The sequence below is a fragment of the Heterodontus francisci genome, chromosome 38 (genome assembly GCF_036365525.1).
Source record: "Heterodontus francisci isolate sHetFra1 chromosome 38, sHetFra1.hap1, whole genome shotgun sequence".
Taxonomy (NCBI): domain Eukaryota; kingdom Metazoa; phylum Chordata; class Chondrichthyes; order Heterodontiformes; family Heterodontidae; genus Heterodontus; species Heterodontus francisci.
The window spans coordinates 20,351,538-20,412,880 of record NC_090408.1 but is presented as its reverse complement, the minus strand read 5'-3'; the positions used below and the strand labels follow the sequence as shown (position 1 = coordinate 20,412,880).

The 61,343-nt window shown below is 41.9% G+C and overlaps 1 long non-coding RNA gene across 2 annotated transcripts; it reads left to right on the top strand.

The window, feature by feature from the left end:
• Positions 1-605: 605 nt before the first annotated feature.
• LOC137352412 (uncharacterized) lies at positions 606-32,667 on the top strand. Of its 2 annotated transcripts, none has more exons than XR_010969709.1 (4): positions 606-683; positions 20,711-20,747; positions 22,043-22,198; positions 31,200-32,667. It is a non-coding gene; the product is annotated as an uncharacterized lncRNA (long non-coding RNA). The 2 variants fall into 2 exon arrangements; XR_010969708.1 differs by lacking the exon at positions 31,200-32,667 and adding an exon at positions 27,865-27,927.
• The last annotated feature ends 28,676 nt before the right edge of the window (positions 32,668-61,343 follow it).

Below are 61,343 nucleotides of genomic sequence, written 5' to 3'. Positions count from 1 at the left end.
CACAGAAAGTTTTCCCTATAATTCAAAAATGTACATCACTCCATTTCTAAGGATGAGTGACCTTAAAACTGGCTTGGGGTATTTTCCAAATGAAAACCGGGGATAGATGTATAACAGGAAGCTGATCAGATATCGTCCATTTTACATTATCAGTCAAAGTCAAAATTACCCCAATGTCTGAAATTTTCAGTAATTCTCATCCATGGGCTGGATTTTATGAGGCGGTGAGCTCCAAAATGTCGCACACCAAAAAGCCGCCGCAATCTCAAGCCTGGCGGCTCATTTAAATAGCCAGGGCAGGCCCCCTCACCCACCCAATCATGTGGAGGGGGTGGTCTGCCCGTTCCTGACATTGGTGGGTCACAATTTCATTTGCCCCTCTCCCACCCCCCCAATAACAATTATGTTAACTATTGCCCTTCACCACCACCCCCCACCCCCAAAACACTTAACTTTACCATCTGACCTTCCTCCCCAAACTGCACAAAGTTTAAAGTACAACCCTTCCCACCATGCCCTACACCTATGATGTTTATTTGAGCCCGTCCTGCCCCCCGCACTGATAAACTTACCTCCTCCTCCTTCCCCACCAGTGTGGCGCCTCATTTCCCCGGATGGGGATCCGAAGACGCAGGAGTGCTGGCCACCGGGCTGAAGATTACGGCAGGCCCTCAAGGTTAAGGGTAAGTACATGTAAATGTATTAGTTTTATTTATTTGTATATGCTGATTGTGGTCCCCTCATCGAGCGGCGGTTGTCGGGGGGGGGGAGGTGGTGCCATCACAGTGCCTCGCCACCGCCGGGAGAATCGGGCTGGGCCTTGTCGGCGTCGAGGTCTGTGGCAGGCCTCATTTGGAGCCATCTTCAGGACCCTCCCATCCACGGATCCTGACATTGAAGGCTCCTTAAAATCCAGCCCTTTGTTTTCAAATCCCTCCATGGCCTTGCCCCTCACTTTCTCTATAATTTCCTCCAGCCCTACAACCTTCCAAGATATCTGCACTCCCCTAATTCAGGATTTTAACGCTCCACCATTGGTGACCATGCCTTCAGCTGCCTGGGCCCTAAGCTCTGGAAATCCCTCCCAAAACCTCTCTGACTCTCTCCCTCACGTTCTTCCTTTAAGATACTCCTTAAAACGTACCTCTTTGACCAGGCTTTTGGTCATCTGCCCTAATATCTACTTATGTAGCTCGGTGTCATATTTTGTTTTATCACGCCCCGTTGAAGCACCTTGGGACATTTATTTATGATAAAGGGCCTATATAAATCCAAGTTGTTGTTGTAATCACTTTGCTAACCTTTTTGTAATGTATATTAGGGGTGAGTGGGTGAGACTATTCAAGCCTGGTATTGAAAAAGACAAATCTAGTTCATTAAAATTAGTGTTAAAATGTTAAAAGGCTGACTGAGCAAGAGCAGCCTTCAAAAGGTCACCAGGGACCTAGGTACATAAATACTAGAAGACTGCTGAAGACTAAGGGATATTTTGCCACTACTGGATAAGGAGAGATCAAATGTTCTCACACTGAAACGTTATAATTCCCCTCCCACCAGACTGTCAGGGACCCCGATTGTGACCCACCAGAGAGCCCTGCACTAGATTTGGTCACAGATCTCACTTTCTGCAGTCTTTGGGGGTTTATTTCATCTGTTAGAACAACTGCCCACTATCTCAAAAGCAACAAGGATCAAATCAAAAAGAGCAAAATACTGCAGATGCTGGAACTCTGAAATGAGAACAGAACGTGCTGGAAATACTCAGCAGGTCAGGCAGCATCTGTGTAGAGAGAGAAAGAGAGTTAATATTTCAGGTCTATGACCCTTGAAGCCTAGCTCAAGATATTGATAGATACAATGGAGAGCCAGAGATAGATACTTACAGGCCTAGCATGTAAGTAGAACTTTCAGCAGCAGAGCAAAATATTGATGAACAAATTTCATTCAGACCAGTTTTGGCCTAGAACCAGTGGACACTATCAAACAGAAAGTCTTGTGCCTGTTTCATGTCCAGCACATTTCAAATTGCCACATTTTGTTATGGATGCAAAACAATTTTTTAAAGTATTAAAGCAAGGAGGAAGGAAACCCAGCCATTTCCTGATGGTTTTCTACCCTTGTGGAGGAGCTGCTCGTTGCTAACTGACAACCCCAACCCACTTCAGGTTGTGCCTATTTATACAAATTAGACTTTCAGGCTTTAAAGGGCCAGGCTGGATTACACGCAGCTCCACTTAAGTGGCAGAATAAATACATTGTGTATTAAATAGCTTAACACTCTTACGAAACAGCATATCCTGCACTTAGCATGAGCAACGTATTGGGAGATCTGCTAGTATTAATAAAGGCCTGAACTAAGAAGGACATCTCTCAAGAGGGGAAATCTTAAAGGAACACCTTTAATGTGCTTAATTAACGTACTGCAGGTGTTAACACATTTTGAATTCTGTTCAACTTCTATGCTCCTATTTGAATAGTTTGCTCACATGGGGAATTTGGAATGTGACTGGACTGTTTGGAAAATCCTGGCCATTTTGTTGCTTTTTTTCATTACCAGCACCATTTACATAATTAGGGGAAACCTGAATTTTCATCCATGGCTTAGAAAAACTAAAAGGTTGTTTTTTTATCAGTCATAAGACATAAAAAGGAAAAGGTACAGAGGAAAAATAACAACACATTAGAGCATGAAATAAAATTTACAGCTAATAATTAGAAATGCATTATTGATTGTACTTCATTCAGGAAGGTAAGGTGGGCTCTCCCTTGTACTCATACCTGAAATATAAGATTCTAATTCTAACTACGTTACTGTTAGACGAGAAATGTTGGCGTTATTTTCATATGTTAGGGCTGCAATAAATATGAATTTCTAATTTGAATATTCATTCACAGATGTTTGAACATTATTATAAATATTCACAAACAAGTTCACTGCCATTTGTAGAATCCACAATATCCACTATACTCTAATCAAAAGTGATGTTTCAATCCCCACCTGCATGGAAACATCACAGATGGCCATTAGGAAATCTCCAGAACTGTTTCCATTATGATTAAAATGATTCCAAAATACACAACTATATTACTTATATTAATGCTCGGAAACTAGTGATTCATTCAGAATAATGTTATGTTTGAACATTATTTTAAGATGCTACAAACAGATGTACACCAAAAGCATATTACTAAAATCTTTCATCTGCTGAATGCCTACTTTTATCCAGCTCTATTGCACTCTATTCACATCCCTTGTGTGTCCTTTTGTTTATTATCTCCTGTTGTGTGCATAGCTCACAGCCTCGGCAATCAGTTTTAGAGGAAGTCCAATATCACTCGGTATACAGATTATGAAAAAACAAACCCTTATCAAATGAAGAATTGTGCAGAGAGGTCAGGTGCAGATAAACAAGAACATAGCACTTCTGAAGGTCAGGACCCCTGTAAGGTGCCTCTTGTTATGCCTGACCTTCAGATTTTCATCATCACTGCTCCTGACAACTTAATAATGTTGAGGTGCAGGATTCATTTTTCCCGTCGGAGAGCTCGTGTTGGCCGCCCTTTCCTGATTATTTCCCTGCACTCCCAGCTGCCCTTTACAGGCCAACCATAACTCCATCAATCATGCTCTTCTCACCCTGCCCGTTCTCGGCTTCATGCTCTGCAGATAGATTTGACTCTTTTTTTTGCATGAAGCAGCTGTCAGTATTTGCTGAGAAAATGGCCTCCCACTGTCTCAACATCATGCTGAGATTAGCTGCTTCAGTAGTGGAGCTTATGGCAGGCTGTTATCTGTCTGACTTCCTTAGTACCCTATCGGCAAGGCAGAAATCTATGGAGTTTCATCCGAGGAGTTTATATATACTGGCAGTGACTGAGTGAGGGAGGGAAGGAAGGAAGGAGAAAGAAATAAAAGGAAGAAAAGAAAAACAGAAATGAGAACACGGATATGCACAAAGAGACAGATAGGAAACAGAAAAGATAGAAAGATGAGACCGGCAGGGAGGATTTGATTTTAATGCTTATTAAGATCTAGCAACTTAAAGCATATTGTCCTCATCTCAAAAACCCAGAAATGCACAGTGACCTAACAAATGCAGCTTTGTTGGGAGGGCTATTAGCAGGAATAAAGCGGGATGAGTTTAATTCACAGAATGGATGATCTTTTGCACCAGTGTTCCTGGCAGGACTCATACGACTGCAGTTTGACCACTGAATGAGCACAATTTGTTACAAAGATTGCCGAAGTCACTGGAGAGGATAATGCGACTGGCACAGAATGACTAGATTTCCCCCATCACTCCCCCTCCCCCCTCCACCCAATTAAGTCACTTTCGACTAATAAGATGATGCGCTGCCCTTTAGACACAGCTTTCACTGTTCCCGGCCTCCCACTTTATTATTAAACACAAGATCAGCCAGTTTAAAAATTAACCATATGGCACTGCTTGTAATTCGTTGATTTAGGTCCAAACCAGGACATGATCTAATGGATGTATCTGCAGAGGTGCTTGTACTGATGACACAAATGTGCACAGCATTTCTCTCAGGCACAAACATTTACCTTGGAAGAGTAACTGTATTTGCGACCCGAAAGACATTTAAAAATTTCGCTGGATTTTTTTCTACATTTCTCATTTTACACATTCTTTAAATTATTAAACATGTTAGGTATATTTAAACATAAAATACAATTGTGACAAACATTTTAAATCTAGACAAATGCTATTTTCTAAAAATTCATTGGCCCAGAATTTGCAGGGAAATTAACAGCAAATTTTATGTGCCCGCTGTTATTAGTGTTTAAGTAATCCAGTAATTCGTGGAGGGGGAGATATGCCATGAGCAATATTCCCGCTAATCTGGGTGCGTGCATGAGCATGCAGCATGGAAGGTACCACGCAGGCCTTGGTCCGTGTTAAATACCACACCTGCCAGAGGCCATGCAGAAAAATGTAAAGGTACTACACTTTGAAATAACTGGCTGCACACGCCAACAGCATTTTCAACGGAACATTACTCATGAGTTGTGAATCACCACAAATTTCTGAACGATTTGTATCGCTCTGCCATAAGCCTCACAAAAACTGCAGCTCATCATCAACCTCCCCGTGAGTTTCCAGAAATGGCAGCATTTGCACTGTTAAAGTGAATTAAACTTGCTGCAGAAAGTAAGGGCTGGTACTTAACAATGTAAGGACCCTTTTAATGATGAGATTTATGCTCTGCAATGCCTCTGAACCTTGCAGGTCCAGAAAGGGAACAACTGAAACTGTGGAGTCTCGTTCTTGCAGATAGTAAATGGTTTTTAAAATTTAAATTTTTATTATTTATTTTCTTACTTTTCCTTTCTGTCTCTTGTTTCTCTTAATTCACCCTATTTCCATCATCCCTCTGCTTTTTACTCAATCCTTAAAACTCATTAAGGAGAAAGACGGTTAGTCCTGCCACTCACCAAGGTCTCAGGTGCTCCGTCACCCTAACAGTGCCATTATCAGCTCGCACTTCCAGAAATTGGTGGCGTAAAACTTTTTCAAGCTGAAGGATGTGGGAAAGAAGTCTAACAAATGGGACATGCTGTGAGATGCCCCACTCCAACAAAATCTAGGCTGTTAAGGTAGACACAGATAAAAGTACAAAAGGAGGCAAGTTTGAGTCTTACTGAGACTGAAAATGTCCCTTTATCTCTTTTATTTGCTTCTGACAATTGAATGTTTATTTTAATATTAGTGTTTTTACAGGTTGCAGCAAAATGCAGAACCTTCCCCCTCCTCATTATATTTTCTCTCTTATTTAAGTGACCCAGTATGATGCTTCATTCTGCAGATAACTGTCTAACCGTACTCCTCCAGCCTCCGTCAAATACTAGTTTAAACCTTTGACGAGTTAATTTGTTCACTACTTTTGCCCCTTATGCGCAGGAGGCCATCTTGTCTCCACTCCCCATTTCACCCATTTCACCCAACCTGACCAAGATCGTGAACTCAAGGTGTGATGAATTGTAGGAATAAACACTGTTCTGTGCCACAGTGTATGCAACAGGCTGAAATAGTATGGATTGTCACTGAACAATCAAAAAAACAAATAAGAGTTGAAACTCTTGGCCAACTGCTCTCTGCAAGGAATGGTCGTCATAGCGATTGTTGGTGTGGAGATCGCAAGGCCACAACTCCTAATTTTCCAACTATTCAGAAGGTGAGAAAATCAGAGGCTATGGGACTGAAATTTCCTGACCTGTGTTCTCTTCCTGGGGCAACCAGTTAGGGAATCAAGCTCAAAATGTGACTCGTGGGATGCAATCCATCCCATGTACCATGTAAACCATTGTATAATCACTCACCTCCCATGATTAGCCCAAATGGAACATTTTTACCTAAAGCCGGAGTTTTATGGCCCCCTAGTGAGCAGGCTGGTGGTAGGGGAGACATACAATCAAGTGGGAGGCTGCGGGGGTGGGGGGGAGCCATTCCTGACCCCCTTCCACCCCTGCTGCAATTTTATGGGGGGTGGCGTCACTGAGAAATGGCCCGTCCACCCCAGGACAATAAAAGCCCTTAAGTGGTCAATTAACTGCCACTTAAGGGCCTCCTTCCACCACCATGGGTATTTTACCGTCAGCAGGCAGATGGCAAAGGCCCTAAGAACACTGCCAGGTATAAACTGATGGCCTTCTTACAGGCTGGGGGGTGGGCCCTCCTGCTCGGACACCCTTTACCCCATGGAGGGCTGCCCCGAAGCCCCAACCGCACCACCGCACAACATTCTTCCCCCCCCCACCTGTGCCAACTGATGCCCCTTGCTTCAAAGGAGCCCGCTGATTGTCCCCAGCGAGGCCCCAAAAACTTACCTTCGTTCCGGGGTCGTCCTTCATCTTGCTTGTCACGGCTGGGTGTAGTCCCAGCAATGACCACTGCTCCCAGTGGCACTGCTGCGACTAAGAGCTGTCGGCCTGCTGATTGGCCGGAAGCTCCATTAGGCGGGACTTCCTGCCTCAAGGAGATGGAGGCCCTGCCCAAGACCAATTAAGGGCCTGGGGAGCGACAAATCCCAGCGTAGCTCCCCAGGCCCAGCGGATGTGGGTTCACCCATGACCTTTTGGCTGGTGGGTGGGGCCTCCTGCCCAATGTAAAATTCCAGCCTAAATCTTTGGCCATCAGAAAAAACAAGTCCACCTGGAATTTCCATTGGGGCTCTCTGGCAGGAGATTGGCACAACATGCAATGAAATGGCAAAGATGACTAAAAATAGCTGGTTATGCCATTCTCCAATGGTTCTACTGATCTCCTGCTGAACTTAGAGCAGAGACAGGGAGAACCCCACAACAAATTTTGGGCCCCTGCCTCTTGATTCCAGTACGTCGGGCCGATATTACAGAAAAGTAGTATTAAACAGAATTAACTACAACCTGTTCGACATCAGCATTAATAAATATCAGAAATTCTTCTTTATCAGTGTCATCATCAACATTATCATTATAGTGGAACAACTTTATGGTGCCCTAATCTGTTTCCTACAAATTCTGAACATCATGTTTAAACCAACAAAGTTCTGTTTCTGGGATGACAATTGGCAGGTTTTTTGCTTTGACAAAAATATCCACTAAAGTCGCCTGCTTCCCAAACAGACATGGGGATTTTTTTTCCTGTTTCACAATTCCAAGTTGGATTTTAAAAAATATTATGGTGTCATGAAAAAAAACTCTTTTGTAAGTTAAACAACTGGCATTCTGAAAATTGTATTACAGATCCCCAGATATTTTGAAAATTGGCCGAACATGTCCCTTACTTAAAAAAGTACTTTCTTCACCCTCAATGTTACAGTTATTTTCTTTCTTTTTAGGTCCACATCACCATGTGGCAAATGCTAGCAGATTTCATGGCATCACATGTCCTCTGAGACTTTGCCCCTGTGGCCAATCTTTGGGCTGGATTTTATGGGCCCCTCCCCTAAGGCGGGGTCAGAGATGGGAGGCCCATAGAATCACGACGAGTGACAGGGGAGGCGGGGTTGGAGGGCCTGTTGCTGCCCTGTTGCCAAGCGATTTTCCCAGGGGCATAATAGGCCGACGATGGCCTTCCCGCCCAGAGGTCAACCAAGTCCCTTAAGTGTTCTATTAATGGCCATTTAAGGGCCTTTCCCACCCCCACCCCCCGCCCCCTCGCTGGGATTTAACCAGAGGCAGAGGAGGTCGCCGTCACCTGGGGAGGACACCTTGTAAAATGAGACTCTCTCCCTGCGGGCCTGGGGCTGATGGGGGGTGGGGGGTGGTTGGTGGGTGGTCCCTCCTCTGTGGGCAATCTGTGCCCCACTGAGGGCCCCAGCCGGGAAACTATGCAGCTCCCAGGACACCCCCCCCCCCGCCCCCCCACCTCTGGACTTTACAACCATCTCCCCAACTCTCCTTGCCGGGGCATAACGGCATGGCCTCAGCAACTCCACTTCACTTAACTGAGGTCCGGGGTTCCGGCACTGGGCCTGGGTCCAAGGCCTCTGCAATACCGGCAGTGGCCAGTGCTCCCGGTGGCGCTGCCGATACTGGTGAGCTGCCGGCCCTGTGATTGGTCAGCAGCTCTTGGAGGTGGGACCCATGTCTTTAAAGGGACAGAAATCCCAGCGCCAGAAACATCACCTCCAGAACAATGAAGGATCATGCCGGGGTGGGGTGGGGGGCAAGTAAAAGAAGGCCGAGGCTTTTGTGTGTGAGTCCAGATAGTGAATGCCTGCAGAATGTTCAGCAGATAGGAGAAGAAGCCATTACAGTTGAGCCTGCTCCTCTTCTCACCCAGTGTCAAAATACCAACTTTCCCAATGCTTCTGGGGAGCAATCAGGTGCCAGGCCCCTGTGTATTTTATTTTCCCCTCCTTGGGATTCTTGGACTAAATTCCACTGCCCCACTGAATCAGCCCTGATCGAGGTCAGCAAGCTCAGTGCAGACCAGAGGATGAATGTGGGACTTTCCCAGTCAGCATGGTCCAGTGCTTAACTAGGCCATGCATTTACACAATACATCTTCAAGGGAGCCCCTATCTTATTTTTTTATTTGAGCAGAAATATCCTTGAAGTCCTGAAGATATTGAAGAAGCATTTTGTTATATTTGAATACACTGATGAAAACAATACCTCATTAGATCGTCAGGGAAGTGAAGGATGCTGACTTCCCCCTTATTGTACTTACACACAAAGTATCATTTGAACATCACAGAGGAAAATCGAGAAGGAGGGATGGTACTTGCATAATGGAGCCTGGCTGCTTTTCCATCCATTTAAGTGAAAGGCAAAGTATCTGACAGGCTCTGCTATGAGTGTTTAATTCCACCACCCAATTTTCCTCCTTGATTGTACCCAGACAAATACAGTAAAAGTAAACCTGTGCGACATTGTTCTGCAAAAGGAGCTCTCGCACTTAAGTGATATCGTAAAGAAAAATATTCTGCTGATAATTCTAGAAAGCACTGAGCCTAGTTTTTGTCAGTGGAAAGGCACAAGTTCTCATTAAACCTACTAGAGTAGAAATTATTGTCTCAGTGTACTTTACTCTTAATGCTCTGTTTTGCTATCTTAAGTGAGCATATATTAAAATAACAGAGGAATCTTATATGAGTCCATTAAGCTTTATTATGATAATATTGCTGACACTAATTCCTATCCCACTTTCCAATGGCACAGGACATTCCAAAGATCCGCACTTGCACAAGGGCCATTCAAACTTTTAACTGCCATCTACTACTGGGACTAGAGTCACTGTACTGAATTGGTGCATAGTGTTAAAAGGAGCAGGCTAGGATTCAAAACATTCAGTCATGCTGTTTTCTTATTGAAGTTTGTCCCTCAAAATAAACTGTGAAACCATCAATAAACAGGATGTTGTCCCATCTCTTCTGTGCATAATTGAAACAAAAATACAGGTTTTGAAAAAATTCAATTTAGGTGAGGCTGGACACATGCAGTTGTCTAATGTGGTTAATGAAACAACATGGAGAGGTACTAGGTACTAGCTACATTCATGTTTCACTTAAGGGCAGATGTGTTCTCCTTGGTGACGTGGCCAATATTTGTTCCATCACTATAACAGATTATCCAGTCTTTACCACATTGCTATCTTTGGGATCTTGCTGTGTACAACCACCTTGTTTCCTACATTACAACAGTGACTATGGGGGGAATTTTATACTCTTCCCCCATGGTGGGTTTGGAAGCAGGGAGAGCATAAAATCGGGTGGGATGGTGGTGGGGGCAGTTCCACCGCCAACCTGCCTCTGCCAAAATTTAGTCTAGGGCAGGAAAGCCTGAGAACGTCCTTCCTGCCCCACCGCCAATTAAGGCCTATAACTGGGTAATTAACCCCCAATTAAGGCTCTCTTCTTCCTACAGCCACAATTAGCCGGAAATGGGCGACCCTGTCACCGCACGGGAAGCACACCACAGAAAACCGTGTGGGCTGCTTCTCAGCTCCGGAGCGGAGGGGCTGGGGGCAGGTGGCAGAGTCCCTTGTTCAAAGGCACAGTGTCTGAACAAAGGGCCTGGCATCAGGAAGGGGGGTCCTGCTGAAGGCCAGCCCCCTGCCCTTGCTGCCAAGCCCCCTCTTCACCCTCCCCTGTGAACCCCACCCTGCGAGACCCCTCCCACCCTGACCTAAGTGAGGCCTGGCTCCAGCGAAGCTCCTTAGCCTCCAGGGTGGTTACTTCCAGCAGCAGCCACCACCTCCGCGGTGGCGCTGCAGCTGCCAGCCTCTGATTGGCCGGCAGCTCTCCAAGGGCAGGACATCTGGCGACAGGGTCCTAGATCCTATGGAAGGCCCACTGCTGTCCACTTAAGTGCCTGATTGGCACTAAATACGGTGAGCCTTCCGGAAAAGAGGCGACATGGGGATCTCAGCGTCGGTTTCTGCTGACGTCGAGACTCCCGTCGCCAGGATAAAATTCCCCCCTATACATTAGAAGTAATTAATTAGCTGAAAAGCAATTTGAGACATCCAGAGGTTGTGAAAGGCATTATACAAATGTAATATTTTCTTTTCTTTTTCTTTCATATAGCATTTAAAGGTACTTATTCAAGGAATATTTTAGAAATCCTACACAATTAAAGAAAGAAAAGAAAGACTTGATTTATAGAGTGCCTTTCACAACCACCTGATCTCTCAAAGTGCTTTTCAGCCAATTAAGTACTTTCAGAATATAGACACTGTTGTAATGTAGGAAGCATGGCAACCGATTTGTGCACTGCAAGCTCCCACAAACAGCAGTGTGAAAATGATCAAATAATTGTTTTTTGTGATGTTGATCAAGGGATAAATATTAGCTAGGACACCATTGATAATTCCCCTGCTCATCTTTTAAATAGTGCCATGGGATCTTTTACATCCACCTGAGATGGCAGACGGGGCCTCAGTTTAACATCTCATCCAAAAGGCAGAACCTCCGACAGTCCACCCTCAGTACTGCACTGGAGCATCAGCCTTGATTTGTGTGCTCAAGTCCTGGAGTGGGACTTAAACCCAGAACCCTATGACTCAGAGGCATGTGCTACCAACTGAGCCAAAGCTGACACACCAAATTAAAATGCTAGCAATCCTGAAACCACACAATTGGAAATATCTCTGGCTTCACTCAATGCTTTACAAGCTACCAGTGTAGTAAGAGTGCTGTTTATGCATAATATCATTTTTACTCAAGTTTCAAAGGAATGGTAAAGAAAATCTGTGGCTATATTAACTTATGGTACAATTATATTTTACAGCTCTGTCTGTACCTATTTCATATCAGATTATTTGAAGGTCCCTTGATGTCTATTCAGGCTTAATTGAGCCATGCTTTTCTTGTTAGAGTGCATTGATTTATAGCAAAAATATTGACAGATTGATCAAGCACAATGTGATTTACTGACAAGTATATTTGAAATGGATCAAAAGTGGGATCCTTCTTATGAGGTTTCCCCTATTGAATCTATTTCAAATTATATTTATTGTAAAGTCACAAGAAGTCTCAACTGCTGTCTTATGGTTGTTATGGTGCACAACACACTTGGTACAATGCCAGGAACCAGCACCTGCAAGCAGCAACTGCAAAAGACCATAGCATCGTTTTTTTTTGGACTAATTTATTGTGGTATGGGTTGATTCAGAGATCCTCTAGGTGTTTGCATCATTTCCTTTGAGACTAACTTTTGATGGCCTACCTCCATCTACCTTCTACTATATATTGTCCCTGGGGTCATGCTTTAAAAAAGATCCGCTTCCAACTACCCATTTCAAAATTGCTCTGCCTTCGAAATAACTAAATGACATCCAAAGGCAAACATGTTAAAACTCTATAAAATCATCATTACGATAAGGATTGCAAAGGATTTGCATATCTGTCACTATCAATGAGGGCACGGATCTGCTTTCATGGTAGTGGCTTAGCTTTAATCATGCTATTTCCTCCATCCCTACAGAATAACAAAAATCTTTAATTAGGCTTGAATGGGAATTACAGCGATTGTTGATCCAAACTAACTACTCCAGCCAAGTTTTTCTTATAGTTCATTCAGTTTGAATGTAAAATACCTGCACCTGTAGCAGACGTCAATTTAGAAGGGAATGGGTTTTTTTTGGATTGAATGAACAATCCATTCATGACTCACAGTCCAATACTTGAACCAAATAGATGCTGAACAAAGAAACCTAAGCAGCATACCATTCTATAAAACATGGTTATCTGAAACAGACTCAATTATTCCAGGTTTAGGACGCTGTTTGTTCTTGATGATTTTACTGTCTATGAAGAGTAGAATGGATTAATGTATAAAAATCTTGGGGTCCTTTGCCATCCCAAAATGCAATCCATCTGTCTCGTTATTGGAAAATCTGATAAGGGACAAGCAGCTCAGAAATATAATATCACCACCAAGAGTTGACATCAGCAAGTCAAGCTTAGTTGGCTAACGATGTTGTGGATAGGCATGAATCTATCAACTTGTTTATGTGTCATTCCTATAATTCTAATATTTGGAAGCTGAAAACAAAGACAAAATGTGATAATGAAAGCAAGTGTCTATGTTTTACTTGATGCAAAATAATCTGGATGTGTCTTCTCCAAGGGTTGGTTGCATCTATCTACCAAAATCACCATCAGTAACCTTCTCCTCCACCACCACCCCCCCCCCCCACCCCATTCCTCCCACCCCTACCTGATCAACTAGACTACCAAGGTGGTCAGAGAGTAAGGCTATATACTCACCATTAGACTGCACGAAGTAAATTAAAAATAGAATAGAGTCAAGAAACAAAAACTACATAACAAGACACAACCAATTCCCAGTCCTGCAACTGCCACACCAGTGGGGAATGATGTATGGTGTGGCAAGACATGAAAAATAGCTGCACATGCACAGAGGAACACAAGGGAAAGAGGAACATGAAAATGGTGTCATGCAGTTATTTTTAAAGGAAATAGGGTCTAAACTAGGTCAAATTCAGGTAAAATGGGATTAATCCAGGGCTAGCCCAAATCAGCTTAGGGTTTGCAGTTTGATTCCGTTCTCGTGCTCACTACAGGTAATATTTTTATATTAGGTCTATTGGAAGCTCTGCATCAGGCAGGATACACTCATCTGGAATAGCTGCTGTGATACCAGAACACTTGAAATGCCAGTTGAATGTTATTTTAATACTCAAATGTATTCTTATTTTGTAAACTGAGGGACAAAGGACTTTGAAAAACTAGTTACTCTGCAAATAATTCTTTTGTAAGTCACAAAAGAGCAAACCATGCTTTCCCCCACCTCTCCACTCACCCCGCGCCCCACAAACTATATGAGAAAAACTTGTAACGGAAAGCTCCAGCTTTTAGTTATTTTGTCTATTTTGTTTTGAAGAAACTTTTGTAATTTTCTTTGCTGAAAGAATTAATTAAACTTGGGGAAAGAAAAAGGTAAAGATCCAATTTTAACCTAACGCACATGACGGGAACAGGACTGATTGGTGTTGAATGCCTTTTTTACACCCTGACCCATTTTTATGCTTTATTGACTCCCATCAGGTGGATTAGATTAAAATCGAGGTTTAGTTAAATGAATTTGCGTTGCATCAGTGAGTATAACCACTGGAAATAGCAAGCCAAAGGGGACTAATGCACAGTCCAGATCGAAATAGATTTTTATTGTTGAAAAATTTAAATTCAGATCATTTCGATACAGCTGTCCATTTCTAAAAGGTATATTTTCTTTAAGATAATTGGGTGACAATTGCAATGAGACTGACTGCAACAACCATATATGTGTTTAAAATGTGTTTTTTCGGTGCAGGGTGGCAAGTTGTGATATTAAATGGAGTTTGTCTATACAGTGTCCAAGGTTTCCTATACCGTGAGCACCAGAGCTGAAGCCAGGCATTTCCCCACAGCAAAGAACAGCTGATCAACCTGGGCCACTCTCCCTCACATTCTAGGATACGTAAGGATGGTGCTGGCCAAAGCTTATGGTTCCGTTTCCAGGGCTTCTCTTCCTCATTGTTGGGGCCCATACTAAAGGCCGGCTACCTGACCCAAACCCGACGGGACCCGACGACATGTGTCGGGTTCGGGTCGGGTCGCACCTCCGGGTCCGGCATTCGGACTCGGATCGGGTCAGGCTGGGTCGGACACGCTCTATCACCACCTCCGGTAAGTGGCTCTAATGTTGATGTACTTTTTGAACTTGAAAGGTGGTTTTGTTACAGTTATTTTAAGCTTATGCAGATAAGCAACAAAGTGAAAAAAGGAACGTAGGTTAACTGATGGTCGCGTTGGGTTGAGTCGGGTGCGGGAAAAAATGAAAGGACTCGGGCCGGGTCAGGCTCGGGTCGGCTGTGGTTCTGTTGGGCTCGGGTCGGGTTTCCTTTGCAGACCTGAGCCGGCCTTTAGCCCATACATAATGGGTTGGGGGAAAGCACAGGAGTGGGACAAGGAAGAAGCAATAATGAAACAAGTAATAGAAATATTTTCAAATATTTGTCAGCTTCAGATTGGTAGGGGAATATTTTTGGGATGGATTGCGAGGTATGAATCTATTTTTTATTGTGTTATGTATTTGACATTGAAGTCAATGGAAAAACTGGGAGAAGGTGCATAATGGGAGACAGATCCGATATCCATTGTACACTACTTCCAAAAATTAAGATTACCCCAGTGATCCCTGAATAAGCATGAGTGGTAATAGTGAGGAGGTACGGGCAGAGATGTGTGATGCTACAGAGGTGCAAATCGGTAATCAGTGGTCGTGAAGATGTGAATTTTGCAGTTCAGCAGAGAGTCAAACAGGACACTGAGGTCACACAGCATTGATCTTAGTATGAGGGATCTGTCAAAGAGAGAGAGAAAGTTAGGTACAAAGTGCAGAGTTTTTTTTAAACAATCAGTGCACTTCAAAAAGAAATCATTATGAAGTGATTTGGGATGTCTTGATATAAAGATTCTATACGATTGCATTGAAAAAAGAGTCTTGTTGCAAAGCAAAAAGCAGTGGATGTAATGGTATGTGCACTGAGCTTAAGGAGGGAATGTGGGTAGCCAATTATAATACAAAAAATATGATTAAGTACCAATATAGAGAAAATATTTATATTTAATGGGGGCCATTGATGTGCAGGGAGGGACAATGAGAAAAGCAGATGTGATCTATGTCATGGTGACATCACGTGCAATGGCATTTCTATGACATAATTGTATTCTATGCAAATTACAACTTTGTGATGTAAATTAGGCAGTTGTATATTGTGGTTACACAAAACAAGATTTGCCTTCTCATTTTATGGCAATGATGCTCTTTTACATGTATAAGAAATCACAATGACATGCCTGGGGACATAATTTTTGGCTTGCACGCTCCATTAAAACTTCCATTATTTATTTTGTTTGCCATCATTCACAAATTTATTAGTAGTGCATTTTAATTTCATATAAAGATAAACCTCTGTGACCAAACCTGTTGGAAATATTACAAACTGATTTCATTTAATAAAGACAAAAGGTTTCTGGTGCCTGCAGGAATGAAGTTGGGAAGGATATGTATTAAAAAATTTTTCAGTAACCAAAGCTCTTTGACTCAATATACATTTACACATTTTGCGTCCCCTCATAATCTGACTGAGAACTGCAAGGACAACACATATGGGAAAACAAGTTGGCCACTGAAAGGTTCTAAACCCCTGTTTACTGCAGTAGATACAAATTAGGAGCCGTTCTCTTCAGTCTTCTGTGGTCACAGTATTTAGTTAAACACCACAGTACAGTAAGTATTCTAAAATGTCACAATCAGTATATATTATATAGCCTCTTTATTAAAATGAAACAAGTTCATCTTGGTTAAAATCCTAACTTGATTTGAAATGAACAGAACAAGCGTATATGTTAATAACAGAATGCTTCCAGTTTTCAAATCACCTTTAAGGATCCTGGCTTTAGTTGCACGGACTGTAAGCACGTTGTCCTATGTGTCCGGGTGACGAGATGTATCTGTGTCACTGTAGGGTTTTAGTATGCAGGGAGCAAGTGTAAGGAGATAAAAGGAGAAATGTCTATCTTTCAGTCCCAGGCAATTCAGAATAAGTTATCAACGAACTAACATATAAGTCTGAATAGACCCTTTTGCCAGCAGTAAGATGTTATCTGTCTCGACATGTGAATTCCTCCCCGATGTCAATCCGTGAAAGTGCTGAAGAAAAATCTCTAATAAAATCAACTAGACATACCACTGGGCTATGGACAGCCCTCTCTCTTTTTATTTCTCCCTCTGTGTCTCACTATCTTACTTGATGTAAGGCCATTGAGATGTGTTAATTGTTAAGCCCCTGCTTAAAAACTTTGCATCAGTTCTCCTTTGTGTTTGGCTCTTCTCTTCATTGAAGCATGCAAATTCTTCAACTTACACCAGAATATTAAAAAGGGGGATATCACTTGTCATTGTGAAACCAGCAAATGCACTGGGTAGTGGTGTCACGCTGAGAGAGTTCCCCTATTCTCTGCTTCTATCATACACAGTTCCACGTGAATCTAATTTTACTTTCCCTTAGAATTCAGGATATTTACCATGCAGTTTATATTTCAAATGTTGTTGTGATTTATGATCAATCTAAGGATGCATTTTCTTATTTTAATAGTTCCCAGTATACCTTCCCTTTTTTTTCAAACTCCCTGGGCCCCAGTTGGGTCTGCTCCTGGGGTCTTGGTGTCAAATGTCAGGCCTTGTACTAAGCTGTCAAAGAGGAGAATAGGCTTAGATGATGGATGACTAGAGAGGCTGTAACCCAAACCTCTGTGCAACTGCTACCTACGAAAGCAGGCTACCCACAGTCCCTCCTCAAGGTCAGTGCACATACCATTACACCCACTGCTTTCTGCTTTGCAACAAAACTCTACATTCATTGCTGCTTTCTTCCTATATCTGAAAATCCACCCAAATTTTCAGCCACTTAATCCCAATGAAAACATGTTTTTTTTTCTTCTTGCGCACTTCTCACTTATAGAATGAACACATTGGAGGCAAGGAGCTGAAACTTTGCACAAGTCAGATGACAAGATTATTAATGGACTGAGCACTGTCATATCTAATTTCATGCATATTCATGCTGTCGCTGTGCAGATGGGACAGTGACTGTGAAAGTTTCATCCTGTGCAGTAAAAAATGAATTACATATATGTATATTGTTTATTAATATTTAATTGAATTTATATCATTGGTATGTTCAATGGTCCATTTACGTTGTTTCATTAAGTTGCTTTATTTTTGGTCTCATCTGTGAGTATTCATATCATTGTATTATATATGATTACAGTTTACATATGCAGTCCATAATTCTATTATTGATAAAACTTAACATTGTAATCAACTTATAAATAGATGAGCTTATATATTTAGTGTAATTGGAGCTACAATGCTGATGGTAAGTGACTTCATATTCATTATTAGGCAACTTTAGCAATTGAAAATTATTTAGAGAAAGCTATTTATATTTTAATTGACTCTATTGTGGTTTATTCTGTGGATCTGATAACTGTTCCAATCTGTAATGATATATATATACAGCAGAATTCTATGTGTTTTATATATCTTTAAGTAAAATTGATAGACTTCAGAAGTTCATAAGATGATGTTTAACATTGAATTTTGTTTTTACAATACAAACCTTGAAACATTATGAAGCCTTGTTTCAGGCATAGATTTTTTTCTTTTAGTCTATAATGGAGTCTAAACACCACTTATTTAATTTAATTAACGTTAATCACCAGTGTAAGGGTTTGGGGTTTTCTTTGATCTCATGTACAGGCAGTGATTTTTAAGCCCTGATAACATCTCTGCCTGTAACTTCTGGCAAGCATGCCCTTTCTTCCAAGGATCTTGGGTCAAATTAAAGGTTAATTAATTCAGATGGAACTTGTGATTAACAGATCAGCTGGCAACAGGTTTGAATCTGCGGCTGTGAGTATAAAATACAGCTCTTGTGTAATTCAAATGCCCTGTGTTCCAGCAGGGACTCAATAAAGACCTTTAAAGGTCTGAAGGATTAACAAGGAGCAAGACTGGGGGGGCACCAGAGGGCAGTAGAGGCCAAATAGGTTTGAGTGAGCAACGACTGGTCAGCTTGCACTAACTGCAGCTAAGGAGCCACAAAGTTGGGCCTGAAAGTTTTCTATAGATATGGAAATGTATGAATGCACAAGGGTCAAGGACTTACAAATAGCCAACTATTTGTAGAACGTTGCCTCCTTTTGATGGTGGAGGGAGATAAAGAATGGTGTATGTATGTTATTCTCTTTGCTGGTGTATGTAACATACTTTTCAAAATTGCCACATTTCTTTATCTTTTCTGGGAAAGTAGGTCAAGATATATCATCTGATATGACTCATCGTACTGGAAATCCTGATTCACAGTCATAGCAAAAACAGATTATTTTTCTGAAACCATAAGAAGAAGTAAATAGCAATTCTTCCATTTTGAACAGATAGCCAGAAGAAATACTTTTGCACCATGCAAAATTGAGGAAGTTGATATGTTTTAGGTACATTTGTAAACGCAGACAAAGCCTGCACAATATCCTGTTACAGTCACTGCTTCATTAGGTATTGGGTTGGAGCAGTGCTTGGGAGGTAAGGGGGAGGTGGGGGGGAAGGTGGGGTGCAGTGGAGAATAGAAATCTGTCCCTTCAATTGTGGCGACTTGGAGTGGATTGAAGGTGAGCTTGCAGCAGGGGTCACAGACATCCTAATACGTTCCAATGTCCAGTCTGTGCATCACTTGCTCCAATTCACATATCCACATGTTTGTTGTGGGGGTTTGGAATGTCAAACTGTAGTGAAGTTGAGAGGCTCATCTTCCTGTTACTGCAAGTGAAAAGTGGGGAAGCCCATAAGTAGCGAGGGTTCCTTGTAATGTGACCTATGACTCTTGGCAAAGAATAATCCCGGTCCTGCCAACAAGTAACCTTACCCGAGTGTTAAAAAATAGTACTGCTGTATGAGATCCACAATGAATGTATCCGCAAAGTAGTATGTCATTTGTTTTGGGCCATGACCCGAGCAAGTCTGTCATTTTTTATGCAACTCAAACAATACACCCATTCGAAAAAAGTCATTGCTTAAGCACCTTTAAAATAGGCCTAGTTTACAACTTTCTCCAGACACTATTCAGTGATGTTTCACAGTTTGTCACACTCAGTTTGTGTTGCAGGAGTGTTGCTGGGCGTTGCTGAGACAGATATCAGTAATATGTATCTTTATAGATAAATGTTATGACCAAGTGAGAAAGGGGTCTAGGGATCCCTCTCAGCCTTCACCTGGTCTGTAAAGCAAAGAAACCAGCACAAACATATTTTCTTAGGTTTAAAGAAGGAAGGTTGAAACTTATTAAACTTGAACTTAAACTCTAATTCGGTTGACGCCTACAGATACACAATGTGCCCACAATAGCATGCATACACGATACACACATGCAAATAGAGACAGAAAAGAGCAGAAGAAAAATAAAGTGGAAAAGTTTGAGGCAATATCTGAATATTTTTTGTTACGGTTCTTCTAGCTCATTGTAGAGTCCTTGATTGTAGGTAGATCTTGCTTTTCATTGGGGCCCGGTATTCTTCTCAAACCTTCTTCGCTGTAGGAGACTATTCTCTCTTTGGGTTCATGTGTCTTCACTGGATTCAGGAGCTTGTGAGAAAGAGATGGAAGCAGACAGGAGAGATCTTCTCAGTCCAGGAGAATACACATTCTTTCTGAGTTCAAACCCTCTGTGGCTAGTTCAAAAGCCCTGGAACAGCCAGTTAGTCATGTGACCAGCTGGTCCAACCAATCCTGGCCCCTGTGGGTTGCATCATCCCAGCAGGCCCTGGAATGTGCTTCTCCACCCCCTCACTGTCCGGTGAGCAACATCCATTGTGGATTGAATGTGTTAGGGAATGGTCCTTTGTCTACACAAGCACCATCTGTTAGTATGCAAATGTTTTTTTCCAGCCATGGCTGATCTGTTCAACAAGTCACTTCCTCACTCCAGCAACAGTTAAAAATCAATGTTCATCTGACAAAACCAATGTGCCTCACTCTTGGCAGGTGGGGAGCCTGCATGACAATAACACTCGATCCATGCAATCTTCTGGATTAGTTTCAATCGCCTGAGGGCATCAGAGAGGAATTTTCCAGAGTATTTTTTTTCTGTTATTGGCCCTGGGTTTGATTTCTCTGTTTTGTTTTTGCTTCTTGCAGGAAATGACATGGCTGTAAGGATGGGCACGGTCGGGAGGTAGGAAGTGTTTAATCATGATGTTCTGGATTTCATGGTATGGGGCAGGCTTAATGAACCAAATGGCCTTTTCCTGCCTGTCAGTTTGTATGTTACATATTACAGAAACACAATTAGATCTCCATGCAGCTGAAACTAAACTTGGAAGAGAGGCAACTGTGAAGATTTCCAACTACTTCGTGCAACTGAATCCAGATAAACATATACTTGTCCCTAACAATATTCGAACTCAAGCTCCTATTGTCAGAGTTCATGCCCCAACCATGACACACAAATGCAAAATCAGAGTCTGAGTTCAAAATCTTGCACAATGATCCATTTATTAATGCTCAGCACACTAAATGCACTTAAGCCATGTAGGATCAGATTCAGAACTCAAATTACTTTTGTGTAAATCTATGTCTTTTAGTATTTGGTGGCGGTTTTTCCTGGGTTGGTTTGCTAAATCAATGGGTTCATCCATTTTACAAAATCTATGGCACAGCTTTGTAAACTCAAATGGTTAAATCAAAAGTGCAGACTCCGAAGCAAAAAGTTCTATCTTAGGTGCCATGCAGGGGTAGAATGACCTGGAGCAGAGCACAAGGAAAAGTTGGCACCCTTCTGGGTTAACATGGGAATCTGATGTGGCAGTGAGAAGTTCAATCAGCAGGAGCATAGGCAGCAGGCATGGCATGACAGGCCAATGAAAAACCTGAGATTCTTCCTTAAGCCAATATCAGAGAATCAGCCTGGATGAATATTGAATCAATAGCCTGGAATTCCCAATTGATTATGATCCCAACCAGAAGTACATGGCATCCACTCAATGATAAAGGTGTTGACCCCACTCTAATTTCTATGCTCAGTCTCATTTAAACATTGTGGGTGAATTCCAAGCATCATAAAAGCATCATTGATTAGCAACTCACCCATTGGAGGTTGGGAACTTAATGCTGCCTGATTACGCATATCATCACACCATATTATGGATTACATTAGGTGAACTGTGTGTTATTGCATTTCTTGATAACTTAAGGTAATTTTTAAAAAATTCTTCCTTCACAAAGACAAGACAGCCCATAAACAGAAGGAAACTCTGTATATCATGGACAGGGAGGCCATAGAGGGTGTCAGATATTAGGAAGTAGGTTTTGTGCTACATCTGTGGGTTGAAGATAATATTTTGCTTCTGCTGCTATGTTACCCTGTACCTCTGAACCCTTTCATGAAAACTTCATATCTCTCCAAGTGCCATCCGGAACTCCTCTCTTCTGGAAGCCATCCTAAGATCTTTTCCTCTTTTCTCCTTCCAGGAGAATATACAGACCCCTACATAGGTGGAGCTACCATCACTTCTACAGCACATGCAGTCACTTTGGTTACTCCCCTCCCAAGAACCAGCTCGGGCATCCACTCCTAGGGAATTAGAGCGAGCCAGAGGGGAATGCACTGGATGACACAAAGCATGGGTAAGCAGGAACATCTGATGGTGACACATTAACAGGAATGTATTGCTGACTGGAGAGTTAGAAACCAGTCAGTTCGCATCTGAAAAGCCTACTGGGAAGTACCCATCTGGGAAGCTACAGCTCGTGGGCATTGCATTGCAAAGATCGGTGAGCAATGGTGCAAGCATTGACAGGAATATCAGATAATAGGCTAAAGATGGCAGTTTAGGTGAAGGATTCCAATAGCAGCACGTGCAGCTCCTGGAATATCTACAGGGAAACCCCCCGCAATGGAGCCCTTAAGGGATTTCTGCACTTCCTCCGTGAATTCTCAGACTGCTGTCACATCAATGACCATTCAGAGCCAGTACCTAGTACTCATGGCATGGCTGGAAAGTGCATGAATGATAGTGCTACTTCTTAGGATAGCAGCACTTACCATCCCCGCTGATGCTTGAACACGGGGCAGAAAGTATGCAAAGCCAGGCTATATAGACACGCGTGTGCACACACACACGCACGCATGCACACACACACATGCACCCCTGAAGTAGTTGTGTGTATGGACATCGTTCTTGAAAGTTGGATATGTTAGGTGGCATGTTGGGAACTTGTGAGTTGTTGTGAACAGAGAAGTCTCCATGGTTAAAACCACAATTATGAAAAGAATGGGGAAAATGTCAATGACTCCTTGAACCTTTGGGAATCCTGCTATTCTGCGAAACTGCAGTGTTTTGGAATGATGCCACTGACTGCCCTTGGGGAATGAGATAAAATTGCTTGCTCTAGTAAACAATGCACCCATGACTTACTTAGTGCATCTGAGCATAGCTGATTGGCCGACTTTTATGCTGGCAGCTGCGAATGACCTCATAGTCTTGAATTTTATCAGTGCGCTGCGCTCCACGGCGGCGCGCTTTCAACTCGGCGGCCTTCTGACACGGAAATGCTGCTGAGGAGCCCCCACGATATTACGCACGGGGGCTCATTTAAATGGAGTGGCCCCCGATGACGTGGGGGGACAGCCTCCGTGTCCCCGGCAACGGTGTCCAGCGCCGCAGTGCAGGTGCCAGCGCCGTTTTTAAAGGGCTGCAACCACTTAGGAGAATTTTTAATTTTTAAAGGAATATTGTAAAGGATTATTTAATAAAAATTAAATACATAATGGAGGCCCATTCTCATCCCCCCCAGTGTTTTTTTACTGGACATTAGCAGAAAAAGAAACTTTATTACCAACCCGCACTTTCCCCCCCTACCTCTTTACATTTGCACTTCAACCCCTTTCCACCATCCCCACATCCAATATGAGCTGCATTCGGAGTCGGTAAAATTGGCGTGGGATGTCCGCCACCTGCAGGTAAGTTTATTTGCATCTCATTTAGGTTCATTTGAATATGCAGATGAAGGGCCCGCCGCCAGGCGGTGGTGGGTCCGCACGTAGGTCCCACTGCCGCCAGTAATATGCAGTGAGCCTCTCCCCACAAAATTCTACTGGCCCCTGCGCCATGACCCGCGGCGTTGAGGGACGGGTAAAATACAGCCCATAGTATAAAAGTTAAAGGTGATTGTAACCTTTACAAATGCTGGCAGTGGGGTGGCTATGTCAGAGCTGGGATATAAGATGGCTTGCAAGATCTGGCATCTTGACTCTGAGATAGCTTTCTTTGTAATGTGAACCCTCCTCAAACATTGCTTCTGGAGCAACTGGAGATAGGAGAGCTTGTATCAGTATATTGTGATATGGGTGTACTAGTGGGTGAGTGCTATGAATTTCCAGTGATTCCCAGCCAATCTGACATTCCTCTATTGCTCTTCCTCCTCTTCTTCTAAAAAAACTGAAAAGGTATAGGAGAATTCCCAGTGGGAAGCCTATTGTACACCTTCTGAATTGGGTTGAGGGGAAAGGCTCAGAGGCAGATAGGAAAATCAAAGACAACAGAAAAAAAATTTAAAATATGAATTGCAAAACTGAGTCAGAAAAAAGAGAGTTGCCATTGATGGCGGTAGGCGGGGGAGGAGGTGATGTTGCATGCAAGCCCAGTAGCAGTGTAGGTGAAAACTAACCCCGTGTATGCTATGATTCAACATGAACAATGGCACAGGAGATCATTTAGTTTCTGGTAAACTTGTGTGCCCACTCTTTGGGAAGGCTTTTAGCCCTTCCATTGAAATATGAACATGACAAATCCTACTGGTCTGTTTACAGTGTCGCTAAAGACAGTGACCAAATGATGCCTGGTTTTGGGTTGTATTCGTGTTCCAATTTGGTAATGCTTCTGTTTTGCAGAGATTGAAGTTGCAGCAATTTGAATTTCTGTAATGTCTCAACTTTAGAAATGGACGCAAGTTGGTATAACCAGCAAAGGAATAGTTTGTTTTCAGAATCAGCCCACTTTATGCCCCACTGTCTTAATTTGCAATTTGCATAGTTAGCATTGGTATTCAATCCACTAAACAAATCCACATATTCACTGAAATGCATTATGTCAGCACTCAGCAAACTCAGTGCAAAAGTATATCATGATGCAATAGCATTTCAGTGAATATCTCAGCAGTGGAAACATTTGAGCCAAATCTTGTTGCAATTACTTTACTGAACATTCACAGCAAAATGTTTTCAAGCCTGTAACAGATTTTAATGAATAGAAAGGCTTTAGACTTCAAATCACAAAAAGGAGAATAGTCCAAATGAATTACAAGGTTGTTATGGCAAGTGAGGAGCGAGTCACAGTTGCCCCTGTTGCCCTTCCTTTTAGAATGATTGTGCTTACCACCTCATGAGTGTTTTACCTTTTACCTTTACTGTGATCATGAAAGAACCAATCGGACAGGTTTTCTTGAGTTTAAACAAGAAAGGGGTAAGTTTATTATACTTAACAATTTAACACAGATTTAAAAATAATAAAAAATATGCTACACATTCACACACACATTCACATGAGAATCACACAAGAACAAATAGATTACAGAGGGAAAAATAGATTTGGTGGTTGGCTTCGAGTCCAGAATAAATGGAACTTAAATACACCGTTTGTGAAGTGGAAGATCCAGTACTCTTCCAGCAAGTTGTACTCTTGAAGTCTTTGTCTGGTCAATGTGTACTTTATGGTTGGCCCGCTTAGTTCAAGGCTTTCTTGGAGGCAGACTTGTAGTTGGTTTTCTTCCCCTGGTATCTGCCGTAGCAATCGGTAGGCTTGGAGGGATTCACAGTCACAGGCGGTTTCCAAACTTGTGTTATCTGGGGGGAGAGAGAGAGAGAGAAAGGGAGGCACGCAGCCTTTTCCTGCTGCACAGTCTGAGTTACTGCCTGTCTCTTTGTCCAAGGGGGAAAAAAGTTTCCCCCAAGATGGACCGATGGTCACATGGCTGCTTCAAGTTTTCTGGAACCTTCTAATGAAATTCAAGATTAGCAATTGGCTCCACAGGCCCCAGGATGCCAATTTATACTTGGAGGGTTTTGCTCTTTCAAAGTCAATGTGTTAGGATTGCCTTGACTGTCGTGCTAATGAAGCCATTTTAGGTAATTGAATTACTTAGAGCAAACCATTGTCCTGGGAGCATACTGCTCAAACCTCTGGCTCTAGGTAGATCTGTTGAATATAAAAAGGTGTTTCAGATGCAAATTGCTGTGGCCATTTTGGCTGCCAGTTTTTTAAAAAGTTAACTGCAATATTTTCTCCATTAAATGTCTAATGTAAGTTTCCAACTGATTAAGTTAATATTTCTCATTTGGCACGAGGGGTTTTCTTGACAAGTTAGTAACTGTTATCACATAAAACAAACATAAGAGAGGGATTTTTTTTGCGGCACTCACTTTTCTTGCTGTAGTGGTTTTAAAATTATTTTTAAAATGAAGTTAGTGGTGTGTGACCTTAAACAAAGAACTTTATTGATTTTATCATCTTAGATTTTGAGTTATATCATACTTCATGACAAGAACTGTGAACTTTTTTAGCAATATATTAGAAAAAACAACCTTCACTGTTTGATACTTACTGTCAAGATTTGGTGGGTGTGCATTTAGTAGGTTTTCAAAAGAATTTCTGTCATTAACAGAATTACTCTGAAAAAGTGCACAAAACCTCTGTGAATTACATTGAATTCACAGCACAGAACCAGTCCATTTGGTCCAACAGGCCTGTACAGTGTTTATGCTCCACACGGACATCCACACACTTACATCATCTAATGCTATCAGTATATCCTTCTCTCCTTTCTCCCTCATGTATTTATCTAGCTTCCCCTTAAATGCATCTCAGTTATTCACCTCAACCAATCCATCTGGTAAAGAATTCCACATTCTAACTACTGTCTGGGTAAAGAAGTTTCTCCTGAATTCCTTACTGGATTTATTAATGACTATTTTATGGTTATGACCCTTAGTTTTGGACTCCCACACACGCGGAAACATCTTCTCTATGCCAACACTATTGAACCCCGTCAAAATAAAAAAAAAACTCTCTTCTGTAATAGAATAGAATAGGCAGCTTCCTGCACTGTGGTATGGTGGTTCCAGTTGTAAGCAACATTTAGGCTGATTTTCAGTTATTACTCCACTTGATGGTTCTAAAGTACAGACAAGATAGGCAAACAAAGGAATAGTTTGTTTTACAGCTCCTTCAGTTCTGAAGGTGTCAGGTCACTGGAGCCTAGAAATTTCTGTTGGTGACATCAGCAAATGAATGCTGAACAGGTTCATGTGACATTCCTTCCTTCGCTTGTTTAAAAAGGCGTTAACCCATTTTAAATAAAGGCATTACGAGACATCCACTAATATCAGTTACAGTAATATCTCGGCTGTATGGCTGAAATGTGTTTGCTTCAAACGCACAATTAATATTTACTTCAATATGCGCTATGACATTAAATGTGTTATTGATGGAAACCAAAGAACTACCTTGAAATTGCAAATATGATTTAGGAACATTTTAATGACTTAATTGTGCTTTTAACAGCTATTAAGGATATTATTTGAATTTATAATATTCAAATATGGTGTCCCCTGACTTTCAGATGTTCTGTCTTGATTGCTTTAAGCAATATGATGCAAATTAAACTCTCTGTTTAGGAAACGTGAATTTTTGTTCTAATTAAGCCAATGATTTCTAATCAATTGCAGATCCCAATTAATGGAAAGTTTTATTAATACCTTCACTTCTGTTCTAGTGTTTTAATGGCCCTGGTAAGCTCTTTAAAACGACACTAAAACAGTCAAATGCTGTTAATTTCTTTTTTCCCTGGATATTGAAAATAAACAGTAAGGTTCCAATGTGTTCAGCATCTGCTGGATTTGTGTACCATAGGGAGGCATCACTTTGCTGGCCAGATGCATGCTGATAATAATCTCAACAGGAAAGAATGGGAAGAGTGTTTTTGCCCCTTTACTCGACTTATTTATGAGTGACCCAGTAATGTGCTGGTGACCTTGAGAAGTTTAGTTGAAGCTGGAATTATGTGCTGCCACTTGCAGTCTTATTTGCAATGACTGACGAACACTTGCTGTTGCAAAGCTGAAGGAGCGTGTGCATGTATGTGTGTGTGTGAAGAGGGTGGATGTTACAATCGGTTGGGGGTTGGGCAGCTATACTGCACTTACTCTTTATCAGCTTTTTATCTTAACCTTTGAGTGCAATGTGGTGAACCAAAAGTGCTTCTCCCTATTTGTACGATTTTTATTTTTCATCCAGGAATGAAGCAAAGACCTTTCAAGATGGCCACACCAAATAAAACAGCTGAAAAGAAAAAGGACTATTCCAAAGTGTTAAAATACTGATGACACAGTCCTCATTAAACAATCGATGTAAATTGCATCTGTGTACATTATTGTGTCGCTTGGACTAGACTCCACAGTACTGAAAATGTACACATTGTCTTGCTCTTCTTTACCCCTTCCTCCACCCCAACCCAAACAATAAAAGATTTTCCTGAAAATGGACCCCTTTTAAAGCAAAACATTTTGAAAAGCGTTAAAATTTTAGGAAACCCAGAGGGGTGCTTAACGTTGGTGCTGTGTGCACTCAGGAGGTAGTTAGATTTTAACATCTGTACCCTGCCTACATACACTGTCAAATTTATGATACAGAAACTGTAGGAAAGCTTTAATGTGTGATTCATGAGAGTATTCTTCTTTGGCCTCCTTATCTCGAGAGACAATGGATGACCACCTATTAGCTTGGTGAAATCTGACATTCATACAGTTGCTGCATGAAACATTTTACTATAGACCAGCTTTCGAGAGATTTTGATTCAGGTTTAGCTCGAGAGTGTTATTTCCACTCAGTAATACATGTCCTAAGTGAATTTAATTCCAACAGTATCAATCTGTTTATCAGTGGGTTAAGGCACATGGCAGAAATCTGATCTAAATTTGACTAACTTGACAGTAATCCAACAATCCTGTTCCGTTGGCCCATTTATAGTATGCATGAAACACTATGTATGAAACCCCGCAACTAAAAGTGTAAACTGATCCAGAAATTTACTTAAGCCATGTTCTTCATCCCAAAATAAATGGCAACTTTGTGCTGGTACACCAGTGTGGTCATTCAGTATTACCACACTACTCTTTGGTGTAAATGTGGGTGAAATCCTATTTATTGGTAATTTTTGCACCACCCTCTTGCCACGTGGGAATCTGGGCATTAAACCCATATTTATGATTTCACACCAGTTAACCAATGTCAATATAGTTTTAACCTACAAGTATATTTTTAAGGCTGTGAAATAAAAATACCGATTAAATCAGTTTTTTTTGCGGCAGAAAAAAAGGGCTAATCTCCATCTCTTGATAAATTCCAAATGATTCTGTGACATACTCCATCAGCATGATAAGCATCTTGGGGCCTTTTGCTATGTTAAGGGGGTTATATAGATGAGAGCTGTTGTTTTTGTCACACTCCCACCAGTACTCAATACAGTTGAAATTTGCATATGATATCATGTGTATCATTCCAATGTATGTGAAGGCATTAATATTAACAAGTTTCACCCACATTATTCCAAGTACAATATGTATAAGTATTATTTACTTTCCATTATATTAGTGCCTTATTCTGAATATGTGCATTGGATAGTCTTGTTTTCATATCTTCACACTCTTCCCTTGGAGAATAGCATGAGGTAGTGCAAGGATTTGTAAGTTGATTAACAGTCTGACAGGCTGTGACATGAACAATTCTATCCATGGCCATAACCATCTATAAGCCAGCTGATAGGGCGTTTGTTCTACTCAAACTCATCAGACTTGAGTACCCCACCAGAGCTTTGGTTTCCACTTGCCAAGATTCTCTCTAGTGGGATTTGAACCCTACACCCTCTGACTTTGAGGCAGGTTTGGCTATCGCTAGGCAAAGTCTTGCTCCATTGAATGTGGATGAAACAGCACAACATGCGACTAAACAATATAGAAACCACTAACAGGTACATCCAAGAAGATACAGGCCACATGCTGAAAATGTCCATTTGATTCTTCACGTGAGTAGGGATTATAAACATGCATGGAGAAGACATGATTTAAGCCAAGGTCTTTAACTTGCAGAAGGGAAAGGTTTTTACTGGTAAAGTAAAATTTCATTTGTACTGTAAAAAGCAAATCATTTCCACTCCAGCTGCCATGGTTGTTTATATCTCCATACTCTTCCTTTATTTTGAGGAGTCCACATACAGAAACATTAACCATATCATTGGGACTGCTTAAACACATAAATAACCCTAAATGAAATAAACTGTTTTTTAAATGTGCAGCAAAATATTCGACATGATTATTAGACATTCAAGGATATAGCACTTCCGTTGTATGGAGAGACTGGAGATGTTGAGATCCTTCTCCTTAGAGCAGAGAAGGCTAAGAGGAGATTTGATAGCATTGTTCAAAATCTTGAAGAGTTTTGACAGTTTCTCCCTATTTACTCTATTTCCACCGGCAGGAGGGTCAGTTACCAGAGGACATAGATTTAAAGTAATTGGCAAAAAAAGAGATAGCATTAAAACAAAAATGTTCAGTGAGTTGTTATGATTTGGAATGCGCTGCCTGAAAGGGTGGTGGAAGCAGATTCCACAGTAACTTTCCAAACTGGAATTGGATAAATATTGAAGGGGAAAAAATTGCAGGGCTTTGGAGAAAGGGCAAGGGTGGGACTACTTGGATAGCTCTTTCAAAGAGCCGGCAGATATACGATAGGCTGAATGGCCTTCTTCTATGCAGTATTATTCTATGGTATCTACATGATACAAAATTCAGCTCAATAGTCCTTGGCTTGATGTACTACAGTCTGTGTGACGCATATGGTACCCAGACCATTTTAGGAAATCGTACAATTCCGATTCAATTGTAAAGTATTAGGAATGAGCAGTTATAGTTGTGAAGAAAGGTTCAAAAAATTGGGGCTTTTCCACTGTGACAGGGAAAGTTAAGGGCAAATCTAATAGAAATTTTTACAATTCCAAAAGGTTTTGAGGGCACAGTGAAAGAAAGATTCCATTTCTTAGCAAATTGGTTACAAGGGAGAATAATCTCATGATGATCAATAGATTGTTACAGGAGGAAATTTCATTTTTTTTAAATTTTGCACTGAGTGCTTTTAGAATATAGAATGCTTTATGCCATAAGTGGTTATTGAGGTATTGACTATAACATAATTTAAAGGGGACTTGGATACACATTTAAAAAGGGGATATGTAAAATGATACAGAGAAATGGAATTACAATAGATGATTGTTGAAGAGTTAGCAATGGCACAAGTAGAATGGGCTCCTCTGTGGTGTAATTTATATGATTCTATATCTATTAATTTACCTAAAGTTGTTCTCCAGGCATGCGCTTTTACTAAAACCTGCTTTTGTTGCCCAAAAAGATAACTGCCTAAAGATTACCAACTGTTCACTTTTTAGTTAATATTATCATTTTTCTTTTCCATATTTTTTCTCTTTTGTAGTATATGCTTCAGTCTTAACACTTCCTGAGCACCTTTCAGGCTTGTACCTTATTCCTAATGTGTACTTCTATCTTTGTGTTGTTTGAAAGTACAACTCTGTAGTTTAACTTGTGAGGGAGCAGAGTGGGCGAGAAAGAGAGAGAGCGAGACAGAGGCAAAACAACACCGACACCAACAAGCAGACTAACCCAGCAAGATGCCCGAAGAGATTCACACCCTTGATAATGAGGTGAGACCTTTATCTTCCAGGCTGAGATTGCTCAGCTTATGACCTTGATCATCAACACTTTCTATTCCAACAAAGAAATCTTCCTTCAAGAACACATCTCAAATGCTTCTGATGCTCTGAACAAGAACTGATATGAAAGCCCGGCTGATCCTTCAAAATTGAAAAGTGGTAAGGATCTGAATATTGACATAATTCCCAGTATGCAAGAGTGCACCCTCACCATCATAGACACTGGGATTGGGATGACCAAGGCTGACCTGATCAACAACTTGGGCACCATTGACAAGTCTGGTACCAAGGCCTTCATGGAAGCTCTGTAGGATGGTGCAGATATTTCAATGATCAGTCAGTATGGTGTTGTTTCCTATTCTGCCTACCTGGTGGCTGAGAAGAGACCAAGGGAACCTATATTGAGTCACAGTTCCTGCAAGATCTCAGTGGTTCTGGTTTGGAAAGTATCAGTCCCTTCTCAGAGATGCCATACCAAGTGAATGAAGATCCAAACTCAGATGTTGAAAGTTCTTTGTCAACAGACAGTGTTTCCTCATGCTCCAGTGACTCAGAAGAAGAGATTAACATTGTCAGTGCTGAGAAGCAAAGGCTGGCAGTGAAGAGCATTCCCAGTGGGAAATCTCCAAGGACAGGAACCTGCTCACAGACTCTGGCCAGCGTCAAATGGTGCAGTCTGCAAAACCAGCAACAACACAACTTCTGCTCGCTAGAGAACCGCCAGCATCACAACGAGCCAGAACGGGAAGGTTCCTCCATGAGGCCAAGTACTTCTCCCCCAACAAGATCTCCACCTTGAACCCAAGACCTTCAGACGCAGAGGATGAGGAGAGGCAATGAACACGTAATATCCTGAGGAGGCAGAGGAGGAATGAGTTGAAGTATCATCTGTTGATTCTTCAAGATGAGATGCCAGAACTTTCCAAGAATGACAAGGCCTCAAAAGTTGTCATCTTGAGAAAAGCAACAAAGTACATTAGCTGAAGGCAGAGCAACAGATACTGAATGCAGAGAGGGAGAAACTTTAGAAAAAACAGCAACAGCTTAGATGCAAATTCTTCAACACACCACCAAACCGATATATGGACTCTTAAGCTTTGGCATGTGTAAAGTTCATAATTTCTATCCTTGTGTAAATAATTTTGATGTTATCTAATTTTATATATATTTTTACTTGTAACATACAAGACTTATCATTGTTTGATTGCCTTTAAGAGTGATATCCCTTTAAGATCTTAAGTAAGCTATTAAGCTAAGTACCAGGATATAGTCTTGTGACTTGAAGCCAGATTCACTCTGCAACTATAACACCTAGAGGAAGGTTCTGTAAATAGTTAGCTCTGTACTGTATAATAGTTTAGCTGTAATAAACCTGTTTGAGATCTTCAACCAACTGGACTCCATGCATCTCATTTATGTTGCATCAGACAACATAAAGAACACATTACAAACTACTTCTTAGTATCACAATAATGTAATGTGTACACTGTGCTTTTTATAGTACTTGTCTAAGGCAATTGTATTGGTTATTATGTAGTTGTCATTTTTACTGTATCAGTCCAAATATTAACATAGCCCGGGCAAGTTTTATTTTAAAACACGATTAATTGACAGAAATCAACACATGCAATAGCAAATGTGTCTCAAAACTTTATTGTTTATTGAAGTGTAAAACCCTAGAGTCTTCCATCCTGAAATTTTTTACCTTGATGAATAGCTGAAGACATGCAGGATTAAGTATTAGAGAACTATTTCAGGTCCTGTGGGAGGACTACATTTACCTGTAAGTTCTGATCAAGCTTTGGCCTTGGTAGCAGACATTTTTTTGGAAACATTTCATTTGTGGTGCAGAATTTAAACAGTCTGGACAGTTTGACAAATTGTTTCCTTATTCTTGCCTTAGCACCATTTCAGATCTGCTCCAAGTCCATAACTTGCTGTAGGTTTTGATTAAAGCTGCTACTTACTTTGAAGTGTTAATTTTTTTAATGAGTTCCACACTGCAAACTGCTTTTTTTTTATCTTGTAGGTGCAACTTCCACAAGATGTTGCTTTAGGCAAGTAAGTCAAAAAAAAAATCAGGCAACGCACATTCTGCATCAATATAATTTGGAATAGGGTGAGCAGTAAGACATCAGTCATCATAGATGCCATTCTTCTTAAATGTTAGCTCGAAGATTGAGAGTCATCAGTTTTGGGGGATATTTTTTGTAGCACCATGTCCTTTGCATTCTACTCCCAATTCATGAGTTAAAAAAATGTACTACATTTCATAAAATCTAACATGTGAATGGTGAAAGAAAGTGTGACAGCCAGGTGAGGAGGGTGTCACAGGCTCCCCTCTTGCCGTTCCTCTTATTTGACCGCAACAAGGTTTATTCCTGATTTTTTAACAGTGGTTGTGCTTACCACAATAGTCAGTGTTTTATCTTTTATCTTTAATGTGATTGGGAAAGAACCAATTGGACAGATTTTTTTGAGTTTAAAGAAGAAACAGATGAGTTTATTATACTTAACAAATTAAACCTGAACTAAATAAAATAATAAAAAAATACGCTGCATATTCACACGAGAATCACACACACAAATGGATTACAGTAACTATTGTGGTCGGATTAGAGTCCAGAATAAATGGAAATTAAATACACGGTCTGTGAGATTGGATGATTCGGTGGTCTTTCGGCTGAAGTTGTATTCTTGAAGTCTTTGGCTGGTCAAAGTGCACTTTGTGGCTGACCCATTTGGCTTAGGGCTTCCTTGGAGGCAGACTTGTAGGTGGCTCTCTTCCCCTGGTCTCTGCCTGTAGCATATGTAGGCCTGGAGGGTCCACAGTCGCTGATGGTTTTTAAACTTGTGATGTTATCTGGGGGAAGAGAGAGAGATTGAGAGAGTGGGAGGCACATAGCCTTTCTGCTGCTGCATAGTCTCAGTTACTGGCTTGATTCTCTTAGTTCAAGAAAACGCCCAGCTTTCACAGAACTGGACAGTCACATGACTGCCTCAGTGTATTCTCTGGAACCTTCTAATGAGATGCAATGTACAGAATTGGCTCCCCGGGCCCCAGGATGCCAATATTTACACTGGGAAGGGGTTGCTTTTTCAAAGTCAAGGTGTTAGGATTGCATTGAATGCCATGCTAATGAAGCAAGCTTAGGTAATTCAATCACTTAGAGCAAGCCATTGCTCTGGGTCATGATCCTCAGACCTCTGTCTCCTTTGGAATGTGTAAAGGTATTTCAGATGCAAATTGCAGTGGCTATCTTGGCTGGCAGTTTTTTAAAAGCTAACTGCAGGATTTTTTCCATTAAAAGTTTAATGTAAGTTTCCAACTGATTAATTAATATACCTTATTTAGCATATCGTGTTTCTTGACAAGAGAACATTTGTCTAGCATTTATCTAGCATCTTTCTCAGACTCAGAATGCCCCAAAGTGCTCTCCAGCCAATGAAGTACTGCCATAATGTTGGAGATGCATCAATTTGCATACAGCAAGCTCCCACAAACAGCAATGTGATCATAACCAGATTATTTGTTCTAGCAATATTAGTTGAGAGATAAATGTTGACCAGGAATTGGAGAGAAATCCCCTGCTCCTCTTCAAAATATTGCCATGGGGTTTGTTTTTACATCCACCTGAGAGGGAAGACAAAGCCTTGGTTTAATGTCTCATCTGAAAGGCGGCACCTCTGACAGTGCAGCAGTTCTCAGTATTGCATTGTGGTGTCAGCTGAGATGCCAGAAAGGTGCCAGATCATCAGGAACTGATTTCTTTCCATGATTAAGAGGTCCCTTGTCCTAAACTGATGTGCAACGTTTAGGTGAGTTTCATCATATGGACAGCTGTCTTCAGTGGTTTTACTGTAAGTTTCAGATTGATTTAAAAGTTGAGAGTTTAAGGAAATGGACCATTACATTTAATGTAAAAGAGGATGGCAGCAGCTTTAGGCCTATAGGCTGAATTGACTGCAGATCATGTTAAGCCAAGGGGTTTTTTTGTCACCAATAACAACTAACAGGATGCTATTTAGATGATTTTGACTTCAAGTAGACCATTGGAGCTGAACTCCTAGCCTGCCACCCGACATTTACAGTGATGCTGGGGTCAGAAATAAGGGTAAATTGATACTACAACAAAAACATGTAGTTACATAACACCTTTAATGTAGAGAAACATCCCAAGGCATTTCATAGGGGCATCCATGCAAGATTTAGGAAAGAGATGACACTAGTTGTGAAGCGAGATCATCCAAAACCATGTAGGTTCCACATGTAGCACAAAGGAAGATGGTTGTGGTTGTTGGAGGTCAATCATCTCAGCTCCAGGACATCACTACAGGTGTTCCTCAGGGTAGTGTCCTAGGCCCAATCATCTTCAGCTGCTTCATCAATGACCTTCCCTCCATCATAAGGTCAGAAGTGGGGATGTTCGCTGAGGATTGCACAATGTTCAGCACCATTCACGACTCCTCAATCCGTGTAGAAATGCAGCAAGACCTGAACAATATCCAGGCTTGGGCTGATAAGTGGCAAGTTACATTCGCACCACACAAGTGCCAGGCAATGACCATCTCCAACAAGAGCAAATCCAACCATCTCCCCTTGACATTCAATGGCATTACGATCACTGAATCCCCCACTAACAACATCCTGGGGGTTACCATTGACCGAAAACTGAACTAGAGTAGCCATATAAATACAGTGGCTACAAGAGCAGGTCAGAGGCTAGGAATCCTGCGGCGAATAACTCACATCTTGACTCCCCAAAGCCTGTCCACCATCTCCAAGGCGTAACTCAGGAGTGTGATGGAATACTCTCCACTTGCCTGGATGGGTGCAGCTCCAACAATACTCAAGAAGCTCAACACCATCCAGGACAAAGCAGCCCACTTGATTGGCACCCCATCCACAAACATTTACTCCCTCCACCGTCGATGCACACCGATGTGTGTACCATCTACAAGATGCACTGCAGCAACACACCAAGGCTCCTTCGACAGCATTTTCCAAATCCGCGACCTCTACCAACTAGAAGGACAAGAGCAGCAGATGCATGGGAACACCACCACCTGCAAGGTCCCTTCCAAGCCACACACCATCCTGATTTGGAACTATATCACCATTCTTTCATTGTTGCTGGGTAAAAATCCTGGAACTCCCTTCCTTATAGCACTGTGGGTGTACTTACCCCACATGGACTGCAGCAGTTCAAGAAGGCAGCTCACCACCACCTTCTCAAGGGCATTTAGGGATGGGAAATAAATGCTGGCCTCACTAGCGATGGTCACATCCCTTGAACAAATAATTTTAAAAATGTACACTGATGACACCCAGCTCTACCTCATCACCATCGCTCTTGACTCCTCCACTGTCTCTAAACTGCCAGATTGTTTGTCCGGCATCCAGTACTGACTGAGTAGAAATTTCATCCAACTAAAAATTGAGAATACCAAAGCCATTGTCTTCAGTCCCCGCCACAAACTCTATTCCTTGGCACCGATTCCAACTCCCTGCCTGGCAACTGTCTGAGACTGAACCAGAATGTTTAGAACCTTGCTGTCCTACTTGACCCTGAGATGAGTTTTCAACCACATATCTGCACCATCACTGAAACCAAAAGCAAAAATACAATGGAAACTGGAAATCTGAAATAAAAGCAGAAAATGCTGGAAGTACCCAGCAGGTCAGGCAGCAAATGTGGAGAGAAAAACAGAGTTAACTTTTCAGTTTGATGATCTTTTATCAGAACTGATGAACTAACAGAAACTCTGTTTCACTTTTCCCAGATACTGCCTGACCTACTGAGTATTGTCAGCATTTTCTGTTATTATCCCATCACTAAGATCACCTACTTCCATCTCTATAATATCGTCCATCTCTGTCCCGACTCCAGCTTATCTGCTGGTGAAACTCTCAACTATGCCTTTGTTACATCTAAACTTGACTACTCCAATGCACTCTTGGCTCCCACATTCTACCCTTCATAAACTTAAGCGCATCGAAAGCTCTGCTTGCTATATCCTAACTCGTACCAAATCCTATTCCCCTTATCAACACTGTATGTGGGAACAGAGAAGGCACACTGGATTAGGACTACGGCTTATATGGAGGATAAACTCCAAAATGACCAAACAGCCTTCCTCTATAAATTCTGTGCAACTCAGTTTTACCTATCGTTGAAACTGAGTTTTGCTAATCATCAGCTTGGCTGTTAGAGGTAAGTAAGCATTCTGCCCCTGGCAGCCCCTCTGGACATTGATTGCAGATTGGCATTAGCTACTGCTGTGCAGAAGCCCATGTTCCAGCTCATCTTGCCTTCCTGTCTGCTGGAGGATGAAATGCAGATTTCAAAAAAACTATGCTCTTGAAATTGGACATAAACTGTTTTCCTATCAGAAAGATAGGCTACAATAACTTCAACAATTTTCCACCATTTGTAACTCTCCACTCACAATGCTTGTGTAATCAAATGACTTCAGAGAATTTTGATAATGGGTTGCTCAACACTTATGTCTTTGAAGTTCATTATACAGTGTCCTGCAGTTATTTCAGGCAGTCCATAAGGCAATATAGTTAAGTTGAAATATTCTCCAGCTTGTGCATTAGAACCACTGGGGTATGAAGGTCGCCCAGAAAGTCCAACAAGTCATGTGTGTTTTCTGGTAATAATTATTTTATCTTTGAAACTAACCATGCATTAAGCAATGTGAGGTCATTCATGTCACAAGTAATAAATTAGTCTCTGTTTTTCCAACAAATTTACTTGCCAGTTTTCCCTTCCTCTCCTGAAGGCATTGACTGTGTGATGGCACCTGTCACCCTTCAATAGTGCATCCAAGTGGCCTGTCTTCATGAGTGAGCCAAGACCAGGAATGTCCACAGGCTAATTGCCCATGCCAAGTGTGAGCCTGTCGTCCAACATCCACACACATGAACTTCATTTGATAGTGATCAAGAATGGGGAAATTTGGCTTTTCCTCTGCTTATCTTCGGACATTCACTCCATTTGCAGCACCCTTACCCAGTTGTCCAAGACAATATCACCTAACTCGCTGCAGATCATACATCAAACTTGGGACCTTACTGACTGTAGGGCTTACCTAGTCTTTGGATAAAGGCATTGAACCATTGAGAGGTGCCTTCTGGTCCTCGTTCTATTACTTTATGTAAATTGAACAAAGGCAGCTGGCTCCACTAATTATCTCTGCATCTTCAAGCCTTGGAAAACTAATGCGTGTAGATTTCAGAGGCAAGGAGGCAGAGATTAAGCAATGAAAAACAGTGCAAGTTGCTTGATGTTTTCCCCCCTTCCCTTATTTAAGATACAAGGATCGTGTTATGAGCTTTAGCTTTTTTGGCATTGGCTTTTTCCAGTCCCTGCGAGGAGCATCCTGTGATTAAGTGTCATAGGCATAATGCTGGCAACAGTAGTTGCAGTGTAGAAGATGTCAAGGATAGAAATATAGGGTTCTTATTACTATATATCATTAAGAAAGCACTATCACTTACAGTGCTGCTAAAATTGATTAGCAGAATAGCGATATAAAGTGTAGCTTGTTCTGCGCCATGCTCACCAGCATGACAACCTTGGCACAAAATATATTCAGAGGCTTTGGAGAAAGCTCAGTACTCAAGGTGTTAATTAATATACAATAAAACTGCCCTGCCCTTATAAACATTTACTAAAACTGATTTCACTCCCAGCTGGAAATCTCGATACAATAGAAAAGCATAGAGGAAATAATAAAAAAATGTATCCTCATTCAACCCAGATGTTCCAGTTCCTTTTCCAAGAAATCCTTTTTATTTTGTGTCATTTTCTATATGGAAATAAAGTATTGCACTATTTTTCTTCACATTTAGGCTAGGCCATTCAATTAAATAATGAAGTAAAAATGGACTTCAGCAGTTATCTTCGAGCTTTCAAACAAATTACCTTAAAAGGTCAGGATAACTTAAATTGATTTATGTTTTATTGAGGCAATTAGAAAATAAGTTTTGTTGATATGCAGTTTTCTCTATTTTGACAACGTTTAATTGTCTCCGTTCAAACTCACTCTCCATCTCTTGACTTTGGAACAATTCTTTCTCATATTGTCCGGGTAGGATCCTTTATCTTTGTAGCAAAAACTTTTGCAAACAGCTTCAACTTACAGCAACTACACAATAGCAAGGCACAACTTGTCAAAAATGCCAAAGGTCCTAAAAAGCTCACCTGATGGAAAATATCTGGACAGTAGTTTTGGGTTGGGCTTGTCAGAGATGGTAGCTGGGAGATGCTTATTTGGAAAATTTAGGTAGATCGATTCAAAACAGTAAGAAAACTATCTAGTCTAGTGAAAGACATATTGAATATCCCACAGGCTTTGATTTTTTTTTCTGTGTACATTGAACCTAAAGACAATTTTGTGCTTCTTTCTCATTAATTTTCTCCACTATGGACAATGAGTGTGGGAATTGTTCCCAGTTTCTTTTGAAATGATTATAGTGTTAGATTCTAAATATATGATAATTGGTTCCATTTCAAACCTACTGACAACATGAAGCACTCTCAGGCACACCTCCATGCAATACTGAGATCCTCTACAATCGCCCTGGCGACATCTCAAGCCTAGTGCGAGACTGGCAAATTACTACCATTTAATACTGAATGCTTTAGGATTGCACTAGTTAGGAACTGTACTGCAAGTACTGGAAGTCTTGGAACCTTACCAACAATCAGAGAGAGGAGTGAAATTTGAGGCATTTTAATAGGAAGTGTTAGGAACATCACTTAGTTTCTAGAAGTTTCAAATTACAATCTAGTATTCTCTGAACATCAGGGAATACACTTTATTTTATGAAGCTGCTTCAACTGGGGCATGGTGCCCAGGTTTTCTTCCCATGTTCCCTGCTTGTATAAGTAGTTGCTGGTAAGAAAATATATGTGCTCCTTACAGTTGTGCACATGAACTATATAAACAGATGCCATTAGATTCATCATCGGCACTCAGCCCATTTCCTGTTCTGGCCTTCTCCATTCCTGCTCCCTACCTTCACTGCCTCTCCTTATTAGGGATACAAATAGGTTTCTGTGCCCAGATCAGCAGAAGTGAGCCACAGAAACCAGCAACCACACCCAAAGAGACCACTAGTTGGCAAGACCTCTTTGTTCACCTGACAAAGACAAAGGACATTGCTTCAATCCTTAAATCTACATTGCTTCCAGCACAAGTACAGCCCATGCCAAGAAATCTTAATGTATTCCTTTAGTGCAAAGCCTGTAATTAAAATGTATCCAGGTTCATAAATCATAAATGTGAATGTGAACTCTTGTAAAACGTGCAATCTTCTTCCAGATTCCGTTTTTGCCTTCAAAGCTTTGGAAATGCAGGTAGAAACAAACAGAAACTTGCATTTATATTACACCTTTAACGTAGAGGAATGTCTCAAGGTGAGACCCACAGAGGTGTGGGAAAAAAAGATGCTTAGTTAAAAGGAGGAGAGATGAGAGGAGGTGCCTAAAGCCTTGGTCCTGATCTCACCACTTGCCTGTGAGGTTCTCTATATTAATGGGGATTATGGAGGCAGTCTCCTCCTCCCCTTCCATGTTAACATTGGGGAAATAGTTATCTACCCAGCTGTACACCACAAGAGATTAAAATGAAAAGAATAATTATTTTAAAAATCCCCTCTGTTGCTGTAGCTTTGCTCAGAGATTGCTGTCATTCCCTCCACACTTACTGTAATCGTAGGAAAATAATAGCAGGATTTGTATAATGATGTGCACAGCGTGTCATGCTGCACAGATGCTGTGCCTTATGTTAAAGGATCAAAATTGTGTAAAATCTCTGTAATTGCAAATTAACTCAAAGAATCCCGTTTGGTCAGTTCAGGATCAGCCTGGCCATGGTGCTAGCATTCTTGCCTGTGAACCAGATGTTTTGGGGTTCAAACTCCAGCATAGACTAGAGCACATAATCTAGCTGATCCTTCAGTGCAGTACTGAGGGAGAGTTGTGTTCTTGGAGTAATCATTTTTCAGATGAGACATTAAGCCAAGTACAGGCAGCCTGCTCAGATGCATGTAAGAAATCCCATAATCTTATTTAAAGAGGAGCAAGAAAATTGCTCTCTGATTGCCTTTAACAATCAAACCTAGTCCAGAAGGACACATTAATACTGCTTTACATTACAGGGTAGCTACCTCTTGTATGTGGTGACCTCTGCCCAAGCCTGAAACAGATTCAGTTCTCTCTTGAAGGAATTCCGCAAATCAGCATTCAACCTTTTGGAATCATAGAAACCTACAGCGCAGAAGGAGGCCATTTGGCCCATGGTGTCTGCACTGGCTCTTTGAAAAAGCAGTCATGCTTAGTGCTGCACTGCTGCTTTTTGTCCATAACTCTGTAAGTTCCTTACCCTCATGTACCTGTCCAACTCCCTTTTAAAGTTATTTATGGAATCAGCATCCACCACATATTTAGGCCGAGCGTTCCAGATCCCAACAACTAGTGTAAACATTTCCCCTTATTTCCATCTCTTGATCTTTTTCAATGATTTATATCTATGACCTCTGACTCACTCGCCTTTTTCTATCAAAATCCCTCAACATTTTGAACACCACAGATTCACCATTCTCTGAGAAATGAAGAACCATGTAGCATCTAACCTAGCTCTGCCTTGCAATAATCCGTATTATTAGCTATACCCACTAATTTAATGCTATCTGCAAATTTTGGCATCATAAGCCCAATTCCTGAGTCCAAGGCTCTGATCTTGACAGGAACCAGTTGTGTAGGTGGGGGAGGGAGGGGTTGTGGAATTTCTGTCAAGTAATCCCAGAGGTTCAGATTTCCCTGTTTGCCGTGAAGCCTTAACTCCACAGTGTGTGTAGATTTTTTGCTGAAGGTTACCCATCTGGAGGGCAGCCTGATTGATAGGTTTGGCATCCATTCGGACGGGGGGGTCACTCAGGAACAGGCCGCAGGAGCTGGTAGGGAGCCTGCAGTTGCTACTGGGAGCTTAGGAGAGTCTGATCCTTGATCCCAGGGAGGGTTCCGATCCCAGGGGTGGGGGAGTTCGATCCCCAATCCCAGCATCTGATCCCATGGTGGGATCCAATCCCCAATCCGGGGAGCCTGTGTATGAGGGGTTACGTTGAATGGAGGGGAGCTTGGGGGGGGAAGGTTGCTGGGAGAAGCACTCTTGCCCCTTCTGGCTCACAAGTAAAGGCATTTACCTGCTCCCTGAATCTGTTTTGTCTCCCTTCAGCTATTGCGTTTCCTGAGACCTTGAAAACCCAGTCGGCCAGGGTTAAATCTGATGCTACCAGCCTTATTAGGATATTTAATTGTCCAACTCACCTCCTGGGAGTGGGTTGGCTGCCTGCTCCCATCCCATCTCCGTTATACCTGTAAATGGACAGATTGGAGACGTGTTAGGGTTGGGTTTCAGATTTTAAAAGTTTTAACATCGCACCCAACCTCAACCCACCCATTTTTGAGGGTTAAGATTCAGCCCCAAATCATTTATGTACGTGCTCAACAACATTGCTCTGTGCAAGTGGGTGGGTTTTGAATGAGTTAAAATATACATTCTTGCTTCCACTTATTATCTACTATGTTCTCCCACTCATTTCCAACATTTGTGGTTGCTTCATTCCCACATTTCCACTGAGTGTTAATGAAACGTGCAATGAGAAATTATGGGATATCTAAAAAAAAATGTGCTGTGTGACACCAGGACGACAAAATCCACAGGTTCAGTTAGTTTTGCTTAGCTCATCTCTGCTACAACAATTATTTTAGCTATTTTATTATGACATAGCAATAAAATATATGAAATAATAAGTATAAAATGTTGGTGACAGTTATGACCTGTGGAGATTAGAGGACATGCAATGTCATCAACATTATTTCCAGGTCACAAAATAACTCACCAGATATTGCTCATCATACAAATGGTAAAACAGCCTCTCAATGTGCTTTGCTCTGTTGCTATTGCTGACTCCAGGCCCCTCTCACCGCAATCCCATACTGTCTCTGCTGACTCAGGACACCTTTATCTGTATTTCCAACATTCTGCATTTCTCCACTCCATCTTGATCTGCTTTTAACTGCTTTGTCTTCTGGGTCATGACCTCTTGTCTCTTGACTTCCCCGTAGCCTTTCTCTCTCTCACTCTCACTTTGATTTTGCAAGCAAATGAAAACGAATGAGGGAATGCACAAATGAAGGACATAAAAAAAATGACAATTTTTACCCAAAAAATTTCAAAAAAGCTACACTTAAGGACAAGAATAGCAAAAACAAAGAAAATTAAATAAGATATTAAAGCAGGAAATTCAAGGAAAATGAAATAAAACACATGAGAAACTTAGAAAAAAGCTGAGCTGACAACATCGAGGTTCAATCCGCAAATTTAAAGAAGGACCCCACTGCCTTCCTGCGGGTGTCCTGCTCACCAGCTCTCTCAGCCACTTTTTAAAAAACTTTAATTTAAAAAATGCAAAAAGCAGCCAGGCCACTACTGTGAGTAGGGGAGCCCCTCTGCAGGGTGGTATTTAGCTGTACCCCTACTCCAGCAGGCAGGGAGGGCCCTTAGGCCTGCCTGGAGCACTGGCAGACCAGCATGCCGCTGAGGGCCCAAATCCAGGTAGTTAACCTGCCCCACTTTGTGTTGGGAAGCTGGAGGCTGATCTTACTGACCCTAATTGCCTGCCTGCCTTGTGCCTGCCTTGTGGGGGCCGGTGGCCTTCCTGGGCTTCAAACTTTGGTCAACGCTGGGAAAAGGGTCGGGAAACTGGAACGCCGGCTGACCTCGTAATTGTCGGGCCTGTCTGCCTCCATTCCCCACCTCAGCAAGGCCTGGATATTCAGGCCAATGTCTCTACTGGTTCGGAATGGAAGGGTTTTCTAAAATTAATGGAAAATTGTTTAATGTCTCTGTAAAAGAACAAACAAGGCGAGAAAACATCCTGGATTTGATTGTGAGTAATGTGGATGATCGAATCTCCAACACACAGGTGGTTGAGGATGTCAGTACCCGTGATTGTAATGTTATCACATGAGGCATTACAATAATGTTGGAGCTTTCCAAAATCCGAACAAAAGAGCACATTTTAAAAGGACCAACTTTATGCGCTTGAGAAGTCTTGTCAGTGTGGTTCTGGAAGGCTTGAATACAGCTAGGAGGTTGGAGGAACTTTGCAGTTCCTTCAAGGAAGTGTTTCTGAAACAGTGGAACAATGTGTATCTATGCAAAGCGATCAAGTTTAAAAGACTCTCCAAGCTGATGGAGTGGGTCTACCAAGCAATTCACTAGGAAGGGGAAAGAAGCATTTAAGGCCAGTTCGGAAAATGGTAGGGAATTCAGACAGATTCCATACCAAAAATAGCATCAAAATGGCAAAAAAAATTCAAATTAAACTGTGGCAAGAAAAGTGAAAGATAATAAGTTTCTTTGAGTTACTTTAAGAAAAATGAAAAATGAAGGATGAGGCCAGTGAAAGTGGGATCAGGTGAGGGCGTGACAACTGATGTTATACAGGCTCAAAAGCAAGAAGTTTTTTGCCTCAGTTTTTACCAAGGAGGAGGCAGGTAACGTATTTGACCTAAAAAGGGAACTACAGAGTTTTCCAGAGATAAGTTGCAACATTATTCACATTATTGCCATGGTGACTGAACAGCTGTGAAAAGTTAAGGTAAATAAATCTTGGGCAGATAAGATGAGGATTCTTAACAAGCCCCAGCACAAATCTTCTAAAAATCACTAAACACTGCAACAGTGCCTGGGGACTGGTGAAAGGCAGATGTTACTCCTAGTTTTTTTTTAATCTGGCAGAAGTGACCCAGGAAACTATGGACCAGCGAGATTGACATCCATTTTGAGTAATAAGCTTGATGAGTGTAAGGCAGTGAATGTAATTTACTCGGATTTCAGTAAGGCCTTTAACGCACTTCCTCTGTACTTGAAATAAAGAAAGCAGGTTTCAGTACAAATATTCTACAATAGATATGTAATTATTTGTCTGATAGAACCCACAGCATAACAGTACAGGGACCATCATCAGCGAAGGGTCCCACAGGGGTTTGTTTTGGGACCACTTTTGTTTGATATCTTCAGAAATGATCTGAAACTGGGAATCACAAGCATACTGGCTAAAGCTGAAGATGATACAAAGCTAATGAATGTGGTAATCTTCAAAACTGAACAGGATAAGCTACAGGAGAAATCGAATATACTTGCAAATCGGGCAGGACAAAAAATGCAGGGACTATTACATAAATGGAAAGAAAATAATGCACATGGAAAATGAAAGAGACCTCAGGATCCTGTTTGACAATAAATTGAAGCTATCACAACAATGCTCCGTGGCAGTGAGTTTGGCAAATCAGATGTAGGGACATATTAGTCAATATTGAGTTGAAATAGTGCCACTTTATAAATTATCGGTGCAATTGGAGTTAGAATACTATGTACATTTCTGGTCTCCACAATGGAAAAAGCTCATTGCAGCTATTGAAAGAATGCAGAATACAGAGCAACCAGAATGATTGAGGGGATGGAGAGTTTGGATTATGAAGAGCGATTATTTAAGTTGTGTACACTCTCATTAAAGAAGCCAAGGTTGAGAGGTGATGTGATTGCTGTTTTTAGGATTCTAAAGGAATGAGATAATATCAGCCATGACAAACTGTTTCACCTTGTCTATAACAGTAGAACCAGAGGACATGGCCTGCGCTTGTAGTGGGATAAATTCAAAGCTAATCTACAGAAATAATGGGCTGAATTTTATGTTGCCGCTGCTGTAATCAGCGGCCCGCACGTGCTTTACTCCGCGATATTAAATGCGGCAGCTCATTTACATGGCTGGGGTGGACCGGAACCCCCCCCCCCTCCCCCACTGATGTCGTGGAGGGGGCAGGTGGTCCGTCCCCGGCAACGGCGTCAGGTGCCATCGTGCAGGCGCGACAAACTTTAAAACTTTAAATAAATGCTTGTAGCCCCTCTCCCCACCCCAATAACCATACACTTCATTACGTGCCTTCTCCCTCACCTCCACACAAAATGCTTACCTTGTGTTCCTGACCTTCCCCCCACAACGTTCACAAACTTTTATCTTTAACCCTTCCCACCATTCCCTCCAACAATCATGTTAGTTTGACCCCACTCCCGCAGGAGTGGGAGGGGAGCGCTGGCCACCGGCTACAATATCGGAGTGGGATGGACGGCGTGAGTGGGTAAGTATTTAATTCATTTATATTAATGAATTTACATATTTAGTCAAAGAGTCATTGAATAATACAGCACAGAAACAGGCCCTTCGGCCCACCGTGTCCATGCTGGCTATCAAGCCTATCTATTCTAATCCCATTTTCCAGCACTTGGCCCGTAGCCTTGTATGCTATGGCGTTTCAAGTGCTCATCTAAATACTTCTTAAATGTTGTGAGGGTTCCTGCTCTACCACCCTCTCAGACAGTGTGTTCCAGATTCCAACCACCCTCTGGGAGAAAATTTTTTCCTCAAATCCCCTTACCTTAAATCTATGCCCCCTGGTTATAGACACCTCCGCTAAGGGAAAAAGTTTCTTCCTATCAACGCTATTTATGCACCTCATAATTTTGTATACCTCAATCAGGTCCCCCCTCAGCCTTCTCTGCCCTAAGGAAAACAACCCTAGCCTTTCCAGTCTCTCTTCATAGTTGAAATGCTCTAGCCCAGATAACATAGTGTCATAGTCTGCACCCTCTCCAGTGCAATCACATCCTTCCTATAGTGTGGCGACCAGAACTGGACACAGTATTCCAGCTGTGGCCTAAGTAGCATTTTTTACAGCTCCATCGTAACCTGCCTGCACTTATATTCTATGCCTCGGCTAATAAAGGCAAGTATCCCATATGCCTTCCTAACCACCTAACTACTTGTGCTGCTGCCTTCAGTGATCTATGGATAAGTACACCAAGGTCTCACTGACCCTCTGTACTTCCTATAGTCCCACCATCCATTGTATTGTCCCTTGACTTGTTAGTCCTCCCAATCTGCATCACCTCACACTTCTCAGGATTATATTCCATTTGCCACTGATACCAGCCCATCATATCATCCTATAATCTAAGGCTTTCCTCCTCACTACTTTTGTGTCTTCTGCGAACTTATTGATTGTACCTCCTATATTCTCATCGAAATCATTAATGTACACAACAAACAGCAAGGGTCCCAGCACCGATCCCTGCAATACATCATTGGTCACAGGCTTCCACTCACAAAAACAGCTTTCGACCATCACCCTCTGCCTCCTGCCACTAAGCCAATTTTGGATTCATGCGCTGGATCCCATGGGCTCTTACCTTCTTAACCAATCTCCCATGCGGGACCTTATCAAAAGCCTTACTGAAGTCCATGTAGACTATATCAACTGCTTTACCCTCATCTACACACCTAGTCACCTCTTCGAAAAATTCAATCAAATTGGTTAGACATGATCTCCCCCTGACAAAGCTATGCTGATTATCCCTGACTAATCCCTGCCTCTCCAAGTGGAGATTAATCCTGCCCCTGAGAATTTTTTCCAATAGTTTTCCTAGCACTGATTTTAGACTCACCGGCCTGTAATTACCTATTTTATCCCTACTACCCTTCTTAAATAATGGTACCACATTTTTTTTTTTTTTTTTAGAGATACAGCACTGAAACAGGCCCTTCGGCCCACCGAGTCTGTGCCGACCATCAACCACCCATCTATACTAATCCTACACTAATCCCATATTCCTACCACATCCCCACCTGTCCCTATATATTTCCCTACCACCTACCTATACTAGGGGCAATTTGTAATGGCCAATTAACCTATCAACCTGCAAGTCTTTGGCGTGTGGGAGGAAACCGGAGCACCCGGAGGAAACCCACGCAGACACAGGGAGAACTTGCAAACTCCGCACAGGCAGTACCCAGAATCGAACCCGGGTCCCTGGAGCTGTGAGGCTGCGGTGCTAACCACTGCGCCACTGTGCCGCCCCAATTTGCTGTCCTCCAGTCCTCTGGTCCCTCTCCTGTGGCCAGAGAGGATTTGAAAATTTGTGTCATAGCCCCTGCAATCTTCACCTTTGCCTCACATAGCAGCTTGGGATACATCTCATCTGGGCCTGGGGATTTATCCACTTTTAAGCCCTCTAAAACTGCTAATATCTCCTCCTTTCAATGCTAATTTGTTCAAGTATATCATAATCCCCCTCCCTGATCTCTAGACCTACATCGTCCTTCTCCATAGTGAGCACAGATGAAAAGTAATCATTTAAAACCTCACCTACGTCCTCTGGCTCCACACACAGATTGCCACTTTGGTCCCTAATGGACCTACTCTTTCCCTGGTTATCCTCTTGTTCTTAATATACTCATAAAATGCCTTGGGATTTTCCTTTATCTTGCTTGCCAGTATTTTTTCATGCCCCCTCTTAAGTTACTTTTCTAAGTATCCCCCTCCACTTTCTATACTCCTCTGGGGCCTCCACTGTTTTCAGCCCTCTGTATCTGCCATAAGCCTCCTTTTCTTTCCTTATCCAATCCTCTATATGCCTTGATATCCAGGGTTTCCTGGACTTATTGGTCCCACCCTTCACCTTTACGGGAACATGTTGTCCCTGAACTCTCACTATTTCCTTTTTGAATGACTCCCACTTGTTTGATGTAGACTTTCCTACAAGTAGCTGCTCCCAGTCCACTTTGGCCAGATCCTGCTTTATCATTTTGAAATCGGCCTTCCCCCAGTTCAGTACCTTTATTTACGGTCCACCTTGGTCCTTTTCCATAACTACCTTAAATCTTGCAGAGTTATGGTCACTATCACCGAAATGCATTTGCATTTGGTTGGCGTCCCCTCGCCGAGCACCGGGGGCACCACCACGAAGCCGCGCCGCCACCAGCAATATTGGGCCGGGACTTCCCGCTGTCGAGGCCCATGCGGGCCTCTTCCTGAGACATTTTCCGGGACCCCCACCACGACTCCCGTCGTCGGGGGGAGGGGGGGGGCATGTAAAATCCAGCCCAATATTTCAGTGAACGAGTGGTTAATCTATGGAACAGGCTCCCTAGGGAAGAAGAGCATATTAGTTCATTCAAATGCAAATTAGAACGATTTTTTCAGAAATAATTTTGGATCTAGCATATGAGTGACTTAAGACATGACATGTGGCAAGTGTGGAAATCCTGGGAGGAACAAATGACTTTGGGTCTATGGTTGCTGAACTCTCCATCACTGTGTTTTCCTCACCTCATATCTGGGCATGTTGTAAAATGTAGATGAACTGACAAACATTGACTGCTATTATTAGTCAACAACTCCATAATCATTGTATCAAGCGCGGCTTCGTGGTGGTGCCCCCGGTGCTCGGCGAGGGGACGCCAACCAAATGCAAATGCATTTCGGTGATAGTGACCATAACTCTGCAACATGGTTAAAGGCAAACTAGATAGACCTTTTTATTTTTTCATCTAGCAATTCCTATGCTCCCAACATGTGAGCTATCTATTCCTTGAATGGAATGGAGTTCAATTCAGTTCACCTGATCCGTCTTTGAAGAAATTAGTTAAGCCTATTAAAGAGGCAATTTATATGTTACTAAAGGATCTCCTGTGGAACTGCTCGTGGTATGTCAGAGGATGCTGTGCTGCTGCAAGGGAAGAAGCTTTTTTTTAAAAATACTTCCTTTAAGCGTGACACAGAAATTTGCAAGTGTGACAGTTTGCCACCTGAAGTATGATTGTGTCGCACAGCATTTGAATTGAAATCAAATGTGCCATCGGATTCTCAATTGAAACTTATCTGATTAACCTAATGTCAATATACTGTATTCCCTGCATCTGAACTGAAGTTCATTCTTGCAGTTATTTATTTGAGAATATATATTGTGGGTAGCTCTGTTTATTTTGAGAGACAAATGACCATAACATTTATTCATGGCCAAACCCAATTCCCTCTGATATGAGCCTTGAGTCAGTACATAGCCAAGGGTGACCGGTCCTGCCTGCAGTCCCTCAGAAAATGCAAACATTGGGCTATGATAAATAGATTCTCACTTTCTGATCGCGACCTCCATGGGAGAATCCTAAATGAGGCAATTCTGTTTCTCGTCTTCATTATTGACCTGATGGATGTCATTAAAACTGACATTGTTTGCTTTGATGATGACATCAAAGTTTTTAATTCTGCGCCTGAAAGATGAATGGGAGCTGAATCACGACAGGGAGATATGAACAGAATTGGACAGAAAGCAGACTAATGGTGTGTTATCTTCTGCACTGAGAGGAAGAAGCCATTAACCCTGCTATAAAGCTAGACCATGATGTTTCCCATCTATCTCCAATGTTTGAAAAATTTCCTCTCTTGCAAAGGTTCAACTCCTTCACCAGTCTACACTGTGGCAAAAAGTATGGTTGGGAAAAACTGGCACAAAATTGTGAATAAAAATGTTTATTTACATGTACTATGAAGTCTAAATCTAAATTACAGAGAAAGTTATTTCCCATTAACTTATTAACAAAAACACTTGAAAACCCCACACATTTATACATTACACAGTGTTCTCACCAAAGTGGTATTTTGCAGTTAAAAGTCCTGAATTTTTTCCAGTTGCAAAGAGTTGGATTTCCCCGTCCTTAACAAAACCAATGCTCACTTCTCCCAAGCATATTCGACCTGAATTTCCATTCATAAGGCAATCTCTGGTGATTCTTTTGGTCTTTTCTTCTCTGCAAGCCATGAGTCTTCGAACCAGGTTCAAATCTTCGCAGCCTTTCGCTGTATCAGTGCTCTGAGAGCAGTTGTTTTCTCTCTCTCTCTTCTGAGGCTGTGCAGCTCCTGCTTGTTTCTTCATGTCTTCTTTTCTTCCGTACAGCCTAAAGACTTAGGAAAGCCTGTTGAATTTACCTGGAATAAAAAGTCAATAGTCATTTTCCTTTTACAATATTCAGAGTCCATAAGTCTGGCCATATCAAAACCACCTGGGCTTTCCTTTGTTTTCAGGTGTTAGCAATTGCAACTCAAATTTACATTTTGAACCTTTGGCTCTGTGTTTACAATCTGAGATTCCAGGAAAGTGAAACCCATTGTCCATCAGGTGTTACAACCATGCACTCTGCTTTCCAAAGGGCCTTTGATCTGGGTTCCTTGTCATGGTAACCAAGACTGCCGGCTTGTTTCTGGGCAGACTTGGTGTGAGGTCACTGCATTAAAGATGACAGTTTTAAAAACATAATCATACTATAAAGTCCAGTGGTCGTAACAGAAATTGATACTGATAATTCACCTTGGAGATCCAATCCATGAAAATGTCTCAATCTCACACAATAACATGTTAGTCAAACCCAAAAAAATAAAGAAAAACAAAGGGTAGAAATTCAAAGGCAATTAGGGATGGACAATAAATGCTGGCTTAGCGAGCAACGCCCACCTCCTGTGAACAAATAAAAAAAAAATTGTCTTGGGCTCCCCCACCTGATATTTAGTTCCATTGAAGTCAATGCTACTGAATATCCAGTTGGCAGTATAACAGAGAGTTGGTGCAACACCACCTGTTTTCTGCTACTGCCCAAGACTAGTGTTATGCCACTGTGTTTTGTTGAATGATCATTTTCTTTAATCTATTGACAGAAGAACTGAATTTATATATTTTTTAAAAAGGCATTTTAAAAAGACAAGCTGCCAGCAAAGTCATCCTTTCAGCTTAGGATCACCTAATTAGCAACACTGCAATGCATGTGAGGAGAGAGATGAAATGACTGCTCAGTCCCCAGCAAGAACCAAGATCCAGGAAGTTTAAAGGAACTACCTGTTCTCCCAGCAAGAAGAAGAAATGCTGCTAACTGCTATGTTTGAATCACTGAGTGACTATCATATGACAAGCCCCTCCCCATCTGTGGTTTTAAGCTGGTGTTTTTCTCTGCAGCAGAGGAGAAGCAACTGGATACTGACATGAGAAGGCCCTAAGTGGGGGGTCTCTCTCTTTCTCCATTCCAGCTTGAAAGCTTTCAACCCCTGCTTGTTGACTGACTACCTTTGCATACTCCAGCTACAACCAGAAACACCACTTTCACTATCTCCAAAAGGCTCACTGAACCAGTCATCTATCTCTTCAAACTAAAAGCCTCAGGGCTACCAAATTCATTTAGAAGCCAGCCGATCACCAAATGCAATAGACTGTATACCGCTTTTTTCTATGTATTGTAACTCAACCAATCTACCTTTCCCCACTCTGTAACCTATTTGTGTGCGTGTAAACCTCTAGTGTGTGTGTGTGTGAGAGAGTGAAAGTTGGCACATTGTTTATTATTTTGATGTTCGGTTTAGGCACAATAAAGTTGATTCCTTTCTTTGTTAACTCAAGAAAACCTGTCCAATTGTTTCTTGTTATGATCATAGCAAGTAAGTGTAACGAGAATTTTTTTGTATTAAAACTTAATATTCTGTTTTTAAAAAAAGCTGAAAAAGAATTTCAGTGAACGTTAAGACATTTGGAAATAGCTGAGTTTTCTGGATGTTTTGAAAGGAAGTTCAACAAAAACTGAACTGGTAAACAAGGACTGGAATGCAGGTAATTTCAAGGAAACCAGCTGGGGGTTGACCTCAGAACTACCCTTTGAATGACAAGAGAGAATGTATAACTGAACATGTGATCTGTTTCAGGAAGGTTTTTGTTTCAGTTTTGAACTTTAAAAGCCAGTGGGTTTGGACAAAAAGCAAGCATTTGAAATTTGCTTCTGATCTGCCCGGAGATCAGAAGAAGACCCAAAAAAAGTATTACCTCTCCATAAAGGAATCCTGCAACTCTTGAGAAGAAACCTTATATTTCAAAAGTGGCAGATTCCTATTGCCTTCTGTCACTAAAGAATCTCTGCCTCAAGTGTGGTTCCTGGTATGTCCTGGGTTTAAGAAATCCTGAATATTGGAAGAAACCTTTTACTGATATACTGCTGCTGTAAGACCTAAGAAGATCCTTGTTGCTGCACACCGGATGGAAGACTTTATGTGAAGACTTCTACTGTTGGAGTTCTTTGAATGCCTACCCATCACAGACTGTTCATCAACTTTGTCTGCAAAGTGGCATCCAATTATTCGGCTTTGGGAGACCACAACAAACTGAAGAACTTCCTTCCAGATCATGACAGACTAATTTTTTTATTATTCCTTTCATTCCTATGAAACAGCTTTAAACCAAAATCCCTTTTTTTTGCAGTTAACTGGTTTTTGGATGTATGTGCGTGTGCAGGAGCTTTAATATCTCACTTCATAGATAAATTTACTTCATTATTCAGGGACAAATAGAATTTCTAATTGGCTGTTGCGGTAAGTGAGAAGATTTATTGATATGCTGTGACCGGTGGAGAAGTGGGACTAAAGGCCTGCTCAGCATAAAATTGAAACCCGACCCGGGCCCGACCTAAGCACATACAACCCGAACCCGACCCGGGCCCGAGTCCTTTAATTTTTTCACGTGCCCGACCCGACCACCATAATAAAGTTAATTATATCAAACATACCTTGTCCAAATGTTGTGATCCTCCATTCCGGCAGCAGGCTATTCCTGCAGAATCATGCAGAAGTTCCCTCCCTGAGTCAGGCAGCACTGTGCCCGCGTCTAGCCCAACCTGACCCAAGCCCAAATGCCAGACCCGTAGAGAGACCCAACCCGACCCGAACCCGACACATGTCATCAGGTCTGATCGGGTTCGGGTTGGGTAGCTATGCTTTAAGTGGGACTAAATTAACAGTGCACTCTTCCCACCTTGGTCATAACATAAGTAATCAAACGCCTACTGAATTGGCCAGTACATCCACTTTAAGAAAGAATTAAACCTGTTGTGGTCAAACAAGTAGAGGGAAAGGAGGGAAGCCCTTCGACCCCTCCTCACTTGACGGTAACACTAGTTTCTACCCCAGTGTCTTATACATCACCCCTGTCACTTTAAAGATTGTATGAATGTTAGCATCTGAAGGGGGCTATCCCTACTAAAGCTGCTTGAGTAGCACCAATTATTTTAAATAAGCATTAGCCCTATTGATTTGACTGAAACATTCCAAACACACAAGCATATCAAAGAGAAGCAATCCAATCGTACACACCCTGTAGCTAAAGGGGATGGGATCGGAGTTTATGGAAATCACTTGCTGGTGATAGAGGTAGATAACCTCCTTCAGCTGCACTTCCTTGTGGCACCATGCCGATCATGTGTTTAACAGTCCAATTGTACCTATCTCTCATTCCCCTCCTCCATTCTATCTCCACTTCTAATCAAGGGTAAATGGCATAGGGAAAGATAAGGCAAAAATCAACTTAAAACATAGGGGCCTGGAGTTTTCACTAGGTTAGGAAGAACCCCTTTCGATAAACAATTTGAATAATCTGTCAGATTGGGCAGCTGAATCAAAACATTATTGTGGATGTTATAATAGGAGAGTGAGTGGAGAGCTATGAGATTAGTGGGGCCAACCTGCCTTTTTTAAACCTTTTTTCTGATGTTTTACCATTATAGAGGAGGAGGTGGCATGGTGTTATTGTCACTGGACTAGTAACCCAGAGAATTGCTCTGGGGACATGGATTTAAATCCCACCACCACAGAAGGTGGAATTTGAATTCAATTAATAAATCTGGAATTAAAAGCTAGGCTAATGTTGGCCATGAAACCATTGTAGATTGTTGTATAACCCCATCTGGTTCAGTCATGTCCTTTAGGGAAGGAAGTCTGCTGTTCTTACCCCTGGTCTGGCCTACATTGACTTCAGACCCAATGTGGTTGACTCTTAAATGGCCTAGCAAGCCACTGAGTTGTACTAAACTGCTACAAAGTCAATAGTGGTTCAAAAAGGTAGCTCACCACCACCTTCTCAAGGGCAATTAGGGATGGGCAATAAATGCTGGCCCAAACCCATGAACAAATAAAAAAAAATTACCTTACATTCAGCACATTTTCCATTATGCTCATAGGCTTTTATGTTTATGAGAAAGGTGTTTCCTTTAAGAAAAAAAAACTTGCTTGCATTTATACAGTACGTTTCCTGACCTTAGGAGACTTTTTGAATTTTTGAAGTGTTTTTCTAATGTAGGTGTTGCCAGTTTGTGCACAACAAGGTTCCATAGACAGCAATGAGATATTAAACCAGATAATTTGTTTTAACTGAAGGATAAATATTGTCCATGACACTAGAAAACTCCCTTGCCTTTTCCCTACGGCTACTGATTTGCTCAACCACACCCTCACTTCCACCTTTGATGCCCTACCCTCCAATAGAATCATTATACTCTTTAACCCCGGCCGTTCCCCCAGGTACAGCCCTTATCTCCAGTCCCTTAAGTCCAAGGGATGCAGACTTGAAAGGATATAGTGGACAACTGATTTTGCCATTCACCGACAGATCTGGCTAGACCGCATAAAGCACTATTGGGCCCTGCTCTCAACTGCTAAAACTGCTCACTATTCCAGGATCATCCTGGAAAGAAAGATAACCTATAGTTTCTTTTCTCTACTGCTTCGTAAACCCCTGTCTCCTCCACCCTCACCTCTAACAATAAGTGAGATGAACTCATGGACTTCTTTGTCACTAAGAACAAAACCATCTGCTCAGCTGCCTTGCTGTATCCTTCCCCTCCACTAACCCACTTGGCCAAAATTCCACTAACGTTCGCCCCCGCTGCCCCAACCCTAGCACTGAACTCTCATCTTTCTCTAGTTTCTCTCCTACCTTCCCTTATGCCCTTTCCAAGCTCATCTTGTCCATGAGACCGCCCCCCCCTTATCCCCTTGACCTTATTCCCACTAAACTGCTGACCAGCCAACTTCCCCTCCTGGTTCCCACGTTAGCCGATATTATTAACAGTTCTCTCTCTTCAGGTATTATCCTTCTCTTCTTTAAATCTGCCTTCATAACCCCTCTCAAAAAACCTTGACCCCACATTGCAAACTACAGCCCCATCTCCAACCTCCCTTTCCTCTCTAAAGTCCTTGACCACGTCAGTGCCTCCAAAGTCCATGTCCATCGTTCGCTGAATTCCATATTTCAATCCCTCTAATCAGGTTTCCACCCCTACCACAGTACAGAAACAGCTCTTATCAAAGCCACAAATGACATCCTTTGTGACTGTGACAAGGGTAAACTTTCCCCCCTCGTCCTTCTCGACATTTCTTCAGCCTTTGACAGAATTGATCCCCCTTCAACGCCTCTCCTCTGTCATCTAGCTGCATGGAACTGCACTCGCCGAGTTCCATTCTTATCCATCTAATCATAGTCAGAGTATTACTTGCAATGGCTTCCCTTCCTGCTCCCACATCGTTACTTGTGGTGTCTCCCAAAGATCTATCCTTGGCCCCCTCCTATTTCTCATCTACATGCTACCCCTCGGCGACATCATCCAAAAGCACAATGTTTGTTTTCACATGTACGCTGACGATACCCAGCTCTACCTCATCACCACTTCTCTTGACTCCTCCACTTTTGTGAATACTGGATGAGCAGAGATTTCCTCCAATTGTACATTGGGAAAACTGAAGCCATTGTTTACAGTCCCTGCTCCAAACTCTGTTTCCTAGCTACTGACTCCATCCCTCTCCCTGGCAACTGTCTGAGACTAAACCTGACTGTTCACAACCGTGACGTCATATTTGACCCAGGATGATCACCGACCGCGTATTTGCACCATCACTAAGACTGCCTATTTCCACCTCAGTAACATCATCCAACTTTGCCCCTGCCTCAGTTCATCTGCTGCTGAAACTCTCATTCATGCCTTTGTTACCTGTAGACTTGACTATTCCAATGTTCTGTTGATTGATCTCCCACATTCTACCCTCTGTAAACTTGAGATCATCCAAAACTCTGCATCTATGACCCAACTCGTACCAAGCCCCATTCACCTATCACCCCTGTGCTCTCTGACCTACAATGGCTTCCAATCAAGCAATGTCTTAATTTTGGGCTGGTGCTCCAATGCAATACTGAAGCAGCACTGGACTGTTGGAGGTGCTGTCTTTTGAATGAGATTTTAAACCGAGGACCCATTTGCTTGCTCAGGTGGATGTGAAAGATCCCATGGCACTATGTCGAAGAAGAACAGGGGAGTTATCCCTGGTGTTCTGGCCAATATTTATCCCTCAAGCAACATCACAAAAACAGACCATCTGGTTATTATCACATTGCTGTGTGTGGGAGTTTACTGTGCACATGCTGGCTCCTGTGGATCCTAGATAGGGCTGGATTTTAAGAAGCCCTCAACGCCGAGATCTGTAGCAGGGGTGGGGATGGCCAGAAGATGAGGCCCGCCACGGACCTCAACACCAGCAGGCCGGCCCGAACCTCCCAGCAGAGGTGAGGTTCTGTGGCAGCCCTCCCGCGCTTGGCGATGGGACCACGACTTACATGTTCAAATTAATAATATCAATAAATTAACATGTACTAACCTGAGATCTTGAGGGCCCGCAATGATCATCGGAGCAGCCACCGGCACTCCCAATCCTTCTGGGGAAACGAGGCATGACACTGGTTCAGGGAGCGGGCAGAGGAGGTAAGTTTGTCAGTTGTGGGGGGCGTGGGGGGAAGGGGTCAAATATACATAATGGGTATCAGGGATGGTGGGAAGAGTTGAACCTTAAACCTTGTGCAGTTTGGGAGGGAAGATCAGATGTAAAAGTTAAGTGTTTTTGGGGGGGGGAAGGGCAAATAGTTATCGGAATTATTATGGGAGGGGTGGAAAAGGGGCTAAAGAAATGTATTTATTTAATTTTGGTGTCTATTTCTTTAAGTACATAAATAAGCCGGCAGGGTTGGTTGCCTTTTAAAAATGGAGTCAGCGCCTGCGCACAGGCAACTGACACCATTGCCAGGGACAGATAGCTCACCCCCTCCATGAGATTGGAAGGGGTGCGGGCCGCCCTGACTATTTCAATGAGCCGCCGCACTTAAGATCACGGTGGCTCTTTGACGTGCAGGCGGCCGCCATTTTATGAACTCGCAGCCATGATCGGCAGCGGGCTCATTGAATCCAGTCCATTATAACAGAGATTACACTTCAAAAACTACCTCATTGGCTGCAAAATGCTTTGAAATATCCAGTGGTCATGAAAAGTGCTATATAAATGCAAGTCTTTTCTTTCATCCTATCTCTGTAATGCCATCCTGCCCCACAACCCTCTGAGATACCTGCACTCATCTAATTCCGGCTTCTTGAGCATTCCCAATTTTAACCTCTGCACCATTGGTGGTTATGCCTCCAGTTCCCTGGGCCCTAAACTCCATAATTGCGTCCCTACATCTCTCTGCCTCTGTTCCTTGCTTTCCTCCTTTAAGACACTCCTTAAAACCCATCTCTTTGACTACATTTTTGGTCATCTGCCTTATATCTCCTTATGAGGTTCGGGGTCTAATTTTGATTTCTAATGCTCCTGTGAAGAGCCTTGGGATATTTTATTATGTTAAAGGTGCAATATAACTTTAAGTTGTCATGCCTTTCTTTGAATAATGCTGTGAACTCTTTTATGGCTACCTGAGAGGGAAGATTTGGCCTCTCATCCAAAAGTCAAAATTTCAAACATAGCGACATGAGAAGGTCAAGCCTTGCCCTACATCATCTAGAATTTCAACCAGCCAAGTTTTCATGTGCTCATGTTGACTGTCCAAGTTTTCCGTCTTACCCTTCGTTAAGGCAAATCATTCACAAGAATTATCATCAACTTTAGCAGTCTTCTGTTTCTTTCCGTCATTCCTTACTGATTTTGTAGAATGTTTTTATTTAAATATGAGGACCGATGAATAGCTTCAGGGCTCCAGCTTGGAGAAATTAGAAAACCTGATGGTTTTAAGGAACTGATGTAATCTGAGGAGAGGAAATTGAAGCATGCATGGTTAACAATTGACTTTTGTTTAATTTTAGAAAAGAACTTGCCTTTATATAGCACCTTGCACGATCTCAGAATGGTTTATGAAGTACTTTTGAAGTGACGCCACGTAATGTTGTAATGTAGGAAACGCAGCAGCCAATTTTAGTTCAGCTTCTTTGCTCATCTTGCTCAGTAAGTCTTACATTGTCATCAGTTGCCCACTTAAAGAAAATTATTCTCAAAGCTGACTACACAAAGGTAGAAAGAAACAAAAGGCCGCCAAAACTAATGAGTGTCCTTTATGACTTTGATTTTTAAAGGGGGTACTGAAAGTAACAATAAGTCTTTAATTTTCTGGTATATAGTCAATGGATTTTTCTTAATCATTGTAATAACTCAGTGAAATTGCTTCAATATCACCACATTCACATTACAAAATAGCCACTGAAAGAAAAAATGACAGCTTCTGAGATAGGTAGACCTTTACAGTGGTCAGTTTTATTGAGTAGTTTTTCACACACTATATAATTTTAGGAATGCTACTTTACTGATGCACTAGGAAGTACTGGTAAATTATGCAGTAATTTTATTCTGATCTAGTGCCAAAACATTTTCCTTTCCAACATCTCTCAGGAATATTATATTCATGTTGTGCACTGCCCATTGCTAGACTTCCCTGATCTATAAACACCGCTTCCAGCACTCATCATCTTCCTGAATTCCAACTTGCTCCAAGTCAACATCCTGCCTGATATAATTTTAGGAAAAATTATGTGGCCTCTTTAAAATTGTGCAAACATTTTATGTTCAGAATAATCTTGCAGGTTGAGTACATTGATAATGACCTATTCTTCTCCCTTTTTCTTGAAGGCAGCAACCCATGATGCTAGAATGAGACTTTTTGAAATTTACCAAAGCGATCGTTCATGAGCAAGCCACAATACTGGGCGGAGCGACCACGAGGACCACTGCTTAAATGTCCAGTTTTAAGTTGTGGGCTATGCCTTTCTCTTTTTGATTCTGCTTTCCAAAAGCAATAAAATATTTTAACACTACAGATTTGGAGTGCATCTGTTTACTGAAGAATATTCATATGTATTGCAAATGCTCAATATTACATTGAATTTTAAATTGAACATAATAGGGGGGAAACATTCCTTGGTCACTACGTGTAGTGATATTGTAAATGCATTTGTGAAGTTGCTCCCTCTTCATTATAGCTAACAAAATTATAAACATGGCTACAATTTTGCCCAAAGTACTGAATAGTAGAAATCATCACAAACAAGGGAAGGAAAGGCATGCATTTATGAGGTCTTTTATGATTTCAGGATATCCCATGGCACTTTACAACCAATGGCATACTCTTGAAGCATAGTCACTGCTGTAATGTAGCAAATGTGGCAGCCAAGTTTGCGCACAGCAAGCTCCCACAAACACCAATATGATAATTTCCAGATATTGAGACCTAATTTGGATAGCCCGTGAAAACAGGCTTGGGGATCACGATGCGGAGTAACCAATGCCATTAATTGAATGCAGACAGAGTGCTATCTTCATGCTGCCTGCTGCATGATGGCTATGTGCAGCCACAGCTAGCCACATTTCCAACAGGGGGTCCAAAAATCATAACCTACTAGCAACAATTACAGCTAGTCTTCACTGCTTCAAGGTAACCTACACTTCTTAAAGGGGAGGCACATTGTGGTTTGAGCAGGTGCTAGGAGTCATGCAGAAAGTGAATCTGACCTGGGAAACATGGAAGAATGGTACAACATGGGAGGGAGTGGGCTCCAAGGTTTTTAGACGCTGCACTGGAGGTCTGGTGGAGGAGGTGGAAAGGAGGAAAAATGTCCCATATTCGCAGGGGCCAGGAGGCCTTCCAGAAACAGTCAAAAAGCAGTGGGAACAGATAGCAGTGGAGATCAATGCCAGGAGTCTAGCCCCAAGGACCTGGATGCAGTGCTGCAAGATGTTCAGTGATCAAGGTCAGTGAATGCATCTTCAGGTGCCATATCCTATCAACTGCACCACTAGCCTCAGGTACTGCTTAACTCACCACACCCCCATCACTCACCTACCAACAATCTCTATCAATCAGGATGCATACCTGACATTCATATGCTCCACTGAACCCTCACGCAGTTACACCC